The 70,579-nt window shown below is 52.1% G+C and overlaps 1 protein-coding gene and 1 non-coding gene across 2 annotated transcripts; both read left to right on the top strand.

Moving 5' to 3' along the window:
• Positions 1 to 2,416: 2,416 nt before the first annotated feature.
• Positions 2,417 to 53,600, top strand: PKP1 (plakophilin 1). The gene is made up of 14 exons (XM_039227622.1): positions 2,417 to 2,930; positions 13,441 to 13,547; positions 33,721 to 34,115; positions 36,777 to 36,921; positions 37,830 to 38,037; positions 38,800 to 38,977; positions 40,353 to 40,467; positions 42,363 to 42,518; positions 43,335 to 43,511; positions 44,802 to 44,955; positions 45,334 to 45,520; positions 46,120 to 46,204; positions 49,384 to 49,490; positions 50,653 to 53,600. Exons 1-13 carry the CDS (start codon positions 2,729 to 2,731, stop codon positions 49,456 to 49,458), a joined length of 2,184 nt encoding a protein of 727 aa, XP_039083553.1. The 5' UTR covers positions 2,417 to 2,728; the 3' UTR covers positions 49,459 to 49,490; positions 50,653 to 53,600.
• TRNAK-CUU lies at positions 14,087 to 14,159 on the top strand. The gene has a single exon. It is a non-coding gene; the product is annotated as a tRNA-Lys (tRNA).
• Positions 53,601 to 70,579: the final 16,979 nt, after the last annotated feature.

The following is a 70,579-nucleotide window of genomic DNA, read 5'->3' on the forward strand; positions in this document are numbered from 1 at the left end:
TGACACAATTGGAATCAGGACCCAGGTGGCCTGACTTTCATGCCATGGGATAGAAATAGATGCTGTTAGAAGATTGATCCGTGGAAGGCTTTTGAGCCTGATGCTTGTCACAGGGAAATCAGGAGGAGGTGGTGTGGCACTGCCGTGGGACACCCAGACTCTGGACCCAGGATGCCTGTGTTTGGCCCTGTCTCTGCCGCTCACCAGCTTGGTGGCCTAACTGACTCTCAGTTTCGTCATCTGAAAAAGAAAGATGATGGTGCTGATACTGAGACTTATAGGTTTGCTGTAAGAATTCAGACACGACAGCCCATGTAAAAAGCCCAGAACCGCACCTGGTTTATAGGCCTGGTGCTTGTAGGAGCACAGCAAGTGTTGAATATTGCTATCAATATATCAAAATAATGTCAATATCAGAATAATAGAAAAATATCTAGAAAAACTGAACTTCATCTCTGGAAACAACTTTAAAGATGATCAGTTTTAGTTTCCAGAAAGATAAGTATGGCCTTTCATAACAATATAGGCTGCACCAATCACCTCCTTCAGGGCCCTTCCACAACTTAGAGGTAGCAAAATTATCATTATTTAAAGACCTAATTAACACTTATTATAGCTAGCATATTAGGTTTTAGATAGACCAAATGCATGATACAATGGAGTTGTATTTTTATGTGTTGTCATGTATACTTTATAGCACATTGGGGCCCTTATATAATCAGTGAGCACCGTACTTTAGTGCCCATTTTATGGGACTTTTATAAGGGAGGTTGGATCGTGTGGAGGGAAGAGCAGTGGCCCAAGAGTCACCAGGCCTGATAAGAACGAAAGCTCTGCCACATATTAACTGGGTGACTGAGGGCAAGCTACCTCCTCTCCTCATCAGAAACATTTGGAGCCTGGGCTGGATAATGTCCAAGGATCCATCCAGCCCTGACAGTCTGTGGCTGAAAGCGGACTCTTAAAATTTTAAGAGATGATAGAGGTTTATGGGTGTTGACCTTTGTATCGATGACATGTTGTTGGTCACATCTCTGGTTAATTTGATGTTAAGCTCTTAATACAACCTTCAATTAAAAAACTATTTCTATCAGAAATTATAATCTGCTCTACAATATTCTGCTCTGCACATAGCTACCAGAAATGCATTATGGGGAAAAGTAGGGGCTCCCTATGTTACACCCACTTCTCAGGAAATGAGGAAATGACCCTCGTGTGGTCCCTGAGACTGTCACTCAAGCTTCGCCATCCTTTCTCATATAGTTCCCAACAAGCAAAGACTCTGATGGCCCCTTCCGCTGCAAATTAGAAGGGAAAGCTAAGAACGAAGTATGTGAGCTGTGAGTGGCAAATACAAAGGACAGCTAAAGGGACAGCTGTGATGGCATAACATAGCTGAAGGCACCCCAAAACTAAGCAGTTGATGGGACTTCACTACTGTAGAGTTCAGAAATGGTGCCCACAATGAGAATCCTGAGTCATCAAGAAATGCATGAAGTCTGTGCCCATATTTTGCTTATGGAGAAAAGGCAGGGTGTGAAGCCTTTTTGAAAGATTTCCATAGACACAGTTTTTAAAATACTCAGGCTTCTGTTACACACCAGATTCCCTGGTATGAGCTACCTTCGTGCCTGGGACCATGCTACATGAAGGAAACCTCACTGTGCATGTGTCCCCAGGGCGTTGTGTGTACAGGAGAATGCACACAGAAGTCTCAGAATAGTAAGTCCATAGTGGGGTAGTTTTATGGGACAGGCAGCCTTCCAGGTTTCCAGGAAGGATCTGGGTAGGATACAAGTAGATTTAATTTACCTTACATTGGCTAGCTTTCATTCATTCATCCGTTCAAAAAAATTTTTATTGAGCCCCTAATATGTGCCAGCACCATTTTACAGGCTAAGTCTGGAGTTTCAGACTCTGTTCCACTGTTCACATGGCGTTCTCCTCTGGCATGCCCTCACATGACAGGTGTACTATTTTGTGATTTTGTATCTCATGTCTGTCGGGTCCTTGAGGCTTCATGTCCCCACTGCCTTAGAGTAGAATGGGTCGTTCCCATAGGATGGAGCACTCCTTTTGGGCAGGGGCTGTGCTTCAGTCCTCAGCCTGGGAGTCCTCACCAGGGGGCTTGTCCCTGCCTTGACCTCAGGACAGAGGAAGGTGGATTTCAGCCTCTCTCGGGGCGGGGGAGGGGGGCTTGTCGAGAAAGCCTCCATTTTCCTCGAGAGAAGTCTCCCCGGGTTGAGCTGAGCACATACTTTCTCCATGAGCGAGCAGGAACAGGACACAGGGGCGTCTCCCTGGGGCCTCACCTCCTGCACGTCACGGGGGAGGGAAGCGAGAGACAGGAGCAGAGAGCAAGACGCCGAGGTCCCACACGCCGGACTCGCAGCCCTGCCCCCTTCCAAGAGCGCTCGCTCCCGCAGCGGCAGCGCCCCTGCAGCGCGGCACCCGGCGGCGGCGCGCAGCCAGTGGAGTGGGTGGTGCAGGGCAGGGGTGGTATATCCAGTCTGACCGAGGGCGGGCCCCGCCAGTGCCAGCCGAGGGACGAGCCGGGGTGGAGGCGCCAGGAGCCGCCGCCGGGAGCCTCACGCGGACCTCTCACTCTATGGCCCTGGGGAGCCGCTGAGCGCCAGCAGAGCCGCGCCCGCCCGCCCGCCCGCCGCACCTCGCCGCCCCTCGCCGCCCCTCTCGGCTCTCGCACGCCCGGCCCGCGCCTCCCGCCGCCATGAACCACTCGCCGCTCAAGACCGCCTTGGCCTACGAATGCTTTCCCGACCAGGACAACTCGACGCTGGCTCTGCCGTCGGACCAAAAGATGAAGACCGGCACGTCGGGCAGGCAGCGCGTGCAGGAGCAGGTGATGATGACCGTCAAGCGGCAGAAGTCCAAGTCTTCCCAGTCGTCCACCCTGAGCCACTCCAACCGAGGTAAAGTCCGGGCGCCCTCGTGGCGCGTGCGGCCCGTGCGCGCCTGCCCCGCGCCCCTTGCCTTCGGCCGGGCGGCGGGGACCGCAGGTGGCGCGCGTCCCGGGCCCGCGGGGAGGCGGGGTCTGCGCGGCCGGTGCGGCCGGGTGGAGCGGCGGCCGCCGACCGGCTGGCGCGATCCCCAGGCTGCGGGGCGCGAAGGCAGGCTCGCTCGGCGGGGGACATCGCCCCGGGCGTCCCTCCAGCGCGCGGAGGCTGAGGATCGCCCGCGGGCCCTTGTCCAGGCCCGGCGCCCGGAAGGCTTTCTTCCCAAACTGCTCCGGGAGAGGTCCCGACTCTTGCCTCTGGTTCTGCCTCGGCTCCCTAGGGCTCCCCAGGGGTCCCCAGAGCTCCCCCGGGCTCTCCAGGGCTCTCCAGGGCTGTGCGCCGCCCTCACTCCCCGTCCGGTCCTTGAGGCTCTGCTTTCCACTGTGCCAGGGGCAGGTAGCCGCGCCCAGGCCGGCAAGTTCCCCGTCCAGGTGGGGCCAGTGTGTGGCTGCCGGCGGGCAAGGGAGTCACCGTGACCTGAGTAGGTGCTCAGGAGAGGCCCTGCGAGACGGGGAGGTGCCGCGGGGAACAGGGACAAGCCCGTGGTGTGCCGGAACACGTTAGCGGGAGCCTCGCACCTGGAAGAGGCAAGTCTGGTTGGAAGGTCACCCCAGGACCAGTGCGCTCCCTGAGGCGCCCTGAGGACCCGGAAGGGGATCTGGGGATGCCCTCTTCCCTCAATAGCTAATGCAGAAACTCCCTTTCCCGTCAGATTCTCCCTACCTCCCTTGGCTTAAGTAGGAAGGGACAAGTGTCAGGAGAGCACTTGTACAGGAACTGAGGTTGGGGAGGCTGGGAATCCCAGAAGGCCCCCGGGGCTGAGCCCTCATGGCAAGCGCTTGTCTAGTTTAGGTGCCTGACCAGCCATCAACCCCACCCCCAACTCTGTGCTGAGGTCCCCCAAGCCTGGGAGGCTAGGAGAAAGTGCTAGGCCCCTCTGAAACTCAGGAAGGAAGGTACAGTATCTGACAGGGACCTTTGTGAAGAATTTTTAGGCCAAATACTTTAATACAAAGCATTCGCAGTGAGAATTACACACCAACGAGCAATCTCTCTGTTTATTTATTTGTTTAGCTAAATTTCATAAGCACCAACGAAGATTCCACAGATTGCAAACCAGTACTGGTCAACCAAGACTTACTTATGGAGGCTGGGCCCGTAAGAGAGAGGACAGGGTGTGGGGGTGGTAAAGAGGAAGGAGGCAAAGCGGAGAGACCCCTGCCCATGTCCCACAGCACCCACACACCAGCTCACATTTCCTACCACTGGCTTTTTCTCTCTTCCGGGCTCTCTCAATCCTAAGTGGCCCCTGTGTAGAACTGAGGAAGAGAAAATGGCTGGCTGAGGACCTCTCTGCACCCCAAACCTAAAGGTCTTTGCCGCTCGGGGTGCCCTTTGCCCTTGCCTGGGATCCTGGTTCCTCTCCTGCCAGACTTCCACTCAAGGTCATACAGACTTCAGGGCATTGGCCTCGTTCTCTTTTTATGGTTTGGTAGTTGCTTACTAGCCTTTTTTGGAAGTAGGTTTGGGATTGAAAAAGAAAAGTGTCCCCATTTCTGGCCAGAATCCAGTCGCAGCTCAATGCAACCTACTCTCTTCTCTGCATAAGACTCACCTATCCCTCCCTTTCCTCTCCCACACCATCCCTGGCCTGAGTTCCAGGCTCACAGCTCCAGAAACATCTCAAAAATGCCAGGTGCTCCAACACCCCTTCTTCTTCCCAGCTATGGTCAGTCATCATACAGAGCTCTATTTCTGACCTTGCCCTTTGTGGGTACCGCCTATTCAGTGGGGTCTTGTTCTGTCCATCCTAAGGTCTTCCAGGGGGCCTCAGTCAGGCGACAGTTGACTTCCTTGGCTAATGCATATCTCTCCAGAAACAGGCCTCTCCAAAGACTGACCCAGAAGGTGTGTCCCCTCTACCCTCAGCTCTGACGAGGTTCCCACAGGGGCTAGTTTCCCCAGCGGCATCTTAGGTGGAGGAGGCGGTTAGATCACTTGGAGCTGGTGTTTCTGGTTTATCTGGCTTTGTTTTCATCAGATTTCTCCCTTCTCTGCGTCAGAACCGCCCAAGCATTCCCTATGTGTTCAGTGGACATTTCTACTACCTTTGCTCCCTCTTTGTGTTGGTTTATATCCCATGCACCTGCTGTGGCTGCTGGGAGGGGCAAGCTGGCAGTTGTAGAAGGATCATACCCCAGGGCCTTGCCTTCACCCCGCTTGGCACACTGGAATTCTCCTTCAAGAGAGAAGAGTCGAGGGGCGCCTGGGTGGCTTAGTCGGTTAAGCGTCCGACTTTCCTTTAGGTCATGATCTCGCGGTTCGTGGGTTCGAGCCCCGCATTGGGCTCTGTGCTGACTGCCAGCTCAGAGCCTGGAGCCTGTTTCAGAGTCTGTGACTCCCTCTCTCTCTGACCCTCCCCTGCTCACGCTGTCTCTCTCTCTCCTAGAAATAAATAAAACATTTAAAAAAAAAAAAAAGAGAGAGAAGAGTCGAATTATCTAGGGTGTTTGGTTCTGTTGGGACCCCTGAATCCCACCAGCGCTCCTCTGTTTAAGAGCACCCGTTCCAAAGAAGGCTGGCCACAGCTCACAGGTTGCCTGGTGGGGAGTAGCCACTCCTTGTACGCCATGAAGGACAGCCAGGAATCGGCCACTGGGGCTTCTGGTAATAGAACCAGCTTTTCCCCAGAGTCCTGCCCACTAGAATTCTCTTCTATCTTGGCGGTAAGAAGGAACTGAGTCACCAAGGGCTGAAAAAGGAGTTTGTGGAAGGAGCCTGAGACTCAATGCCCACTTCCATCCATGCCATCCTCCAAACACAGCAGATGAGATAGATGCCCCGTTCTGGTCCCCAGGGAGGAAGGAGGGGTCTTGGTGTCATGAGACCCTGCAGAAGGAGGCTGCTGTGAACCTGTGTACCCATCTGGGTCTTCTTGCAAACTGGCCACTAAGTATTGCTCTCCTGTGCTTCCAGAGGATCCTGGAGTGCACCAGGGTGTCTTCTCAGACCGTGTGGGAAGCAGGAGGAAACCCAGGGGATGGGGCTGCTCGGCCAAAGATCTTTGCCAGGGAAGCTTGACCTGCCTGAGGGGGAAAGGCCCTGCTGGTGTTGGTCATATGCTGCCCTGCTAGGGGGTCAAGGGCTAGTGCACTGGTTAGGCACCCCGAACGGAAACACTTTTCCATATTCAGGTTCTTTAGAACTTCACTTGGCATCTCCTCCTAAAACTTAACCTCCATCTCATTCGATCCAACCTCAACCCCCCACTGCCTCTGCCATGAATGCTCCTCACACACAAAGTTTAATGACACCACCTTTCTGTTTCACATCCAGTCTCCTTCCAGGCAAGTCCCAAGGCTAGCCCATCCTTCTGTGTCTCACTACCTACTTAGACATCTGTGATTTTTACTTTCAACCTTCTCCTTTCTTCTCCCAAGTACCATTTCCTACCTAACATGGCCAAACCTGAGTTTCTCCTTGATCAGAGATAGGGTTGGGGCGACTTTGGGCTAGGGAAGGTGTCTGCCCCTCCTCCTCCATGCCCCCTCGTCATCCTGCATCTACCCCTCACTGGGCAGTTACTGCTGGAGGCGCTCCTAGGGGGCAGACTTGTGCTGGTTTGGTGGCCCTGGCATGCACAGGTGGAGGTTTGTTGGTGTTTCTGTATTTGTACTTGGCTGTGTCTCAGCATAAGCCTCTACTTGTGTGAGGCTCTGCTCATTCTACCCTCTTGAAAGTTGTCTGTTCCTGACCGCAAACCATAAACAGGCATCACTTCTTGGGTTGTTGGCTCGGGACTGAAGCTGGCCCAGGAGCAAGCGAAGGGTGTCTGGACTTCAGCTTATTCCAACAGTGAAACATCCTCATTAAACTTCAAATGAACCAATTCCTGTTTCTTTACAATGCATCTTGGCTTGAAGCTCAGGTTTTACCAGAATTTCCGTTTGCCTGTTACAACACATGCAAAAATGCCAAATATTCCAGAATGTTTCATGGCAAATGCAGTTTCCCTGGAGCCTGCCCCTTTGCTAAGCTCATTGGCAGAGGTTTTAGAAAAAAACAGAAATAAATGTTTCTCCGCACACACCAAATGGTAAATATCAATAAGCCAACTGTTCCAGGTCTAAAACTACTTCTGCCATGGGGTATGACCCCCTAGAAGGTGCACAATGTTTAGACAAAGTAAGATGGAAGAATGTTAGATATCCTCGTGTGAAATTCTCCATAGGCATATACCACGCACACATACACACACAAATACTCACACCTATGCACACACACACACACACACACACACACACACACACCACCTTGCAGTTTGTGCTAGAATCCAGCCTGGTGGCAGGAGACCTGAGTTCTGCCTGGATTGATTGCTGACTGCTATGTGATCTTGGGCAAGTCACTGCCTCTCTCTGGGTCCCTGCAACTGTACAACTGTAAGAGATTAGATTAGATCGTTTCCAGCATGTGCTGTGATGGGTAACAGTCTTTGGAAACAGATTGTGTCACTCCCCACCTCTGCAAGCCATCTCCCCAAACCAGCTGCAGCTGTCCTGCAAAAAGGCTCCTCTCCTCACTGTGTCACTCATGGTTTCCCTAACATACCAAAAGCCATCCAGTCCGCTGCTCTCAAACTGGGCTATGCATTGAAATCACCTGGGGATTTTAAAGAATGCAAATATTTGAGTCCCCTCCCCTCCGAAGAGATTCCAATTTAGTGAGCACAGGGGACAGTGTGGGCATCAGGACCCCGAAAGGCTACCAGGCAATTCTGATGAGCAGCAAAGTTAAGGAATCGTTGTTCTTGTCCTCATCCTTCACTGACACTTAAACTCAACATGAGGATCAGCCCCGTGGGATGCGTACGCGCGCGCGCACACACACACACACACACACGCACAAGGGTGAATAGACATCTCACGTGGTAATTGCTTGCTGAAGACAGTTTTTTAGTCTGGATCCCCAGCCGGGTGGCTGAGTCCTGTTCTGACCTTTGCCCACACTAGCCCACCGCCCTGCCCCCTGTGCCAGTCCCGTCCCTGCAAGATGCCCCCACTCTCTGCCCTATCCTTAGGTTTAGTGGTGACCAGGAACAGATTATCAGAAAACGAAGCAGATGTGCTAGAGGGAGAGGAGCAAACATGGGCTATAGCAGCATCTCTGCTCTGTACACGTGCCCAGAAGTAGGGCGAGAACCACACCAAAGTGCCTGGTGAGGTTGTGCTGAACTCCCTGCCCTCCTTAGGCTCATGAAAGTGTCCAGATAGGAGATGTATGTCCACAGTGCTCCCAGCTGTCCCGGGCAGAAGGAAATGGGTGTCTGGACCTTCCCATCCCGTGGACACCTGAACGCTCAGGTGGGCACAGCTCCTGCCCAATCTTGAACATCAGAGAGGGAGGTCATCCTAGAAATGTCTTCTGGCCGTTCTTACTTTCCTCTTTATTTTTTTTTTTATTTTTTATTTTATTTATTTCTGAGAGAGAGAAAGAGAGAGAGAGAGAGTGTGTGAGCAGGGTAGGATCAGAGAGAGAGGGAGACAAATTCCTCTTGCTATGGGCCCAACCTTACTGAGGCACCACAGGTGGAAGGGATTTCAGGGGCTGAGATAAAGGCGTTTTCAAGGCTGGAAGATAAGGAGCTTCCTTTCCTAAGTGTTTTTGTGCTAAGGAACAGATGGGCTTTACAGTGTAGAAGCCAAAAGAGACTTCAATTGGCCTTAAGGGACACAGATCAAGCCGTAGATATACATCTAGTGCAGTGTGCTGTGGGACAAATCCTCCTGATTAGCGAGGGAGAGGGATCTGGGGGGAAAAGGCAGTGAAAGAGAGAGGTTTCAGGTGACCTCTTTCCCAAAGGGCAGCCTGTTGGTCATGAGTGCCTTCTCGAGGCAGACCCTGGTCCCGGGGTCAGGAGTCAGGTGGGGACCTAGTACAAGCAGAAGATCTCTCACCTGAAGGAGTTCCCAGCCTAACTGGGGACATCTAGGCCCTGCTTTCTGGGAAAAGGGCCCGTAGGCGCACACGCGTGCAGGTGTGCACACATATCCATGTACACACATACCCACACAATGTACAGAAGCCACACTCCAAGGAACACACAAGCCAACACGGAGTGAGTAGAGCGGTTGGACAGAAAGCTGACATGGTTACGCTAGAGAGTTTGGAGTGCCCAGAGCTGGGTGGAGTCACCTCTAGGAGAAGCTGATTTTTGTGTAAGGTTTTGAATGCAGGGAGAGGGTTTGGCTGAGAAGAAGAGAAAGAATGTTTCAGGTGCGGTGGGTGTGACCTATTTGAAAGCTTGGAGGTGGAAAAGGATGAGTCATCCCTGCAAAGGTTTGGCCTGTCCCCATTGGAGAGAGAAGTCCATACATCCTGACACAGAAGCTGCCTCCCTTTTCAAAGCTTTGGCAGGCAAGAAAGCTTGGGTTGCCCCGATGACACAAGAGAGAATCAGATAATCGTCTTGAGCACCAAAGGGAAGCAGCAGCCAGGGACGCTGATGGTCTGAGTGGTCGATTTTCTGAGATGGCTTTATGCCCTGAAACACTGACACAGGATGAGACAAGCTGTGTGGACAGAGCCACTGGAATTGCTTGTATGCTGAAGAAAGCATACATTCTCAGACATCTGCTCTTTGAACTGGGGGTTCTGTGGGTGGGCAGATGCCCAATGCACAAGGTAGGCTGGCAGCCAGCTTCACCGAGAAGCCGCCATCCTTTGTTTATGACATATGCGCCCTTCGGGAGAAAACAGTGGGAATGCAGTTGCTCAGCTAGGAGAGTAGGGGCGATTCTGTGGGGTGAGCTGGGTGCTGGGATCACCTCTCCTTATCACTCATAACACCAAGAATCCTCCTCAGAGAGGTGGCTGTGCCTGCTCTAGAGCTGTTCTCAGATCCTCTGTTCCTGTATCACCCGGCCTGCCCCCTCCCCAGGGGTGGGAGGAGGGTCCTTTGAGGACCTTGAGCCCATGCTGCAATGTGGGGGGTATGCAGCCTCCAGGCACCAGGAATCTAAGCACCTCCACCATGAGGGGTGGGTAGAGAGAGATAGTTAACAAAAAGGGACAGCCCAGTCCAGGTCTGGCCCAGCCCCACCCAGAGCCATGCCTTGTGCCCCAGATCGCAGGGAAAGAAGAGACACAGTTCTTGCCTCAATGAGTGCCCGAAGTACATGATGATGGACACTGGCACTGTCATGAGATGGAGAGCTGACTATACTTTACCACGCCCCTATCCTGAGGACGCAGTCAGCCAGGGGACATGGCACCGGGTAGGGCTAAACAGAAAAGGCTTCTTAGGAATGAGTTCCAGAGAAGTCAGAGGATTAGGGAGAAGTGAAAGCTAACAGAGCTATTACCATTGCTCTCATTGAGAACGCCCATGTTCTTGGTGTTGAGCCTGACTTTCCAAGGGCAATGTGTGCTAGCCAGACACCCTAGGGTCAGGAGATGGGAGTAGCACTCCTATTAACAGAGCTCACCTCCTGCCTGCACCTCATTGGTCATCGGGCACAATACAAAGTGTGACTTCAGGCAGGTAACTTCTCTGGACTCCTCCTCGAGCTCAGAAGCTTGACCCCAAGTGCAGCTACCATTCTTCCAGAGAAGCAGTGCAGGCTGGGGTGATGGCAGCCTCGTTCTCACAAGGAAGCCGAATAAAGCATCTTACAGTGGGAGTCAGGTAATCTGACCCCCAATTGCAGATGGACCCCAGGGAGTGCCTTCCGGAGCCACCTGGAGGGACCTGAAGGCCTTGGCGCCCCCCCTTCCCCAGTGGTGAGTGCTACAGCCCACACCTGCATGGCTGATGACACCACTAGGACACAGGGACTGGCTTTTGGAATTATAGGGCATTGCGGAGGTCTTATTCACCCCTGCCTCCGTGGCACAGAATGCCCTACCTCCCACATGGAGACGATTATGTGAGAGGGAGGCAGGCAGGTGCAGGGCATGGAGGAAAAAGATGCTTCATCTGATGACCGATAGAGTGAGTGATGCCACTGCTGACAGATTCCCTTCTGAAAAGGGGTAGAGGCCCCATGGGAGCCTGTCCTCCACTGGGCCTCCTGGGGATGCCTCCCCTAGCAGATGGCCTCCCTGGGGCTCCACAGAACTCTCTGTTTGTCACCACCCCAAGTTTTCCATCTGAAAGCAGCTGGCTGACCCACACCTGCCCTTGGGTGAGAAATCCCTGCTCTTGGGGCAACAGCCAAGTGAACCCTGGCCTGCCAACCCCTGGAAGGGATGGTAAACGTAGGCTGGGTGGAGGAGAGTCAGACGAGACCTGGCTGTCGGCTGCCCCAGGGCCGGACCACACATGCCTAGGGTCCTGTCTGCAGCCCCTTCCCTGATGGGAGCTGGTTCTGGCTTCCCAAGCCCATGAGATTGCCTCCAGACTCCTCCCAACAAAGGCAGCCTTTCTGGGGGGTGGGTGGGGGGCAGCTTCCTGAGAAAGGGAGAGGAACAAGCTGCGTGTGCTCAATTGAGGAGCTTAGAGTAAGTCAGGAGCTCAGGGGGAGTCCCCCTTGGGAGTCAGGCCTGGGCCTGCAGGACACTTCTGGGAGGACCCTGAGGCAGGTAGCAAAGGAGGTGCTAGTGTGGCCTTTGATGTCTCCCCATCTTCCTTACAAGCTTTTCTGAATGCCATGGGCCATGGGTTACTATAGTCACACAGTCATGGAACACTGGAGCTGTCTGGGGCCTTTGGGGTGTACAGAAGCCAACCCCTTCTTTCTACAGAAGAAGTGAGACTCAGAGAGAACAAGTGACTTGCCCACATGTCAGAGCCAAGACCAATGTCAACACCTCTAGGCTCCCAGGGCAAACTGTCTCTGCCACAGCCAATAAGCTTAATGGCCTGTTGATCCTCCATGATGCGGGAGTGGTAATCAGTGGCAGCACCCCCTTCTATGTGCTATGTGATGGTCATCCGGCTGGCTGTGGGCAGAGGAAGTGGCACCAGCCAGAGACACCTGCCACATTCCAAAGTTGCCCCTATGCTATTCCTTCTGCACTCAACCCAGATACTCCAGTCCCCCCACCACCCCAAAAAGATTTGGGAGTCTGAGTGGGTATGGTGGATGAGGAAGGAGCTAATTTTGCCAGGTGAGATCACTGTCAAACCCTTCCCCCTAGACAGGGTTTCAGATTCTGGAGTCTGACCATCACTACAGAGAAAAGAAGTGGCCATCCCCCTTAGGAGGCTCTCACTGGATCCCACTTTCTGTTTATCCCAGAGGGCTCATCATCTAATAAGAGTGTGGGGCAAGCCCTGCTCTAGATGTCCAGAACACAGAGCCATGGCTTTTCCTTCATGTAGGTCCCAGTGTAGGGGACAGGACAGTAGGCAAGATGTGAGTCAGGGTACAGACCGCAGGGCAGTGTGCGTTTAGAGATGGGAGAGATTGCCTTGGGCAGGGCTGGTCAGAAGAGGCTTCCCCAAAGGGCTGAGATCTTGAACTTGGCCTTGAAAGATAGGTGAGATCTGAATGTTGTGGCTGAGAAGGGAAGGCAGACTCTGCAAGGGGCACTGTATGAGCAAAGTCATGGGCATGTCATGATCAGTTGTGTTTCAAGGACAGTAAGACAGCAAACAGACCAGCTTTTGCAGTGTTGGGACTACCCTTTGGGGCCCACCTGCCATCTGCTGAAGGGGAGAATAGAAGCGAGCCCCACCAGCAGTTCAAAACCCAGTTGCGATTTCTGTGATTCAAAGCCATTTTGCCGCTAATAACCCTAATGACACTTTGTCCTCTTGCAGAGCCTATCATTTGTGGGTCTCCCAGCACTCTGAAAACATTAATTAATCTTCACCAGGGCCTTTGAGGTTGATGGCCACCCCTCCCCCCTTCACCATCTGGAGCACCTAGAGGATGAAGGAAGGGACGAAAGATCACCTCGTCACTAGTGGGGGCCGGGCTGACATTCGAAACAAGAGTCCTGCCTTGAATTGGCCTCTAATCAGTGCTCACGGCTCTGTGGCCCTGACCTTGGGACTCTGGACCGGGAATGCTGCGACCCTGCCAGTGTCCCCCCAGTGGGAAGCTTATCCTTGTGGAACATGGAGTCGTGATTCCCTTGAATGGAATGGCGGTGCTCGGAGGCCCTCCAGGCCAACTTCTGACCTGTGGGTGTCAAATCACCCAGAGAGACATTCAGTCAGCCCAGGAAGGGCTCAGCCGTGATTTGCAGAGCTGTCCCCGTGGCAGTCTGCCTGGGCCCTTCCTTGGCCTTGGCTGTGGAGGAGGTAGAGAGACAGAGAAGGCAGGGAGATGATATATTTCCTATCTCCTCCTTCAAGAGCTGAGATCTGGTCTCCTCCATGGGGTGTGGTGGACCTGGATATAGACATGACACTCTGGGGAGGAGAGGTGAGTGAAGAACATGGCCATCACTGTCCTAACCCCCTGCCTCTGTCCTCAAGGTTCCATGTATGATGGCTTGGCCGACAATTACAACAACTATGGGACCACCAGCCGGAGCAGCTACTATTCCAAGTTCCAGGCGGGGAATGGCTCATGGGGATATCCGGTAAGGAGCTGCTTGCATTCAAAAAGACCTGGGATGTTGGGGGGTGGTTTAGGGTTTGTGGCGGAGCAGATCTGCCTTGGCTGCTGAGAAGACTGATACAGGATGGGAAGGGGCTGCTTTGGTCCATGAGGTGAGGCCCGCCAGCCCTGACCAGGTCCATCTGCTCGGCCATTATTTCATAGATGGTTGTTAGTACAGGCTGCTGATTGGGCTATTGGATATTTACGAGTGTCTCAAATGAGAGCATTTTAGAAAAAGCATAAAAGAGAACAGCATAGTTTTTAAGTCCATTTTGCAAAATGTCTGATACAATCATGGATTTGAGAGAAGTTTGAATTCTGGAGGTCCATTTGCAGATTAACTTAAATGTTTCTAGGAAACTCCTGAAGGACCTCTCTGCTCAATATGTGCAGATGACCAAGGAGGGAGCTCTAGAAGTCCCCTGGGGCTAGGAGGGTATGTCCCCTGCTGTGACTCTTGGATAAGAGGGTACATGCTGGAGTGTAGCATTGCTTGAGTTTGTAAGTTGGACAGGGGGTGCCTGGCTGGCTCAGTTGGTAGAGCATGCGACTCTTGATCTCAGGGTCATGAGTTCAAGCCTGATGTTGGGCATGGAGCATCTTTATGTGTCTGTAAATTGGATAAATCTGGATTCAAATTCTAGCTCTGCTACTCACTGGGCATGTGACCCTGGGCAAGATATTTCTACCTCTGGGCCTCAGTTTCCTCATGTATAAAATGTGTATAATAAAGTCTTCCTCATGAGGTTATTTATCATCAGGATTAAATGAAATAATGTGCATGAAAAAAACCCTGATGAAAATTAGTCTTAAGGTCATTTTTAAAAATTAACATAGAGATTATTCTAGATCCTTTAATCTTGGCCCTGTCACTATCTTTCTGTGTGATTTCAAACCACTATGCCCATCCACCCATCCATTACTGAACAAATATTTATTTAGCCCTACCTCTGCACCAAGGTCTGTGGTAAATGCTCTGGCTCCACCATACACACCAGCATAGGATTCTCTTTACTCTGAAATCAGGGGTATTGGGCTAAGTGACACCCAAGTTTTCTCTCTATTTCCAAATTCTATGACTTTCATTTATTTTTGTTAATTTCAACATAAGCCTGTATGGGTCTTGGGAATTCTTTTGTGAAGCATTATGCAGATGGGGCGAAGGGCTGCTTTTCCATGGGGATCTGAGCCACTGTCTTCTTGGAGCTCCAGCTTTCAGTGCTACTTGCTTTGAGGCCACATTGCTTACAGATGTCACCCCTGAGTGTCAGGGTCCCAGGCAAGGAAGAGGGTTTACAAGTTGGGTGTTCTTTTTGTTGTCAGCTTGGGCCTTCCTTCCTAAGTTCTTGCTGTGGCTAATTATGGAGTTTTTGTCTTTCTTGTATGTTACAGGTTAGGGACTAAAGGAAGGAATTAACTACGTTTCCTGCAAATTTATTTCCCTCCCATTTTTTTCTGATTTTTTTATGTCCATTGATACCCTCAGAGCAACATATGGTTGACTGAGCCCATAAGCTGGCAAATCAAGGCACAGATGTGAATAAAGTGCTCTGATACTGAGATGATGACTGTCTGATGACCAGACAGAATCTGACTTAGAGAAAATGACTTAGTAATGCAATATAAAGGATTATATGAGACCCAGGGAAGGCAGATCACTTCAGCAGACTAGCAGTCAGAATGAATAATCATGCTGACAGGGTGGATGTTACATATCTTTACGTGTATTTGATTACACATCAGAGCCTAGAAAGCCTAGGTTCTAGTCTGGCTTCTGCTACTTCGTGCTCTGCGACTTTGGATAAACCTCTCAACTTCTCTGAGTATCAGTTTTCGAATCTGTAAAATGGGCATGAAGCTATCTGTGTGTGCACTTTACCCACAGGTTGATGTTACATTAACTGTGAGGTGTTATCAGATGGACAGGGTGGGGTCATTACACATGGATATTTGTAACCAAGAACTGCAAAGAAACTCTTTGAGAGGTGTTTCTTTAAAAAAAAATCCCCAATGGCCATGTTGGGCATATCTTCTAGTTAATCAACTCAATCCTCAGTAATCTCAGCAGCTCTTGATGCTCGCAAACTACCCTCACTCCTCCCTGCACCTATTTTCTGACAATCCATTAAAATTCCTTCCCTTTCCCGCACCCTAAGGCCCAACCCTTCTCTCTCCATCTTCGCTGGCGGGACTTCAGACATGACTCATGTCAGGGCAGCTGCTGAGGCACGTCCTGTCTCCTCTCAGTTCAGGAGGGGCTATGGGAACAGCGAAGAGCTGAGCACACATGAGGATTTGGCAGAAGGAGGGAGTGAGGAAGGGAGGAAATGGAATAATTGATATTGGAGCCAGGCATATAATCAGCCAAGGACTGGGCAAAACCAAACAAGGCCAGGACTTTGGAAAAAGGCGAGAGGGACAAAAGGTAATAGAGATCAGTGGCGGTGAGATAATCTATGCCTGTGGGATTTTCCCATGGACAGGACAACTGGCACAGGATGATTTCCTCTCCTCTCTTTTGGTGAAACCAATATGGTGGCATCCTCTCCTCTCTTTTGGTAAAACCAATATGGTGGCAGAAAGCAGGGAGTGAGGGGAGCAGGGTGTGGTGGGTCTGTACAAGCCTCGTCAGCAGGTTTCAGCCGTTTCTGAAAGCTGCTGAAGTACCGTTTCCCGCAGATACTTCATGTTCCCTCAGTCAGCCAACATGTATTGAGCAACTCCAGGGCGGGTCAGGGAGCTAGGCACGCTGCGGACGCACAGATGAAGAGATTCATCTGCCTCTGGCCTCAGTGAACTTGCAGTCAAGTTGGGAGAAGCATGGAGGTCAAGAGACACATCGAATCCTGGAATATCCTCGAGTATCCAGTATCCTGCTGGAGTATTGCAGCAGTTCTGCCATTGCTCAAAATATGTCTAGATATATATTTTTTAGATTTTTCTAGATTTTAAAAAAATATGTAACTGTCCATCTCATTTTAGGAGCCATATGAGAAAACCAGCCTCATTTCTTTATTGTCGTGGCCTGTGTTTGATCAGAAATAATTTTAACCCCTTTGAGAACCTCACGCCATACTCCTTGTGCAGATGGGGCTAAAGGCTACTTCCATGAGGATCTGGGGCAGTTTTCTTCGAGCTCCAGGTTTCAGTGCTATTTGCTTTGAGGCCGCATTGCTTATAGATGTCACCCCTGAGTGTCAGCATCCTGGGCAAGGAAGAGGGTTTAGAAGTCAAGTGTTCCAATTGCAAATACCAAATGAACTTCAAGTAACAAAGATCTGAAGCATATATTTTATTTAAATATGCAGAGGATCTGCAGACAATTCCAAATTGAAAGTTCTAAAAATATTTAAAAAGTAGTGGTGTTACCCTATGATTTTATCTTATATCCTACATCAACCATAGCCTTCTAATTTAAGTATGTATATATATATATATGTTTCTATATAAATTATCATTTATATACGATATATAATTGTACCATTTGGAATCTGTGATCACTGATATTGCAAATTAAGAAAATTGAACAGAGGAAGTCTTAAAATAAAACTTAAAACATTTAGTTAGTGAGACACACAAAAAGCATCAAGGGGCTTAAGGAAAAGAAAAGATTGATCCAAAGAAAGTCATTGGTCCAGTCAACACCCTGCTGGCCACTCCAACCTCCCCTTCCTTCTGGAGGACAGCAAGAGGCTCAGGGTCCCAACTTCAGGGAGAAGGAGGAGCAGGGTGAGATGGGGCATAGGATGGGGCAGGTTTTAGCCTTACTGCTCAATTTCTCACATAAATAGGCTCTGCTATTCTGTTCCAGCTCTCAGAATCAAGCTAGTGGAATATTAGAGCCCTAATGAGGTTTACATGTTTCGACTGAGGATACCCAGGCCCAGAGAGGATACAAGGCTCATCGAGGGTCACACAGCTGGTTAATGCGACAGCGGACTAGACCCCTCATCTCCTAACTCCTAGTCTAATGGAATTTTGTTTTCTTTACTCCAGACTTTTGATGGTCCTTTTATGTGGGGTTTTGGTTTGGCTTGGTTTGGTTTTCCATCTCGGTATTTTAACACTACCACCATGTTTTCGGGACCTGCAAGAGATCGGTGAGTTTGGATCCCTTAATTTCCTCCCTCCTCCTGTCCTCCCACCGAACGTGCTGATCCCTTGAGGAGTCAGCCCAGCTCAAACGAAGCAGGAGAGTGGCCATTTTTTTCCTTCCTAAACTCAAGCAGAATTCACTCAGCTGTAAGGGTTAATGGAGGTCAGGGCAGGGGTACCAACTAAAACGCAATGAAATACAATATTTGGGACATATTTATACTAAAAAATTATTCATTGTTTACCTGAAATTCAGGTAAACAGGGTATCTTCTCACACATTCTCTATAATAAAAACGAGACCTCCTGAAAGGCTCCTTTCCTAGCCCAGGGCCCAAACATAATTACCTCAGGCCATAGCCACCTCTGGGGAGAACATGGAAGCTGTTTGAATCCTGTTAGGGGTCCTCAGATTGGGTCCCTTGAATACCTTCCTCTGGGTCCACTGAGACCAAGATGAGGGGAGCAGAGAGCTAGAGGCACTGGAAGGCACAGCCCTTCTATTCCCAAACTGGAAATGGGGTTTGTCATAGATGAAGCTGAGGCAAGTGCACAATTTTGATTTCTAGGGAATGTTTCTGGATTAAGACAATCTCCTTTTCTATCAGCTCCAGCTCAAAAAAGTTTTCCTACTTATTAATCAGGAAGTGCATCTTGAGCTTCAGATGTTCTGGGAGTCACATCAAGTGAAATGTTCTTTGGTTATGGATTGAACTAGACCATCCTGCCCAGGGGCTGATTCACAGAAGAGAGAAGCCATGCCAAGCCTCATCAGCCAGAAGGTCTGGGCTAAGGGATACTTTGAGGACCGCCATATTGAATCACTCAACTGTGCTCAGTTAAATCCAACCTGATGCTCCTGAGAGTGAGAATCCCCAGGAGTCTAACCAGGGAAAATTCTGCCTTTGCCCTGTTTATTGACCCTATTTTTCTACACTAGCAAATGTCTCTCAGCTGACCTTGCCTAACTGACATGTCGGTAGTTGATGATCCATCCATGACAGAGTTTTATGGGCAATGCGCTAGGGACCCTCACCCTGAGAAGAATGGGTCCTGCCCACCGAAGCCCGTGGGTGGCCCTCTTTTGCAGATGAGAGGGCTGGGGTTGCATGAAGCTTCCATAGGGGATGGGAAATCCAAACACAGTATTCTCCAGTTAGCCATGTGGTTGGGTCAAGGCAGGGCTCTGGGCCGGGTACTACAGAGGAAACATGAAACATGACAGGGTCCTTGCCCTTGAAGCAGAGAAAGAGACCATTTTTACCAATCCACAGTTAATGCAGTCCGTTTCCAAAATCATCCTGGTATGGAGGAAAATCCTTACACTTTGGCCAGGAACTTTGGATCCACATCCCGGCTCTGCCCCTTACCTGGCTCTATAACTGAGACAAGTTCTTAACCTGACTGAGCCTCAGTTTGCCCATCTCTGAAATAGGTGAGAATTCCTATTTCAAAAGGCAGTAAGGGTTATGGATAAGGCATATCAGTGGGGGGCCTGGATTCTAGTCTCAGCTGGGCCGCGACAGGCTGAGGGATCTAGGATGGTCTGCACCTCTCCAGGCCTTGGTTGTCCCATCCACGGAGCAAGGCACTTGGATTAGATCCTAGCCAAGGACCCATTTGGCTCCAATTTCTCAGGGTCCTGTGTGATGGAGAGCTGAGTATGAGTAGCTGCAGGGCCTGGTAACCAGCCTACATGGTGGTCCCCCTGGAGGCGGGGGCGGGGTGGGGGGGCAGGGGCAGATCCTTCAACTGAGACCGCCACTTCCACCTGTGAATGGATAATGGCTTCTGCACTTCCTCCTTGCTTTCATCTGAGCATCTCCAAGCACCAGGAAAACAGCAGTTAATTAACCCTTGCAACAGGATGGAAAGGTGATAGGGCTTCATTTACTTTAGCTTTTCAGAGAGGAAGGAGGCTCAGCAAATGGCTCCGCCCAGTAACTACCCTGACTTAAAAAGTCAGGCTCGACCTCCTCCCCTGCTCCCATTTCTCAACTCTGAATGTCACTTTCCAGATATGCCAGCTGGGTTCCTTGGGCAGTGCCTGCTGGGCCTCTGTTCTTGCAAAGTCCAGGAGGAGGGAAGATAGAGTGGATACAGACTCCTTTTCCCAAGCAGGCATGGCTTCTGCTCTAAGAGGGAGTGATTGATGTGTTTGCCAACTCAGTGTCCCTGCTGCCAGCCTGTGACTCACCCCCACTCAGCCCTGGGAGATAGGAGGGTCCCACAAGGGCCCCGGGCTCTCACCCAACAAGAAGAGACAATGATCCTACTTGCCGAGGGACAGAATGTGCTGGAGAGAATAAGGCGAGGGAGCGAGAGCCGGCAGGGCTGGCTCCCAGGGGACCCCTCCCTGTGGAAAGCAGTAGCTTGGCTTGTGGTGTGTTTTCACAGACACCTTGTTGAGGCCAGAGACACTCCTATATTTAAGCCATGGAGAAGAAGCCTATGGCGAACGCCTGTATCTGGGGTGTCCCCTAGGGATGGGCCCCCTTCGTCAGCTGCAGTCCACTGGAGGGGCTCTGCTTTCCATGGCAGAAGTTCTCACTGCCTTTGAATTGGGGGCTCAAAGTGGGAAGTGAGAAGCTTCCTTTAGGGCTTGATTTCCCTGCTTCGATGACTTCAGCCTTTTAGGGAAACCTGAGACCCCTCCTCCTGGCTAAGGTCTGGGTGAGCCAGGGAGGACTCTTCAGAGGCCAAAGATAAGGTAGAGAAAAGGAACTTGATGTGGGGCTCTCCATCACTGCCCAAGCCGCTGTTGCTGGGACTTCCCCTCCTGGCCAGGCCTCAGGCTTATCATCAGCAGGACTAAACAGTGGCTCCAACCATCCCTGCAGCTCAGATATTCCAGATCCCGGGCCTTTCTCAGGGGAGAGGAGTCAGGGAATGCCTCCCATGTCCACACCATGGACTTGCAGAGGGCTGAGACCATGGTTCCCGTGAGTACATGCAGGGAGCTTCCAATGGTGGGCTTCAGGCCGAGAAAAGCAGGCTAGGCTGCTGGCGGAGCTGAGCTTGGAATGAAGTGTGAAAGGAGAGGAGGGCCGCCCTCAGCAGAGAGGATGTGGGCAGGGGAGAACTGCTCCTAGGCCTGGGGCTTGTTCTGACAGTAGCCCCTGGGCCCTTTTTCCTGACTGATCACCCCCAAGGAGGGTGGCTGTTTGCATGTTGCACAGCTCCAGAGTTTTCGTCAGCCTCCCTGGCCTCCTGCACCCAATTCCGGGGGCACGGGAACCACGGTGCCCCTCTGAGCTGAGTAAGCCTGCTGTGCACACCTTCCTTAGGCCCCTGAGAAACACCAGACCCAGCAGGAGGCAGTGAGGGCCCTCGTGGGGGAGGGAAGGCCCGGCAATTTGTTCAGAAGGCTCAGGGAGAGATGTCACTGCCAAGGGACTCAGTGGCGCAGCGATAGAGCTGGCCGGCAGCGGGGGCTTAGCCAGCCCTGGACACGTCAGCAGCTGGCGCTTCTCAGACAGTGCACAAGAGGGAATTCCACACCCCTCACGAGAGACAGCAGAGCCCATTTTATATCTTCCTTCAGCCTCGTCTATGCTGGAGTGCACCTGGGGCTCCATTTCTTCCAGCCTGACAGATACTGTGAGGCGGCTAATCCTCTGACCACACAGAACAGAATTATGCCTTCTTCCAAGAAGGAAGATGACAAGAGTTGGTCGCTATTCTCACCTTCCTTCTCACACACATATTCAAAGTAGAGCCTCTGAGACTTTAGAGGGAAGATTTCAAGAATCAGGGATGATTGTCAACTTCTTCACTTTGCTCTAGAAGAAAATGAGTGGAGTTCGGGGCCTGGGTTTTGTTTTGTGGGTTGTTTTGTTTTGGTTTTGGTTTGGTGTTTGGTCCTGACAAGAACGAATCTACTCAACCAACAAGTCTTTAAAAGTCCAAACACTATAGTTAAAAACAACTAAAGGAGGAAACAAGAGCATAAGAGAGGATATAATTAAATGCTATTGTGTACAGCACAAGCTAACCTAAACCTCTCCGGGCCTCAGTTTCCTCATCTGTAAATGGCAGGGTGGACCAGGTGATCTGTGAGCCTCCTTCCCCAGCTCTAGACCCAGGCACCCCAGAGGAGCAGGAGGTTTGGGCATGGCCCCCCCATGGCGTAAGCAGGCAGGTGAGAGACTTTACGAGGCCGCCACAGCCCCCACCCCCCAACCTTCCTCCACAGCCCCCTCTCACGGGGGACGAACTTGAACTTGATTTCGGCATCCCTATCATTTAATAATCCCTTGAATCAGCGCATCATTTTGAATTTACACAAAGTGCTCATGTTTTTCTTTCCCCACTTGATCCTTCAGTCTTTGTGAGATCATTAGGTGAACCAGGTATTATTCTGATTTTAAGTGCAGGGAAATCAAGCTGCAGAAAAGTGCAGGGACTTGCCCAGTACCTCACAGGTAGACTTGGCAGAACTGAGTCTGGAGCCCAGTGGGCCAGAGTGAGTCAGGATCTCTCCCGCCGCCAGGCGAGCTGCAAATGCTCCCAAACCAGGAAGTGGGGAGAGGTGGGGGAGAGAGGGGGAGAGAGGACAGGACAGAGGGTCATAAAAACAAAGCCCTGGGTAGATCTTCTGATGCCTTCTTTCTGGTTTGAGAGTTTTCCTTTTGTCACAGAGCTCAGGAGACAAATGCAGCAGTATTTCCCAAGTGGGTGGAAGAGCCATCCCCACCCCTCGCTAGGGTGAGGCTCAGCATTCTCCCCCGGGGCCCTGGCAAGTCTCTACGGAGGCCTTCCTGCCCCAGGAGAGCAAACTCAGCTAAAAAACAAAATCCAATCAGGTGGGGGGTGGAGGTGGGAGAGAAGCAGCTTTGGGGCTCTAGACTCCCCCCTCCCCGGGCCTCTCCCCTCCTCCTCCTCATCAGGGCACACAAGAGCACGGCCTGAAGGGGATAAAGGTGGGACTTGTGGGGTTTGTTCCCAAGCCCTGAGGTCGACTGAGAAGACGGCTGTTTGTGACTTCAGTGAGGGCTGAATCAGAGAATGCCCAAGTCCGAAGAGCCTTATAGGGCACATCGTAGCTGGGGAAATAGGATCAGAGAGGTGAGGTGACTCCCCAAGGCTGCACAGCGAGGCAGGGAAGAACCAGGTCCCGAACCCTGACCTCCCAACTCCTTGCCCAGAGCACCTTGTCACACGGTTACATCTGAGCACCCTTGTCACTGTCCACAGGGTTTCCCAAACCGCAGTCACTTGCAGTCTGCTCTCACAATTTTCATGAAATTATTGACCAACTACTATTTTCTTATTTTTAATGTACTTACATTTAAATTTCAAGAGGAATTTTGAAAGGAAAATTTAATCACTAACTCAAAAGTAAAAACAAACAACAACAGTATTCTTTGCCATAGATGAAGGCTAACCATAACTTATAGCCAATAATAATAAATAGATTGAAAACAAATGATCATTTAATTCTAGCCAGATAAAGCTTTTGTTCTTTTTTTTTTTTTTCTTCCTGCTCAGAAAGGGAGGCTGGGAAGTATTAAAGGAACATATTAGCACCAACCTACACTTTCTCCTCATAGTAACCAAATGGAAAAAGGAAGAGGTGGGGCGCCTGGGTGGCTCAGTCGGTTAAGCATCCAACTACAGCTGAGGTCACCATCTCACGGTTCGTGGGTTTGAGCCCCATGTTGGGCTCTGTGCTGACAGCTAGCTCAGAGCCTGGAGCATGTTTCAGATTCTGTGTCTCCCTCTCTCTCTGACCCTCCCATGCTCATGCTGTCTCCCTCTCTCTCTCTCTCTCTCTCTCTCTCTCTCAGAAATAAATAAAACACTAAAAAAACTTTTTTTAAAAAGGAAAAAGGAAAAGGTTTCTATGTACTTTAGTATTAGTTACTGCTATGCCTTAAATGCTCTGATGTCACCTCCCAATCACCAGTGATGCACGCCCTATACTTGGGGAGATTCTGGGTCACCACTCAGGATACTTTTCCTAAAGCTGGTCCAGTAGGTCAAGTAAAGCCGAGAGCCAAGGAGAAAAGTGAAGCCGCCTCCCCAAGATGACCATCACCTGCCTGACTGCATAAGTTTTTTTTAACAAAGCATTTACAGATGATGTTTTTAACCTTTTGACCCCCACCTTCACCCATTTCTCTGCCCCCACCCCCACCCCACTTCTGGCAGCCAGCAGTCTGTTCTCTGTATCTGTAAGCTTGGTTTTTGTGCTTTTGTTTTGGTGTTTATGGGTTTGGGGGGGGATGGGATTTATCTTCCACGTATAAAAGGGATCATATGAGATTTGTCTTTCTCTGTCTGACTTACTCACCTTAGCATCATGCCCCTAAGATCCATCCACAGCGTCGTGAATGACAAGATTTAATTATTTTTATGGTTTAATAATGTTGCAGGGTATGTAAATATATGCCACTATTTCTTTATCTATTCATCCATTGGCAGACACTTCGGCTGTGCCCATGTCTTGGCTATTGTGAATAATTCGGCAGCGAACATAGGAAGGCAGGCATCTTTTCAAGTTAGTGTTTCTATTTTCTTCGGAAAAATGCCCCAGAGCCGATACAGTAGTCCCATTGTTAATTATTGAAGGAAACTTCATCCTGTTTTCCGCAGTGGCTGCACCAATATGCATTCCCACCAATAGCGCGGGGGGAAGGGGAGGGGGGCTCTTTTTCTCCATGCTCTGGCCAGCACTTGTTATCTCTCATCTTTCTAGCCATTCTGACAGGTGTGAGGTGTGATCTCATTGTGCTTTTGATTTCTATTTCCCTGACAACTAATGATGTTGAGCACCTTTTCATGTACCTGTTCGCCATTCGTATGTCTTCTTTTGGGAAAATCTCTGTTCAGGTCTGCCCATCTTTAAATCAGATTGCTTGGGGGTGGGGGGGTTGTTTTGTTTTGTTTTATTTTGTTTTGTTTTGTTGCTATTGAGTTGTATGACGTCTTTATATGTTTTGGGTATTAACCCCTTATCAGATATATGATTTGCAAATATTTTCTCCCATTTGGTAGGTTGCCTTTTCATTTTGTTGATGGTTTCCTGTGCTGCGCAGAAGGGCTTACTTAGTATGATGTAGTCCTCTTCTTTATTTTTGCTTTTGTTTATTTTGCTTTGATGTCAGATTCAAAAAACCATCACCAAGTCAAGTAGCTTACGGACTATGCTTTCTTCTAGGGGTTTTATGTTTGCAGGGAAACATGATGTTTCTGACTGTCTACAGCTCTCTGACCTAACTGATGGCCTGCTAAGTGCTGAGCTCTGTAGGGTTGGTCCTGGGGCCAACCTAGGGAGGGTCCACATGAAATCTTGAGCCTCTTCCACACTTGCCTGCAGGCCTAATCAACTCCTGGAGGCCCCACGATGCTGGGGGCAAAGTGGAGGTGCTATGGGAGGAAGCCTGGGGAGAGTTGGGGAGCTCAGGGCCAGCCAATGGCCCAGCCCTCTCTTCTCCTCCCTCCTGACTGCCCCCAAGGCTTGGAGCAGGGTGGCCCAACTCCCTGAGCATGAAGAAGTTCAGCAAGACTTGGCTAATTCCAGGAACTCCAGGTTCAGCCTCAGTCACCAGTCTTGACATGACTCCCTGCTTTCCCAGCCCAAATTGTGTGTGCTCAGCAATGCATTTGGAGCAAGGTGTGGCTGAAAGGGTACCAAACAGTCACTTTTCTGCACCTTCACACTTGTGGCCTCGGTCAAGACAGACCTGTTGTCATGACCATGGGGGTCTCCTTGCCCATAGGTGTCCCTTGGAACAGAAGGTCTTCTGGCCCGGGTCTTTGGGCAGTAAAGTTGTGTCACACAGCTGAGGCACTACCCTCCCTAAATGTCTCTAAGCATCCCTCACAATGGCCCCAAAGCTGGGGACAGATATCCCTATGTCTGCAAAGCCGGAGAGGGAGTTTTCCATGGCCAGCAACTAGCGAGAGATGCAGGTGGAGTTCCTGCAGAGCGCACCCAAGCTGCAGGGGCTCCTTGCCATTTAGACTACTTCGTGTCACCAGACTCTGGTGGCAGAGTGGCTGGGGGACAAACACCAGGTGGGAGGTGGGAGACCTGAGTCCTGGTTCGCAGTCATGCCACCGCTTAGCTGTGTGACCTTAGCCAAGCCTTGAGTTCTTTGAGCTTCCTGAATGCTCACAGAGAGCACGAGGAAGCATTCTGTCCCCCCTGACATTTCAGTGGCACAGCAGGGGACCAGAATGCTGTCCAACAGGAATTACCAACAAGATAGTGAATAGGGAAGCTCTCTGCAAACTGTAAAGCACCATGCCTGCTAAGGCGTTTTTACAATACATTCAGGAGCTTCCAAAGACCTTCCCTACCTGGGTCCACTGCCAGCAGAGTGATGTGTGTCCCAGGTAGGCAGGTGTGCATACAGGAGTGTGTGTGCACACACACACACACACAGACTTACCTTCCAAAGTGAGACACAAGCCCTGGAGGATCCAGCCAACTGTTCCTCCTTGCAGGTGAGGTTCATGGACATCTCATCAGTGGAGTAATTTCCTTCCACTGTTGGTGTCTCCAGGGAGCTCTGTTCCGGGCAAAGTAAGCATCTGCCCCTGTGGATGTTCCCACCCCATGGCCTTTGGCCCTCGTCTTATGTCCGGAAGCACCTCCAAGCCCAGGGTATGTATGGGGTCCTTAAGGGGGCCATTGAGCCTCCCCCCAGACTTCCCAGCACAGAGTTGGGGTGTCTGGCTTAGCAGGATGTTCCTACCCTCCAGTATGCTCACCCAGGAACTGGTGTGTCCTCTGAGATTCCAGGAGTTAGTTCATGCTTGAACTTTATAAGGCTCCTTCCCAGGATGAACAGTTACTGGGACAGTCAGGTCAGCCTCTGGGTTCAAAAGGCAGAAGCTGTGGCCACACAACAGGGGACTCCTAGAGGGCAGAATAGTCATGCCTCAGACTTGTCTGAGCCCATATAAGAGAGGTGGCAAGGTTCCGGGGTCCCTTGCCCCCAGGCCTGTGAGAGCTATGGCTCAGGTGGTAACCACCTGCTGGAGATTTCCTTTCCCAAATGTAACAGATAGTGTGTACATGTGAAGCTTTAGGTCCTTGCTCCCCAAACCCATCCTGGGAGTTCCAGGAGCTAAAAAAAAACAAAAACCCCACTGCTCAGATGTGAAGCGGGGAGAGGTTCCAGAGAAGATTTTCAGAACATCCACGTTTTCCCACGGTTGAGCAGTTCAACCAGAGCAGGGCGCGGACACAGAGCCGGGTGCTGGAGCCGACACGGTCGTTTGTTCCGACGGCAGGTGTTACTGAGCGCCAGCTCTCAGCGAGGTGCTGGGGTACGCAAGTGTATTTTGGCCCCACCGCTGCCCAATGGCACCAGGAGGGCCTATGGGCCTGCCCCGCACCCTAGTCCGAGACACAGACTTGGAGCACAGAGCCCAAGAGGACAGGGTCCTTCCTTCATCAGAGCTGTGAGCTCCCTGGAGAGAGCAGCACCATCTTAAAAGACCCACACGCCACAGCCTGGAGTTTTATAGAATCTTTTCTAGCTGGGCTGCGGTTGTCCAGAAAACGTTCTGAGTTACGTTTCCTACTACTGCCTGGATTGATGTGGGCTCCCAGTTTCCACCTGTTAAAAGTTGCCAGGAGGTTCACCATTATCAACCAGCTCTCTGACAAACTCTGTACTCACAGGATGGGCATCAAAACTTTCATGGGTGTTTTCATTTTATTTTATTTTTACATTTACAAAGTTCAGGTGATGGAAGATACCCCACACATGACATCAGGCTGTCTCAGATTCCTGTTGTGCCTCCTTTGACGGGGTAGGCAGGGCACCGGGAATCCATCAGGCTCCGTCCTCTGGTTCGAAAACTGGGGTTCCCTCCTGAGGAGGCGCTTCTGATCTCACGGTGCTGCGGATAGAATCATGGGATAGCTCCTCCCTGCCCTTGAGGACCCCACAACAGGGGCCCACCCACCACAGCCTCCTCCAAACAGAATGAGTTTGCTCTTGGCCCAGATGTCAGGGCTGCTGAACGGTGAGGCTGCTCTGCTCTCCACACACCACACAAAGTCACATGTCAGAGAAAGGTAGAAAGACCAGCCCAGGGTGGGACCCCCTGCTCCTCGCCAGAGAGGGAGGGGAGCCCAGGAGGAGACAGGGATCAGCACTCTTTTTCCGAAGTTCCACCTTTGGTGACTCAAGCGCCGTGGCTCTTGGTGACTCAAACTGCTGAGTAAGCAGCCACCTCTACCCCCCCCCCACACACACACCCCTGCACAGAGAACTCCCCATGCTCTGGGGCTCTGATGGCACCCTCCTGGGCAAGCCTTGATGGGAGAGGACCTGTGCTCTTCAGACCCCCAGAAAAAGTGGAGCAGAGCTGCCACACAACATGTGAAGGCCCCTCCAGCCACCTTGTGGCGGGCCAGCCGTGTCAGTCCTCAATTCATCTCCGGGAAGATGAAAGAGAGCTACTACACGTCTTCTACACCAGGGCCCTCAAACAGGCACTAAGGGGGTAGTAGGCATGAGGGAAGTGGTGAATAGGATCTGTCCTCAAGGCATTTCCAATGAAGGTCTTCCTCAGGAGGGCTCCACCAGGCCCAAGAGGCACGAAGACCCCACGAAACTGTGTGTGTGCACTTGCTCTCACGAGAAGGGCGTTGGAGATCACATCATCGAAGGTGGCCCTGTTGGGCACTCCGTTGGGTGTGTGACTGGGAGGGAAGAGCAGGGTGTGTCCTGCCGGAGAGCCGGTTCAGCCAGCCCCACCTTGCTGGCAGAAGCTTGGTTTCAAAATGGGCTAATAGCTGGGGACACAGACACCCTTTTCATCTTGGTCTGCCCAGCACATGCCTGGCTCCCAAGGAGTCAGACAGCTCCTCTCTGATCAGCCCGAGCTGGAATAGAACTCTCCAGGCTCAACTCACCAGCTGATATCGCCCAGGTCATGAGGTAAAGGGAAGAACCCTGGACTCCCACAGCTTGAACGCATGCGGGGCCACCCCTGCAGACTGGCTTGCCTCATCTGGAGCCTTTCTGTCTTCCTAGCAGCTCAGTTGGTTGCTGGGGCTCCCCCACACCCATGGAAGTTGCAGGAACCCCAGTACAACGGCCCAACTTTCCATCCCCAGCACAAAGTCCCCTGGCAAGTCACAACTCCTATGGGCACTTGCAGTGAGCCCAGCCCTGTTCTAGGCACCGTAGATTGGGGAAAATGACAGAAACCATTAGCAGCTAGAGAAAACACAAGGTCACAGTAAATAGGATGTGCAGATGACAGTTTGGAGACAAGGCCTTAGAGAAACATAGGATTTGGGAGGAGGGGCAAGGAGACTGTGCAGGATGGAGAAGAGGTTGAGCAGAAGCAGGATGTGGTCAATGTCACCAGATAGTGTAAGGAAGGGGGTGTGTTGGGGAGAGGAAGACATGACCAAACAGGCAAGGGCCAGGCTGGTGAATTTGTCTTGCAAGAGGCAGAGAGACACTGTGGGCTTGCCAAGCAAGAAGAGCTTTGTCTGAGGAAGGTCAGGTGGATGGCACCACCAGGAAGGCACCAGAAACCCAAGGGCTGACTTAGGGGCTGGCAAGAGGCAATGGAATTGTTCATTAGTGAGCTGAGGCTTGGTAGGGCCACAGTCTCGGCAGTGGGGTGGAAAGGGAGGAATTGGAAAGGATTCTCAGTTGGAAGGACTAAAGGATGCCATCCCTTCCAGAATGGTCAGTCACTGTCATGTCCAATGATCTGGGGCCACCAGGAGCTCTTCCAGTCTGGGGGACTCTTAGGACCTAATGGGACTCTCAAGGGAAAACTGACTATATCCAGTTCTTTGAGACCCTGAGTCTTGGGCTGTATTAGTCTAGTCACCTTCTAGGACTCAGTTTCCTTGCCTGCAAAATAAAGGAGTCAGCCTCTGAGCGCTTCGTGGGCATAGGGGGGATGGGAAGAGGGACTGGGGAGCATTCAGCAGGACATAAAATCCCACTCTTCCCCAAGAAGGAAGGGGAGAAGAAAAGAAAGGTAGGTTAGTTACAAGACCTAAGTCATTAGCAGAAGGGGGGCCAGAGCAGGGCTTGACTAGGAGAGACTCCCTGCTGAGAGCAGCTCTCTCTCTGGCCCACCTGAAAGGTGGTTCCACATGTTGACCTCCCCAGAGCCCCATTGGTCTTCCAGGTAGAGAAACATGTCTGTCAGGACACAGCCTGGACTTCCCCCTAGCTGTCCAGCCCAGCCTGTTCTCTGGTTGAAGGACAGCTCTGCCCCTAGAAAGTCAAGTTGCTAGCCTCTGAAATGTTCTGATGCATGGACCATCCCACCTGAGGCTGGAGTTTCCCAAGGAAGCAGGAGATAACCAGACAAGGAGTGTGTGTGTGTGTGTGTGTGTGTGTGTGTGTGTGTGTCACTGTCCTTTGTATTCAAAGCAGAGGACGCTGCCAGCAGATCACTATCTGAGTGTGGGGGTGTGCCTGGGAGACCCAGCACTGGTAGTGAGCTCTCCCACCTGCTGTGGGCACGTGTGCACACGGCCCTCATATTCCATTCTGGCTGCAACTGCTTGCTCTGGACGTGGAAGGGTGGGTTTGGAAAACTGTGGGGGCATTCTCGCTAGTCCCAATGACTGCAAGGCATACTGGCATTTAGGGCCTGGGTGCCAGAGGCAACTAAACATCCTGTGATACTTGGGACAATGTCTTGGGATACTGCACAATGAAGAATTGTCCTGCCCCAAATGCCGCCAGCACCCACGTAAAGAAGCACTGCGTCATTCCTACATAAAGCCATACAGGCAGACCATACTCCTTTGTTTTCCTGACACCTACTGAGGCCTGTTCTGTGGCCATTGGGTGAGACTAGCATGGGGCTCCAAATACTAGTGCATACCCCTTCCCAGGGCTGGGGTTGGCCTGGGTTCTTCCCCACCATGTGCCAACCTGGTTGCTCCTCTAGGTGTGGCTCTGGTGATGTAAACCCTTAATCAGGTCCTACATGCTACCAGTCTGTGTCTTGTGTGAGCATCAGAGGAATACAGATGTCCCTACTGAACAAACATTTATGTCATGCACTGTCCTAAGCACTTTAGAAACATTCATTCACTGAATTCTCCCAACAATGGGTACAATTATAATCCCAGTTTGACAGATGTAAAAAAAACTGAGGCATGGTGGGTTTAAGTAACTTGGCCAAGGCCACTCATTGAGCAACTGACATAGCCAGGACGTAGCCCAGGCAGTGTGGCTCCGGAGTCTGTGTTCTTGATCACTGAGTCCCCCTTTGCCCAGTGAGCTAGAGGAAGGCAGCTGGAGTCCCAAGATTTCATCCTGATAGACAGAAAAGGGAAAGGTCACAGGCCATCTGTGCCGGAAGGCTGGTGACAGCCAGGCCTTATCTAAGCCTTGGAGGGTAAACACAGACACCGCCCCCACCTCGTGGCACTAGGGCAGAAAAGGGCCTGGCTGAGAGGAAGCTCGGCTCCCATTTGCCAAAGTGATGATGATGGGAGAGAGTCACCCACAGCTGTCCTCGGCCACCAGCGGACAACACAGCCACCAGCAGCCATGATGCGAGAGCCTGGGGTGGGGCGCCCAGGAATGGGTGACGCCACTTGGGATGCGACTACGGGGGGAGGGGGGCAGTAAATGCCATCCCATGGGGACAGCCCTGCCTTCTCCACCACGCCCACTCCCCTGCAGGCACATCCAACCCCACTTCCCATGGGCAGCCCACCCTCACCGAGACTTGGCAGAGCTGCCCGCTACTCCCAGGAGAGCAAAACCCAAAGCCTTCATTGGCGTAATCACATTTTTGCTGGGTTTGGTCCAGGATGAGTGTTTGGACTCATCAAGTATCTGAGATGACGTCCAGGAGTGTCATTTACTGAGAACAAGAGAGTTCCTTGTTGCATTTCCATTTAAGGCTTAGCCTGCCTCATGGGAGTGCTCGGCTTGCCCTCCAAAGTGCCATCATCACCTCCCCCCATCCTGGGAGGATGAAGGTGAGAGGGGTGTGGCCATTGGCCTAAAGCAGGGGAGGCCTAATTGCATATTTTGTAAGTAAAGCCCACAAGGTGCTACAAAGCGCGAGTTTCCATCAAAAACGCTCAGAAAATTGCCCTGCTTCTCTTCCCTCTGCCTGTTATTGTCCGTTTATGCCGCCCCAGCACCTGCCCACCTGTTCCCTTTGGGGTAGGTTGGTTTGACCCAGTTTGAGGAAGAAAATTGTGCCCACCCGAGTGCCTAGATGAGAATGTGGGTGGAGGAGATGAGAGTGCCATTGCAAAGGTTAAAAGTTGGTGGCTTTTGACTTTTGGATGCCATCCCTTACCGGGACCTCAGCCCACGGGTGGCTTCCTGCTGCGAGTCTCCCTGCAGAGATGAAAGGGGACTGGCCAAGAGAAGGCCCCTCCCCAACCTTGTGCGGCTAGACCTGGTGTGGAGGAGAATAACGCAACTGCCTAGCCACCTCTGCTACACACACACACACACACACACACACACACACACACACACTCACGGGGTGGGGCAGGCAGGCTCCGGGCTGCTAGACTTGGCCCTGGCTCATCCCAGCAAAGGTGAGCTCCAAGTCAGCACCTGTGTGGAGACATTTTATCAGGCTCGGTGTTATCCTCTAGCCTGAGAACAAGTCAGAGCAGGCAGGCCCACCGGCCTCTGAGCTCCTGGGAAAGTCCCCCTTGAACAGAACTGCTCCGAGCTCATCCCCACCAAATCTTCAGCTCTGCAGGCTCTTCCCAGGAAGCTGAACCCCCAAGCGATCTCACACAGAGCCCTGGGGGGCGCTTCAGTACCATAAGCCTTCCTGTTGGAAAACCTCTGCCACCCTCCCCACTGCTAGCCGGACAATAAAGCCCAGGAGGCCCCCAGGTGCCCCACCCGAAGTCCCTGGCCCGGCTCCCCCTGCTCAGGCACTCTTATAAAAGGTGGAGCAGGCGCAGAAGTATTTTCTCCCTTTGGCCTGTGAGGGCTTCCCCTGGAGGGCCTGTTACCATTTGCTTCTTGCCCTGGCAGAGGGGAGGCAACGTGAGGAGTTCAGCAGAGAAGTTAACAGTGGAAAACAGTCCTGGCCAGAAGAGGAGAGACTTTCCCACTCCAAGTACAAGTGGCCAAGGAAGGCTGGCGGTGCTGGTGTCTGGGAATGGCACAGGGTGACAGGGCAAGGGCATGGGGACTGGGCTGAAGTCCGGCGTTGCCCTGCCCTCACTGAGTTCTTCTGGGCCTCCGATACCCAACCTGGTCAAGGCCGTGGAGGGCTGGATCTGCGGCTACAACCCACTGTAGGAAATAACATCTTACATCGCAGCCCAGCACCCAGATTCTGTTTCACAACACAACACATGTCTCTACTACCTGCATTGCACTCAGAGCTTACATTCCAGTATATACTATTCTATCTTTTTTAAAAAAAAATTTTTAACATATAGTTATCGTTGAAAGACAGAGACAGAGCATGATCATGGTGGGGGCAGAGAGAGGAGGAGACACAGAACTTGAAGCAGGCTCCAGGCTCCAAGCTGTCAGCACAGAGCCCAACGCAGGGCTTGAACTCATGAACTGTGAGATCATGACCTGAGCCACAGTCAGACACTCAACCGACTGAGCCACCCAGGTGCCCCATCCTATTTTTTTACGTTTTTTAAAATATTTTATTTATTTCTGAGAGAGAGAGAGAAGCAGCGTGACCAGGGAGGTGCAGAGAGAGAGGGAGACACAGAATCTGAATCAGGCTCCGGGCTCTGAGCTAGCTGTCAGCACAGAGCTTGACGCGGGGCTCGAACCCACAAACTGTGAGATCATGACCTGAGCCGAAGTCGGACGCTTAACCGACTGAGCCACCCAGGCGCCCCATCCTATTTTTTTAAATGATAGTCACGATCATTTAAATTGATTTCATAATCCATAAGGGGTCACAACCTGCCATTTGAAAAGTAATATGTCAGATGATGGCTAAGATTCCTTCCACTCCAAACATTCTGGGATTCCATGAATATGACTCCGGGGGCCGGGGGAGGACTGTGCCCGGTGGCCAGCTGGATCTAGAATCCCCGGTCAGGTCAGGAACCTTGACTGAGCCTTTCTCCCTTCCTCTAACCAGATCTACAACGGGACCCTCAAGCGGGAGAATGACAACAGACGCTTCAGCTCTTACAGCCAGATGGAGAACTGGGGCCGGCACTACCCACGGGGCAGCTGTAACACAACGGGCGCCGGCAGTGACATCTGCTTCATGCAGAAAATCAAGGCGAGCCGCAGCGAGCCCGACCTCTACTGTGACCCGCGGGGCACCCTGCGCAAGGGCACACTGAGCAGCAAGGGCCAAAAGACCACCCAGAACCGCTATAGCTTCTACAGCACCTGCAGTGGCCAGAAGACTGTCAAGAAGTGCCCCGTGCGCCCGCCCTCCTGCACCTCCAAGCAGGACCCGGTGTACATCCCACCCATCTCCTGCAACAAGGACCTGTCCTTCGGCCACTCGAGGGCCAGCTCCAAGTAAGTGCTGCTAAGCTGTGCTGGGGGCCAGGGCGGGGACCAGGTAGGAGACGGAGTTAGCCCTCCCGGCTACACTCTGCAAGGTTGTTGCTGAGGACAGGAAAGGCAGCCTCTGTCCCTAAGGGGCTCATTGTCCCTGCGGGGGTGGGGCCGGGGGAGTGCCTGGACTCAGGAAGTGTGAAGGGGGAGGCAGAACCCAGACATTCAAACAAATGCATTGAGTCTATAGGTTTTAAAGAGTCACGGGTTATGAACAGAGGGAGGCCAATTAAAGAAGGGTAACCAGGCTCATGGTTCTCAAAGGGTGTGCCTCCCAACAGCAACATCAGCATCACCCAGAACTTGTGAGAAATGTGAATTTTCGGGTTGCACCTACTGACTCAGAAACTCAGGGAGAGGCCCAGGCAATGTGTGTTTTAACAAGCCCTCCAGGGGACCGAGGATCTGTGATGTTAGCCATGCAAATCTCTATCCATGTTCTGAAAGAGCAAAGGCGTGTGCCCTGATATAGATGATTTATTCCACCTAATGGGACAAAAGACAGCCAGGACAAACAGACATAAAATCTGAGGAACTGGATCTAGTGCTGGGGAACAGAGTACAGCTCTCATCCCTCAACACCGAAGGCCCATCACCCAGTGAGAATGAAGGAAAGGAAACGGGGTGTCCCGTCAAGAGCCACGGGTACAGGGTGGCTTGGGGATGGCTGCAATGTCTCAGGGGACATTGGGCCTGCCCTCCAGGACTCCGTGACACCATGAGCCCCTGAACTGTTCCTTATCACCACCTTAATGATCATTTATTCATTTATTTGACAAACATTCACTAAGCATCTCTTATGCCCCGGGACCTGCAGTAAGTATAGGGACACAGCTAGGAAGAGAGCAGCCCAGAGCTGTCCCAGAGCTACACAATTAACTGATAAGCTGCTTTTCCTAGCGCCCTGGGATCTTGCATTCTTTTCATTCTTCACCTCTAGTCCTCATAGCCGTTTCTAGGCAGGTACTAGAATTCCTGAGGAGGAAACAAGGCACAGAGATATTAAGTCGCTTGCCCAAGGCAACACAACCACTGAAGCATCCCGTGCTCTCCCCCACTCTGCCACACTGTTTTGATACTAAGCTGAACCCTATTGTAGAGCTGGGCCTCTCCTAACTACTCGAAGACCATAAGGTGTATTTAGGATGATTCGGAGAAGGACTAAGAAACCCTCTCCCTTGGAGCAGGGACGAGGGCAATGTCTAGCCCTGGCTTATTGCCCCAAACCAGAGGCCCTGAGAGTACAAGATCTAAGTAAGACAGGGGATGAGTGACAAGCCATCTAGAGATGATGTCTGACTGGCAGATGTGACATTTTCCCAAAGCAGGGCTGGGGTGCTACTGATACAAGACGGGAAAGCTTCGCCCCTTGGGCAATCTTTCCAGAAATGGAGTTAGGATACCTCACTAAAACTATGAATTCTTACTGAGCATTTACTATGGCAAGACTGAAGCTAGTAAAAATGAGAAGAGGGCTCCCTCTAGAAATGCTGGGGAGACTTCCAGTGGGGCAGGGCTGGGTGCCATAGAACAGGCTGTCCCTGCCTTCCGGAACTCTCCGTCTCTGTTGGCAACCAGGATACAGACAGGTGGAAAGGCAGCCTGAGACTCAACACCACAGGAGCTGGAAGGGTTCCTAGGAGAGAGGTTTCCTTTCTCTGGAATGTTCACAGCAGCAGGACCTCAGCAGGTCGCATGCATTGCGAGGGGACAGGGAACAGGTACACCTGAGCGCTGACCAGGGGTCAGTGACAAGAAGGATCTTGCTGGAGAGTGTGCAAGAGGGCTTTGCAGAGCCAACTGATTAGGTTAAAACATGAAAATTTTAGTTTTATGGCTCAAAAAGGTTGACTATCTGCCATTTCACATGGTTCGACTTAACACGTGCCCTTGGATATCAGTCTAAGCAGTTTGCACTTGAACCTGCAGTTTGGAGAAGGTGCTGATAAGAACAACACAGTGAACCAGGTTTTAGGACTGTGAGTCTGGAAAAGGAGAGTCAAATTTGGGATGAGGGAGCTTGGAGAAGAGAGCCAGTTGTGAGGGTCTCTTGCTGTAGTCCCAGTGGGAGTTCATGGTTAGAAGGAAAGCAGTGACTGTGAAGTTAGGAAGAAGGAGCAGATGTGAGGATTGTTGTAAGAAGAATTAGCTGGACTTTAGAATAGAGGGAGGGAGAGACAGACGGCTGAATTGATGGATGGATAGAAACTGGAGGGAGAGAAGAAGGATGGATGGATGGATGCATGCATGCATGCATGCATGCATGCATGGACAGGCTCACAGCCATTCTCTTCCATTTTCCCAATATCAGGCAAGAGAAATGGCAGAGAGGTGGGGAGCATCCCCTTGGGAATAGGGCAGAGTTTTTCCTCAGTGCAGAGGTAATTTACCTGTTTGGATCTTGACCCATGACCCCCATGGGCTTCATCACAGTGACTGTTCACCATGGATGAGCCTTCTCCCTACTCTGGAAAAGCTATTCCACAGGAACATTCTCCAAGTGGGCCTAGGGTGGCCTTGTTCTGGCTTCCTAGATTGCAGATGAGGCTGTAAACATACAAGGGGAATTCTCCCAGCCTACCCTGTTACCCCACCACCACCACCACTTCTCACTGCCCACAGGATCTGCAGTGAGGACATTGAGTGCAGTGGGCTGACCATCCCTAAGGCTGTGCAGTACCTGAGCTCCCAGGATGAGAAGTACCAGGCCATCGGGGCCTATTACATCCAGCACACCTGCTTCCAGGATGAATCAGCCAAGCAACAGGTAACTGGCCTGCAGACCTGGGCAGGGACTGGGTGTGTCAGCCTGACCCCATTTAGAGGTGGGTGGGGGCATCTGCACTTGCTCCTTGTCACCCAGCCCAGCTAGCTGCCTTGGGTGACCAGTGTGCTTGGCATTGCCTAAGATCACAGCTGGGCCTTTTAACCCTCTAGTTGAGTGGATATTAGTCAGCTGTTTTCCTCCACTGATCATGAAAGACACAGCCATGAGTTCAACAGAAATCCCCTTTCTCAAATTCCACTAAAGACTATGACTACTTTCCACCCTTCAACTCCCTCCCCCCTTCCCTCTTTCTGTCTCTCTGTCTCTTTGCCTCTCTGTCTCCATCTCTCTCTCCTTTTCCAGAGCTTAACCCTCTTTCTCACCAGGCATCTCTGCTGGAAAATGGGGCTTGTTCATGCCCCCTGACCTTGGTTGGCAGGAAGGACGCCTATAGGGTTCCACAGCTCAGCCCAAGGGCATCGTGCCCTAAATATGTTTCCTGGGGATTCCAGGATCCATCCAAATTAAAGTTTCTGCCACATGAGAAAGTTCCCAGGGGAGGGTCTCCTTTATGTCTGTCTTGCTTTAGGATTTTTGAGATGTATTTATATCCATTTCCTCTTCTTGTCCTCACCACCATATTTCAGAGGAAAAAAGTGGGGCTTGGAGCAGAGGGGTGTCTTGCCAAGGATGTGAGGATGCTAGCCTCCAAATCCTTCTTGGTTTCTGGTCTGATTACATCTTGGTTTTCAGATTACTGTTACTCCACACTGCTTATTTCTTTTGGCTGGCTTGGATATTTCAGAGCTGACAGTAGACTTTTGGGTCTGAGAAAAATCACTTTGAGTAGAGTCATCAGATCAGCCTCACATCCTTGACCGGGCACTGTGGCACCTGTGTGTCAACAGGTCTATCAGTTGGGAGGCATCTGCAAGCTGGTGGACCTCCTGAGGAGCCCCAACCAGAACGTCCAGCAGGCTGCAGCCGGGGCCCTGCGTAACCTGGTTTTCCGGAGCATCACCAACAAGCTGGAGACCCGGAGGCAGAATGGGATCCGAGAGGCTGTCAACCTCCTGAGGAGAACTGGGAGCACAGAGATCCAGAAACAACTGACTGGTAGGGAGCCCTGGCCATGGAGAGCCAGGGGTGGGGGCAGGTGGTGTACAGGGCATCCCCTCCAGGCTGGGACAAAGCATAGGTGCAGATTTGACCTCCAGCTAATATCTTGGGAGCCCCCTGCTGCTGGCCATGGCCAGTGGTGTGCTCATGGTGCCTACCCACACGGTGTCAACCTTTTTGAAGATAGAAGGCAAGGGGTGTCCAGACAAGATCCATATTCAACAGGCCCTGGGATTTCCAGGTGAAGAGGAGGAAGCAAAGTTGGAACTTCCGGTCTTCAGCACCTTCCTGTGGCCAAACAACATGCTAAGCACTCAGGCCGGGGGTGCAAGGGTTAGAAGTAACTATGAAGCCCTCAGACTGGACCGGGAGATGAGACCATGTACAGAGTAGCCATGATAAGTATCTTTGGAATGACTTTCAGGTAGAAAATAGAGAACATTAGAAGACTCTGAGTGTTAACATTTATATTAAAAACTACTGACCCATCAAACATTTCTGGATGACCTTCCACATTCATAATTTTGACCTTCATAAAAAACTCTAGGAGCCCCCTGCCTTCAAGGAAGCTGCCGTCTCATTGAGACATTGGGAAATGAGCTCAGAAAATGATGAGACACTAGACTTGATAGACCAGGTCTACTTGGAAGATGATGTTTCCACAGGGCTCACTAGCCAGAGCAGGCTGGGGGTGGGACCTCGGTGCCTGGGGTCTTCCTGAGCCTGGCATGGGTTGGGTTGACCATCCCCAACCTCCAGGGCTGCTCTGGAACCTGTCTTCCACTGATGAGCTGAAGGAGGAGCTCATCGCTGATGCCCTGCCTGTGCTGGCTGATCGGGTCATCATCCCCTTCTCTGGCTGGTGTGACGGCAACAGCAACATGGCCCGGGAAATAGTGGACCCTGAGGTCTTCTTCAATGCCACAGGCTGCTTAAGGTGAGAGAAGAACATGCCCATGGGGTCCCTTTGCCCCAGCCTTGGGCCTTCCTCCAGACAGCCCCATCTCAGCCAGGCCAGGGCAGGGAACGTAAAATGCAGTCCGGCACTCTCTGGCCTTCGTGGGCAGACTCCGAGAAATGGGTCCCCGGCATTCCTAACGTCCCTGAATCTGGCTAAGGCTTGGGACTCCATGACCTCCTTTAAGGGGCCTCAGCAGACTTAGTTAGAAACCTAAGAGTAGAAATGCCAGATCTGAATATCCAAACCGGCTAGGTCATTTCCCCCCCCCTCAATCCCCCCCCCCCCAAATGCATTTCTTGTACCATCTGGAAGAGAAGTCTTTCAGATAAAAGTCTGCTGATTGGCTCCTAATGGGTCACTTCCCAGCTGTGATGCTAAAACCAATTGCCATATTCATTGGCATAAAGATGGCAGGGCTCTTTCCAGAGTCTCCTGAGTCTAGTAGGAGGGTGAGGCAAGGCCCCTGGGGGCTGTTGGGGGAGGGGCCTGGGTATGCTCTTTCCAGAGGAGAGGTTTACAAGCTGGGTTATGGGTGCTGGGTTGGAGGTGGAGCCTTGAAACAGATCCCCGTTAGGTCACACCTTGCTCTGATGGGGTTCATGTTCCCCAGCTCCTGGGAGCCCCGGAATGAGGGGTGCAGTTGGCAGGTGCTTCTGGGTTCTCAGCTCCTGCTCCTCCCTGTAAGCCTCCACCAGTGGCCTCCAGTGAGCAAAGCCAGGGTATTAAGGACTTTAAGGGGCTGCAGGGCTATTAGTAGCAACAGCAGCCACAGCTCATCTGCACCAGGCAAGTGGGCCCAGACCGCTTGGGAAGGAGCTTGCTGCTGGGGCATAACACAGCCCTCCCATGGGGAGGGGGCATCTGGCCCCCAGCTGAGCACCCCCAGGGTTCTTTCCCAGATCCAGCCTTTAGCCCCAGCACCCCACAGAGCTTCTCCTGTTCCACGGAAAAAACTGGGCAGGTGGAAACTTCTAGCCCCTGTTCAACAGGTGCCCACTAGTGGTGGGAGGTGCCTTGACCTGCCAGCTGCACTGCAGCCATTGACAGTCACAAAAGTTACAGGCCTGGGGCCCAGGTGGGCAGAGAGAAGGGTGCAAAGAACTGAGTTCAATGAGACCCCATCCAGCCTCCACCAGGACCGGGAAGACTTGGCTGAACGGTCTTTCCTTCCTTCTTCCTCATTTTTTCCACCTTGTCTCCCCCCACCTTACCAAACCTCCAACCTCATCCCCATCTCCTCTGCCCCTACTCCCCCACCTGCTTTCTTCCCTGCGTGTCCTCCAACCACACTCTTCTCTACCCTCTTCCCTCCTCCCCTGCATCCACACACCCGCTCTCTTCTCTCCCTCAGGAACCTGAGCTCTGCCGATGCAGGCCGCCAGACCATGCGAAACTACACGGGGCTCATTGATTCCCTTATGGCCTATGTCCAGAACTGTGTAGCTGCCAGCCGCTGTGATGACAAGGTGAGCGCCCACCCTGGCCCTGGCCCCCAGTCCTCCTCTCTGTCTGGAGTTCTCAGGCCCAGGCCCTCCCCAGAATCAGTGAGGGCAGCTCCTTGGCCTCCAGGTCCTGACATTTTTCTTTCCCAGGCTCCACAAGGCACTTCTGCACTGTAGGGGGCCCTTAAAGCATGGTCTGGTGGCGGGACAGAAGCCCAGAGACTGGCCTGCGAAGGGGCAGGCTGGATGCAGAGAGCTTTGCTCACCTGGGGCGGGGCGGTGGTAATGGGGCAGTTCCCCTCTTCCTCACCTACAGGCTTTGTGAATGCCAATGTGTCCATGATGTCTGTTTCTCTGTTTGCTTTGCTCAATCGGAGATCATCACAATCACATCTACTTCATGGGCTGGTGTATGGGCTCAGTTAGTTAATAAGCAAAACGCAATGAGGGCCGGGCCCCGAGTGAGCTCTCCGTGAGAGAGCTGCCCCTGGCATTGGCGGTGCTGAGCCCAGCCTGCAGCCCTAAGGAACCCCACTGATGCCCCCAGAGGTCCTCCTTGCACTTAGGTGCCTTCTACCAGAGTTTCCCACCGCCTTCCTAAGAGACTGTTGGCAAAGCCATCTCCCTGTCCACTCTGGACCTGTGGACACGCTAGCACAAACAGACAGAAAGGAAACATCACAGAGAAAAGAGAAACTGAACGCTGAGATATTTCTACCATGGCCGGACAGACTCAGGAGAATAGTGAGTTCCCATGGCCCCCAGATGACCAGGGGACTGCATGAGTATCACAGCCACAGGGTCTGGCATACAGTTTCCCTGTGGAAACATTTCTGTCTCCCGCTCCTCCACTGGAAGTTACAACAGGGCCTCAGGAGAGAGGGAAAGAGAAAGACAGTCACTCGGACTCAGCCGGGTCCCCGTGGGCATCATGTTTTTCTGCTCTGGATGTAACATCCCCTCTACCTGTGTCACCCAGACCCTGCAAGTCTGATTCCCTCCAACCCTAGGAGGGCCAAACATCATTAGGAAGGTAAGTCTGCTGTCCCAAACCCTAGTCTGGCTACTGAGGACAGGTGGCAAAGACTGGCTGCCTTGCAAAGTGCCGGGTCCCAGGTCCCACTGCCCATGTGGATCTGGGAGGGGTCAGCACCTTTGGTATTGGAAGCTGAGGACTAGCCATGAAAAGGGGGAAGAATAGGGACATGGGGACTCAATGGCTTTTGAACCTACATATGTCAAGGTTGCTCCTGAAGGAGCAGGTGCCAGGACAGAAGGTGTGTTCCTCAGTAGCCTAGTGTGGCCATTGTCACGATGGCTGTAGCAAGAGAAACAGTAGTCACCATTGGGGCACCCTGGTGGCTCAGTCCGTTAAGTGTCTGACTCTTGGTTTCGGCTCAGGTCACCATCTCACGGGTTATAAGATGGAATCCTGCATCAGGCTCTGCACTGACAGCATGGAGCCTGCTTGAGATTCTCTCTCTCTACCCCAGCTGCACTTTCTCTCTCAAAATAAATAAATAAACTTAAAAAAAAAGAAAAGAAAAGAAATAGTAGCCATTGTCTGTTGTGTCCTACCATGTGCCAGGCCTCATGATAGGCATTCCTGTGTATAATCTTCCCAACAGCCCGATGAAGTAGGCAACTTCAGTCCCATTTTACCACTGAGGACATGGGCCCAGAGTTGAAGAAAGCCATGAAGTTCACAAAGCTAGGAAGCGACAGAACTGGATTCGAATCCAGGTTCTGGGAAGTGTTACTGGGAGATCTTTTCAGACCGCAGTGGGTGGCTGTATTCCTCTCTCGTGGGGCAGCCTAAGGTGCCCGCCTCTCTCCCGTTAGTTAGGGCAGAGAGGGAGCCCAGGACGCCATCAGGGCAGGGCATGGACTCAGGGGCCCTGCTTCTGCTTGGCCCCTAGTCTGTGGAGAACTGCATGTGTATCCTGCACAACCTCTCCTACCGCCTGGATGCCGAGGTGCCCACCCGCTACCGCCAGCTGGAGTATAATGCCCGCAACGCCTACACTGAGAAGGCCTCCACCGGCTGCTTCAGCAATAAGAGCGATAAGATGATGGTAAGCCAGGGCCTGCTCCCTGCTAGGCACCCCTCTGGTCTCAACTTCCTGAGCTACCCCTTCCTCCCTGTTCCCCTGAAGCTTAAAACCAACCCTAGGGGACAAGCCCATGCCAGAGCCTTGGCCTTGGGATTGTGCTGCACTCTGGGAGCTGGGTAGAAGGCCTTCTGTCTTACAAGCAGAGATCTACGTTCTTGAAACCATTGGAGCTCAGACAGCCCCAAGCTCAGAAGCTCCAGCCCTCTGTTTTCAGAGCTTATTCTTGTTTACTATGTAATTGGTAAACCCTGCCTCATCGTCTCCATTATCCTAGAAGGTTTGGGGATAGCCAGGACTCTAAGCCTTCTCTCACCTGGTTCCCACCAACTCCTGAGTCTCCCAGGTTTCCCCAGAAGCAGAAGGGTGCTGTGGAAGCAGGGTCAGGCTCCCCACCCTGGGCACAGCTGTAGGAGCTGGGCCCTGGACCAGCCCTGTTTGGCCCAGGGTGGGTCCAGCTTGGAGTCTGACTCCGGGAGGAGAGGAAGATCCCAAAGCAGCCCGACACAGCTGGGAGGTTTGGGCAGGGGCTGGCATGCAGCACACTTCTTGTGATCTCTAGATTGTTCTCTACCTCCCTCAGAGCCACCCTGCAGGACCATGGCCCCCTGACTCACTTATTCGGTGGAGCTGCCGCCGTAAGAAAAGGGGCACCAGGACAGGTGCTTGCTAGGCCCCTCCCCTCAGGAATCAGGCCCCTGAAGATGGAGGGTGGGCACACAGAATGCTTGGGCTCCCTCCCGTTGCAAGGTTCCCTGCTGACCTGCCTTATGTCCACAGAACAACAACTATGACTGCCCCCTTCCGGAGGAAGAGACCAACCCCAAGGGCAGCAGCTGGTTGTACCACTCAGATGCGATCCGCACCTACCTGAACCTCATGGGCAAGAGCAAGAAAGATGCCACCCTGGAGGCCTGTGCTGGTGCCCTGCAGAACTTGACTGCCAGCAAGGGGCTGGTGAGGAGCAGAGCCTTTCCCTGCACCCACCCCCATCCCCAACCCCATTTCTCCAACCTCTGCTCCCTTCCCTACTCTCCCACAGGTGTGTTGCTGAGTCATACCAAACACACATGGCCTTCAGAGCTTGACTCTATAGACACAAACAGAGGGAATGTCATATGCTAGGCTTCAGCCAGGCCACTGGGGAAAAGATGAGCAAGTGGAGACGGCCCATCCCTCTGGGAACAACCAGGCTGTGTCTAGTGGGTGAATCCACTCCTGTTGGATTCTGTCTGTGCCCTGTGTCTCTGCAGCACAGAGCCCCCTCTGCCTCATGATTCCTGGCTCTGTGTTGGCCCCTGCCTGGGGTGGGAGACAGGGATGAAGGGTAATGTTTGTGGTAGGAGGAACGTCCTGGGTGTTGAACTGACAGAGGGAATAATAGAGGGTTTAGGGCATGGGCAGATCTAAAGGAAGATGGTGCAGAATCAATAGAGATTTTGAGGCCACATATAGACTGGAGGACATGATGGAATGACACTGAGATGAAGGGGGCCTGCCGCAACCAACAAGTATTAAGATGGGGAGACAGCCAACAACCCCTCATCTCTACTTAAGAGAGAATCGGGTGGAAGCAGGACCAGGGTGAATTGAGGTCTATGAGAGAATGGGGCTGGGGGTCTTCAAGAACCCAAACCAGCCTGGGGCCAGATTACAGACAGGCTGGCTCTGTTGCTAGAGGCATAGATGAGCTGACCTACCTCCAGGGAGCCCTGGATTGTATCTGCATGTGGGCACCGACCCTCTCTTCTCCATCTTTGTCCTGGGCAAACTCTCAACAAATATGGATTGAATTCCATGGAGGAATGGAATTGGAAGGTGGCCAGTGCCTCTGTAATGGACAAATACCATTGACTGTGTGCTTTTGCATGAGCAGGTACTGCTGGGAAATGTAAGGGAGGCAGAGCTGGGACAAACAGGTGAGCAGTGGCATCCGACAGTGTTGTTAGACTGGGAGTTGATTCTGGGCCTCCATGAGCAAGGGCTCTGAAACTTTCTTCTCATCATCCATCATGGCTGCAGGCTAATCTGGGAGTAGAGATCAAGGTCAGGAAAGGCGGGGGCACATTTTTGCCCAGGTGCTCTGCAGCTGCCAGTGCGTGAGCAAATCTCTGTCTCTCTTTGCCTGTGCTTCCAACAAGAAAGAGAGAAGGTTCTGGGGTTTGTTTGTTTGGGATTACATGACCTCTTCCGCCATGGTGACCGGGAAACCACAGGCTAGGTCCTCACTCCGTCCTTCTTTCTCAGATGTCCAGTGGCATGAGCCAGCTGATTGGGCTCAAGGAAAAGGGCCTGCCACAAATCGCCCGCCTCCTGCAATCTGGCAACTCGGATGTGGTGCGGTCTGGAGCCTCCCTCCTGAGCAATATGTCCCGCCACCCTGTGCTGCACAGAGTGATGGGTAAGCGCCCTCCACAGTGCCAGACCACCCCCTTCTCCCCCCACCCACCAACTAGGACTCAGCAGAGCCTTCACTTTCCAGAGCCTGCTGGCAGGTCACCCTCTGAACTTGCCCTAGGGTGAGCATTCCAAGAGGGGAGGCTGGCCCGAAAGAGGCTTGGAGGGAGGAAGGAATAGGTCACCAGGCGATGGGGAGCGGGTGTGCAGAGGTCCCATCCGGGGCCCGAGCCCTGAGCTGGAGCTGGAATGGAGCTTTGAGGGGCCGCCTTGCTAGGAACCTGGCTGAGGTCAGCCCAGGACTATGGTCCCAGAGGGAGCACCTCAGCCCTTCTCTTCTCCGGTCGTCTGACCCCATGCCCTCCACTCCTTTCTCTCTCAGGGAACCAAGTATTCCCAGAGGTGACCAGGCTTCTCACCAGTCACACTGGGAACACTAGCAACTCGGAAGACATCCTGTCCTCGGCCTGCTACACTGTGAGGAACCTGATGGCCTCGCAGCCGCAGATGGCCAAGCAGTATTTCACCAGCAGCATGGTCAACAATGTCATCAACCTGTGCCGCAGCAGGTGGGCGGGGAGGGCATGGTCTCCCCCCCACCACCACCACCGTAAAGCAGGCAGCCCCCTCACCCTCTGAGAAGGCACAGATGTGCAGCGAGAGCAGGACCGAGCGCAGAGCGGGTAACCAGGGTGGGAGTGGCTTGAATGGAGAGAAGTTCCAGAAGTCAAGAGCACTGTGGAGCTGAGCCCAGCTGCCAGGCCTCGGGGCTGTGCAAAGGGGACAGAGGCAGTGCATTCTCAGCTGGGGGTCAGGACAAGCAGAGTGTTTAGAGGGCCAGCAGGAGGCATGATGGCATGGACCCCGCCATGGGGGAGCTGTATTCTGCTCCATGGGGCTTTCCCCTTCCAGGACAAGGGCCGGGAACCAGAATGGGAGGGCACCTCCCCCTTCAGCCACCGAGGAGAATCCCAGGGTACTTCTAAGTGGGCAGGGCCAGTGAGTTGTACCCACTGTGCAGTGACCAGCCCAATGAGATTCCTCTCTCATGCACCCCTGGGGCCTGCCTACATCTCTAAGACCTGAAGGTGAGGGTGGGAGGGAGGAGGGTGATCATTCTCATGCCTCCCCAAGTCTCATCCCACAAATGAACTTCCTGCCTGCCCAGCGCCTCGCCCAAGGCCGCAGAAGCTGCCCGCCTCCTCCTGTCTGACATGTGGTCCAGCAAGGAGCTACAGGGTGTCCTCAGACAGGTAAGAGCCCACACTGCCACCCCCTGCCAGTGAGGCTCTCTTCCAGCTCCCCCTGCACTGAATCAAGCCCAAGAGAGTCAAGAAGAGAGGCAGAATGTCCTGCCCTGCCCGGTGGGCGTGACTGAGCCTCACTGCGGAGGACAGACGGACGGAGTAGAGACAAATGTGCATGACAGCGAATGTGATCACACTCTGAACAAATCTCTGGGCCCAAACTCGGGGGAGGTGCTGAGTGCACGGAGGGCAGAGGAAATTAAGGAAATGTGTGAGAGGCCTGGGGCAGGATCTTTTAGGAGCAAACTGAAAAGCAGAGTGAATAGATGTGCATGTGAATGATATGCACTGTGGCTGGAAAGGAAGGTGTGGGCTAGATTACAAACCCTTTTAATTTCATTGAGAGTTTGCCCTTGGCACTAGGCAGCCACTGGGGGGTTTTGAGTAGAGAGTTTCATGATTAAAGCAACACTCAGCAGCCTCCCTCCTCACAGGGGTGGGGCAGAGGGGACTGAGAGATGCTGGGGTGGCTGTATTTGTCCAGGGGTGACCCTGGCTCCTCTCTGTCCTCACCACCTCCCAACCTCATCAAACACAAAATCCTACCTGGGGTCCTATTCTACCCAAATCTCTTCACACTGACCTTTCCCGCTCCTGCGGCTGCCGTTCTTCAGACCGAGATGTAGACAGCGCTGAGGCCGGAATAAGGACGGAGACGGGATGGTCAGGCTGACCATGCTCGAGTCTTAGCCTGGAGACACTGTGGCCACCTTAACACAAACTGATCAGTTGGGGGGAAAGGCCACATGAGCTTTGTGGGGACAGTGAGAGAGGTCGTGATTGAAGAGGTTGCATCTGAAGGAATTGGATTGGGATGCAGGGGTGGGACCCAAGGAGAGAGGCTGTGCTATCACACGGAGCCCACATGGGAGCATAGTGCAGGTAGAAGCCAAGGGAGGAGGCAGGACCAGCATGGGGCACAGGTGTGGGGAGAAGCCTTGGAAAATAAGGGCAGAAGCATGGAGAAGACCCTCACCTGGGGGCCAAGGAGAGCGAAGGGCAAGGGAGCCAGGAAGAGCTGTGCAAGGTGGCCAGGAGGGGCCGAAGCCCATGTAGGAGGGAGAGCACTGGAGGGGGCAGCAGGGAGGACAGAAGCTAGGGAAGACCCTAGCTGCAGTGACCCAGGAGTCCCAGGGCACCTCTAAGAGCACTGCTGGCAAGGCCAGGGGAGGTAGTCTGGGGGGCGGTGGGGAGGCAGAGTCAGGCAGAGAGAACTGCTTGCCTCAGTCTGGCCTAGAAAGGAGGGAGGCAGAGGAAGGGGTTAATGTTTAATGACAAAGGGGACCCGAGCATCTCTGTCATGAGATGAGGAGTTGGCAGCAGAGCAGAGGCGAGTGAGGGGGCGGGAGGCTCAGGAAGACAGCGCAACAGATGGGAGTAGAGGGTCCGGAGGGGACTGACTGTGTAGAAGAGGGGCAGGGAAGCCAACACCCTGGGGCAGAAGGAGGAACGGTTCCTCCTCCAGCACAGCAGGGAGCCCAGAGGGAGGCCCGTGGGACTACTGTACTCAGAGGCGGCTGGGAAGTCTGAAGATCATGGCCAGTGGCGGCCCCTGTCCTCTGCTGGACCATCCAGTGCTCTTTCCCAAAAGTACCACAATGTGGGCAGCCTTGGCCAAGTGGCAGCTGCTGGGAGACACGGTGGAAAGGAGGTGGGTGAGGACTGGGTGAGACCTTCCTCAAGCTGTTCGATCGTGGTCCAGAGGGTTCAACACACCCAGAAGTACTGAGGCCACGCCCAGCCTGAGGCACACGGCGAGTCCCTTCGTTAACATTCTTCAGAACAGTACCTATGGGAACCAGCTTTGCCATTCGGTCCCCACTGCCCCCTCTAGCTGTGCTTGCCGGCAGCTGTGACATGACCAGGTCAGTGCTTCCGTCCCCTAAAGCATCTGCACATCTCCCGTGCGTGAGGTTGTTACCACCGCAGAGAAGCAGGCCGGGTGGCTTATGTCCATCCTGCAGAGTAGAAATTTGCCTTGGTTCAGTGAGTCATGGCAAGGGCAGGGCTGGGACCCAGGAATTCTCACTCCTGGGCTCTTTCCACCAAATCCAGCCAAGCTCAACAGGAGCAAGCAGGCAAATCCGCAGGGGAAAAACCAACATCATGTGATTCGTGCCCAGACCAGGTAGGGCTTTGAGCCACCTGGTATCTGGATCCCGCATGTTTCCACAGGCCGGTGAGAGCTGAAGAGGTGCTCAGAGCTCAGGGCTGGCACCAGGGGCCCCTTCTTACTGTCCTCGTTCACTCCAAAGCATTTATTGACCACCTGCTGTATGCTGGGGAGAAATAACAGAAAGGAAGATTCTGTCACTCCTCAGCAGGAGCTCAGGGGCTGGTGGGGCTGGAGGTGGAAGGACAAACAAGTAAACAGCCTACAGTGCGGCAGCTTCTCAGCAGAGCCAGACACCGCTCTGGTGTGTGAGAAACACTGGATGTGTCCTCCCTGCGGAGAGCTCCTGTCAAGGTTTAAAAAAAAAAAAAAGAAAAGAAAGAAAGAAGAAGACAGGGACAGTCAGAAGGAAGAACAACAAATAGCTTTTCTAATCTGATTTTAGTTGTTGCTTCATTTAAAGAGTAATGAGTATGAGCTTAAGTCCTAATGCCTTCATGCAGATTTCTGCAAATCCACAGAGGAAATTCAGAAGCGCTGGTGGAAGTCCAGACCCATTTTACTAACTCATGGATATTAATGGCCTTATGTTTGGTTGCACATGTAATGAGGTCAGCTTTGGAGCACCTGGGGGCTCAGTCAGTTAAGCGTCCGACTCTTGGTTTCGGCTCAGGTCATGATCTCAGGGTTTGTGAGTTCAAGCCACGCGCCAGGCTCTGGGCTGACAACACAGAGCCTGCTTGGGATTCTCTGTCTCCCTCTCTCTCTGCCCTTCCCCTGCTTGTGCTCGCTTGCCCTCTCTTCCTCCCTCCCTCTCAAAATAAATAAATAAATTTTTTTTAATAAATAAATTTTTTAAAATGAGGACAGCCTTAGCCCTGACACGCATATATAATGAGTCCAGAGGGCTATGGTTCAAGCCCAAGGCTGCTCTGGGAGGGCAGTTTCTGACCCTGTGGGAAGCCCACTGTCTTTCTTCCTATTTCATAGCTGCTATTTCTCCCCCTTGCAGCAAGGTTTGGATAGGAACATGCTGGGATCCTTAACTGGGCCAAACAGCTTCCGGAACTTCACCTCCCGATTCTAAGAAGGGGCTGCTCAAGCAAGTACAGATTGTAGGTAAGAACTGGCCCTCCCACCCCGGGCAGAGGCATCTCCAGGATCCTGCAACTACCTCAGCCAGTCTCAGAGGGAGAGGCCAGGCCTGTGCTTCCCAGGGACACAGAAGCATCCTTTGATCTGGCAGACAGCCTAACTATAGCTGACATAAGAGCTATGAGGACAGCCGTATAGGTTGTTTGGCCAGCGTGCATGGGCTGTCCCACCACAGGACATTAGGGATGTGCAATGTCTGGGCAGAACTTCCAGGTACAGCAGTGCAAGCTGTGCACTGCACAACCTAGGCGGAGCCATGCACATGAGCTGTAGTATGAATGCAGCTATATAATATGTCATTTGGGTTTGTACGCCTACAGCTCACTTTCTTACCCTTTTTATAATTCACTTTCCAGTCTTCACACGCCTCGTGTGGATAAGTTTATCTCCCACTGATGATCCCAAAGACCAAAAGCTCAGGACCAGTATCTTTAACAAAGGCATACACACCTTTGCTATCATTAGAATAACTTAAGATGCTTACTAAAACACATACTCCGGGCCCCAGCCCCAGCAATTCTGACTCAGTAGCTCTGGAGTGGAAAATGCGTTATTAAACAAGCATCCAAAGTGTTTCTCATGCAAACGATATCGACTTTCTCTAGGTCACTAGAGATGGCCCCAGTATGGAGCCATCTGCCAGGAGCCAAGGGTGAGGACAGGGTCTCCTGAGCTGAAGGGGACGTCTTAGCACCCTGGCTATCTGCCCGCACCCCAACACCTCAGTAGGCTCCCAGTGGGAGAGTCGGCTGTAACTTTGTCCAGCTGAACATAAATAAGACACCAGATCCCTTCTCCTGGCAGATGAGTGCCGGCAACATGAGGATGGAAAAAGAGAGAAGACAAAATTCGATAGATTCTTAATGAGGGAGGTCTGGCGCCTCAGCGTGTGCAGAGCCTGGGCACGGTGTTGGCAGACCGGGGTGGGCATGGCGGTGAAGACGCCAAGCTGACGAGCTTCTCGCCCAACAGGAACAACCTACGAATGTGTCAGGGCTGCTCTGAATCCCCTCTCGGGCCAGGGGACATGTCTGTGCCGACATGGGGGGGAGGGGTGGCAGTGCTGGCCAGACCGATGGCGTGGGCGCCTCTCCCTGTAGACACTAACTGGACGCTTCTCCTCCAGGAGTGGTGTGATCCAGCTGAGAAGACCTCAGGCCTTGCTGGACGGGCGACTCTGTCCACCCTGTGCGATGTTTGGAAAAGTTCAAATCCAATCGAAAGGAAACCTGAAAACTGTGGATGATGGAAATATTTTTAGATTTTTTTTTTTTCCTTGGGGGAACTGGCAGCCAGGGAGGGTTGGGAAGGGGGGGGAACTTCTCTTGAGTTAAAGGGGCTTATGTTTCATGTCAATACTTCTTTCTCTGAGAAATGATATATATGTATATATATGTACGTATCATATATATATATGCATATATATACATACATATATATAATGTAAGTGTGTATGTGTGTGCAAGAATGACCACAAAGTGCAAAAAGCGAAGTAAGCTGTTACTGCAGCTCATGAGGTGGTGAAAAGGACTCTCCCATGTTTCTTACTCGTAGGCAGGGGCTTCCGTGCTTTTTGTTTAGCTCCCCGTAGTTCCCAAAATGTGCCGTGCCAGGGCAGGCGGCCCGCACCAGGGTCGGGTCCACAGGAAGTCTTGCAAGGGAGCCATGGAGTGGGGGAGGTAAGGGGGGGTAAGGGGGAGTGACTGGGCCTGGGGCCAACCTCCCCCCTTAAGAGGCAGCTTTGCAGGAAGGGAGGCTGGCCAGGCTGCTGAAGTCCAGTGTATCTCGTGGGAAAATCTAGCTGTCTGATAGTGCGCCCTTCCCGCAAAGCCCCGGGGCCTGGGGCTGGACGGGGTTGGGGCTCTGGAGGCCAGGGGAGGACAGTCACCTTTGCTTTGCTACCTGAAGTCTGTTCTGGGGGAGTAGGAGCCTGAGAGATGGGGCTGGCCATTCTCTTGGGCTGTGAAACCGGTCAGAGGAGGCTCAGCCTATAAAGCACCTGCCTTCAGAGGCTTGTCATCTACCTGTTTCAGGAGAAAGAAGGCAAAATGATGCCCGAAGCTAAAGAACTGTTCAGGACACGGCTGTTTGGTCGTCATATTCCCAACAGCAACGGGGACAAGCTGGGGCCAGACAGGGGCCTGCTCCAGGCTCCAGTGGGACAGCAGCTGTTTGGAAACTAGCCAGGAGGACACTTCCCTGTGGGTCTGATAAGACTCAAGTGAGAGAGTGTTTTGGGTCCCAGAAGACTTTGAAGTTGGGCATTTGGATAGACCAGGAAGGGGAACTGTCAAATCAGGGCCCCGATGAGCCCAAGCCCCAGCCAGTGGCCATCCCCACCTTCCCCTGAAGCCCAGCCATCCTGCTCTTCACTGTGTCTTTGGGAAAACCACAGAGGATGTGATCAAAGGGGCTTATCTGGGACACCGGCTGCACCCAAGACCCCAGACTCTTGCGCATTTCAGATGAGAAGTAGTAGAAGGACCCCCTCAGGGCCCCAGGGGAAAGCTTGCTGTACATAGCCCTTAGTATACTGTAAGATAGAGAGAACTTTCCTTTCTGCCTCCGCCACCCGTACTAGCGTTGTTGGTGTCAGATAGGAATTAACTGCCTGGTCCAGATCCTTCTCTAGAAGAATAGAAGGTGCTGCTCATCCTACATTCCTCCTCATCCTCCTCCCAGGTCCGCTGCCTGCCCCCCGGCCTCCACCACCCCCCAATCCAACCCCACTTCTTGCCCCCGCAGTCGGAATTGAAACGTACCTTTCTGAACTAAGGATGTACCTATTAAGAGATGTGACAACTGAGATGTGATCAGCCATGTGATGACAGGCCATTTCACCAGGTCTGTGATGCCCTCCCTCCCTTTTGCTCATGGTGGAAGGCCCTCCTCCTGGCTCATCCCTCTCTCTCAGGAGCCACAAGGGAGCCTGGTCCCATCAGATAGTCTGGGGGGAGGGAGGGGTAGGTCCCAGGATGACTCCTCTGCCAGTCACCGGGGCTCAGAGGAATTCATTTCTTAAAAAAATATGTATGATGCACCAATACATACCAGGCAGTGTTCTGGGATCTCAGGATACATCAGGGAATGAAACAGACCAAGCCCTGTCCTCATGTACATTATGTTCTCCAGGAGGAAGGAGACACGGGGTGTTTGGCCTTGGGGACCCCTCCCCCAGTGTGAAAGGACTGTCCACTCCCATCAGAGCAAGAGGGAAATAGCGCACTCCCAGGGAGTCTGTGACAGCCTTTCCCCTAGTGCTGTCCTGACCTCCTGCCATTCCTCTTTGCCGTTCTTCTGTTCCAGCTGTGCTGAAGACCCAGGTGGACCCGGCCCTCTGCCTTGAGGAATGGTGGGTGGAGGTGGACAGGTAGGCCGGGCCTGATTTTGTAAGCTCTCTAGTGCTTTCTCAGGCCGGCCAGCTGGGCCTGTCACCTGGGCCTCTGGCCCAGGCCTGTCACTTTGGAAGAGGCAAAACTGAGAGAGTCCTGAGGATGCATTTCCTAAAGACGGGGAGGAAGTGGGTGGCCCAGGCATGGCTCAGTATCTAAAGCCCACGTTGGCCTCATGCTATTGGGGTTGACGCCCCAAACAAGACATTCCAATTTGAGGGCAATGAGGAGGGACATAGACCACCCAGTCACACCTTGTCCCTGCCCAGACCCCAGGGTCTCTTGTGCTTAACACAGATCCAGTCACTGGCCACCAGCAGCCTGTCCAGTGGGAGCCAGACCAGCAATGAACCCCATGCTTCTCCTGGTGATGCAGTGGGGGGGTGTCACCAGTCATGTGAGGACACTGATGTTCTCTCTCAGCCACCCCAGAGCCTGAAAGGTGGGATGGCTCTGACAAGGAAGCCTGGGACAGTGGGATGGGCAGGGGCAGATGGGCAGAGGGAAGCCCAGCGGATGGTTCTGTGAGGTGCCCTGGAGCCCTTCCAGAGCCCATTCTCCCCTCTGCCCCGTGTTTGTGTAAGAGCCTTGTGCTGGCCAAGCCCAGTTTCTCTGTGTGTGCACTATGTGTTTGCTTTTTTGGAAATATAGAAAATCAATAAATTGCTGGCATTTCTTTGAACTTTCTTGAACAGTGGATTATTTGGGGGTGCTGTTGAGGAAGGCGGAGGGACTCACTACCTTCCAGGGTCTCCTCTTCCCCTGTGCTAGGCTAGGACCGAGAGCTCCATGTGAGGGGAGATGGACGCCACCACTCACGGGCACCTGTTTCGGGTCCGTGCATGTGAGCCTCACAGCGGCTCCAGGACGCTGGTATTGCTGCACTAATCTGACGGATAAGTACAGTGAGGCTTAGGGAGGGAGCGAATATGCCCAATGTTACTGTGCTTATAGAGGGAAAGGCACCCCACCCATGAACCTACCCAGATGGAGCACCTGTAGGAAAACAAACTTCAAGGATGTAAGAGAAACTCATGTTTACTGAATGCGTATTCTACCTGCGTCCTGGATGAGGTACTTGGAGCATCACAAAAGCAGAGGACGTGGTGGACCCCAGCCACAAGAGGGTCCCAAGGGACAAGATGAGCATGGGGAACTTCAGCAGGTGGTAAATTCCAGATGGTGGTCTGGACATAACTGCTGGGGGCCATCCTGGGTGTCAGCACTATCTGGGTGGAGAAGGCTGGGAAAGTGGAGGGAAAGTGCTGGAAAGGAGCTCTTTCCCACCTTAGGAAGGTGGTGACTGCCATGGCCTCTCTATAGAGCCACAGCCCTGACTTTCTGGGTCATCTCCTAGTTTCGTAAACAGTCAGGGCAGCCAAGGAGGAGACACCCTGTGTCAGCCCAGGGGGAGGAAGGGGGCCTGTCTGGGGTCCAGAGTGTTGATATACTAGGTCTGGGGCCTCTGCAAAGGTCTTGAGTCCTGAAAAACATGTGTTGGCTCCAAAATGTGAACTCAGATTCTAAATCCAAAATCAAGAAATGTCTGATTGTTAAGCTTTCACTACAATGGAGCAAACATGCAGAAAGGCGCACAACAGGGGCGCTTGCGGGGCTCAGTCAGTGACGCATCTGACTTCGGCTCAGGTCATGATCTCACAGCTTGTAGTTCGAGCCCCGCATCAGGCTCTGTGCTTGTGAGCACCGAGCCTGCTTCAGATCCTCGGCTTCCCTCTCTCTGCCCTCCGCTGTGTTCTCTCTCTGTTTCTCTCTCTCTCTCTCTCAAAAATAAACATTAAAAAAAAAAAGAAAAGCACACAACAGAAATGTATGCTGCTTTATGAATCTTTGCAAACTGAACACCCCATGCAGCCAGCACCCAGATCAAGAATTGACTGTTACCAGCACCCCAAGTCCCCCTCAGGCCCCTGCCTGTCACTATACCACTCCCCAAGGGTAATCACTATCTCGACTTTTTCTTTTTTGTGTTTTTTTATTTTCTGAGAGAGAGAGGGCACGAGTGAGGGAGGGACAGAAGGAAGGGGCAGAGAGAGAGAGAGCGGGGAAGGTTAGAGAGAGAGAAGTGAGGTTCACCCAAAGCGGGGCTCAAACTCACCAACTGACAGATCACGACCTGAGCTGAAGTCGGGTACTGAACTGACCGAGCCACCCACGTGACCCTCTCCTGACTTTTACCACCATACGGTAATTTTGCCTGTCTTGCACTTGGTATAAATGGAGTCAGGATGTCCCTCATTGCGTCTGCCTTCTCTAGGTTGTGCAATGAGGTCACACATTACGATGGCCTGTCGTGTTCACCGCTGTGTGGTAGACCAACGCAGGACAGTGACACAGCGCACAGTGGAGTAGGACGTCACCGTCATGGTTATATCTAGGACTTACCGACATTTGGAAGCAATGTGTGGATTAGCCCTCTCACGTCCTCAAAGTTCCCACATGTGGTGTGATCGCTGGGAAATCATAACTCACAGCAAAGAACTTTGATCGATGTGGGATGTGGGTGCATCTAACGTGCGGGAGTGGCGAAGGGCTACAAAGGTCTTCCGTCAGCGATCTCTGGACAAGAGGGTGACAGGCTTTTCTGGCCCCTCTGAGGACTAGCCTGTGAGAATTGATGGCCTTGGGGTCCGGGAGCAGAGGGCAGGACTACACTGGGCGGGGGGGACCAGGAGCAGCTAGAAGTCTAGATGGTGCCAAGGGAAATGCCCAAGAATCCTGGGGGCGGAGTCTTCCTGACCCCCACAGCCAGGCTGTGCTCATCTACCTATCCCTGAGCCTTGAAGCCATTTCCTCCTGTCCCTTTGCAGCTGGCCTGGCCCAAGGCCCGGACCCCACCCCCACCACCCAGTAGTCCAAGTTACTCCAGAAACAAAGCAGTCTTTGCACGTCACGTCTTATAATGCAGTGCATTGTGTTGCCCAGCACAGCTGGAGAAAGAGTGAACAGGCATCGTGAATAACAATAGTCTTTTTACTTGAGGAGCTAAAAAAATAACCCCTTTAACTTCTAAAGCCTTAGAGTATCCATTTTCTGTGCTAAGCTTTACCTCGTTCTAGTGAGACAAGCAGAACTCAGGGTATTACAGTCCAATGTATAGATTGAGAGACAAAGTGTCTGTCCCAGAGTCTCTCAGCGAATGTGTACAGAACCGTGGCTGAAACCCAAGTGTCTGTCCCCACCCAGGTGTAGACTCTGATCAACTCAGGTGAACTTTCCCAGCTGTCCCAGCCTTAGCATGGGATAAGACAGCCCCGATACGAAGGTAATACTGTGCACAATTCAACCCAGTGACAGGGAAACTGACGCTACCTCGAGGCATCATGCTAAGATGACACGTCTCACCAGCAGGGGCAGTGTGCAGACAGGCTGATAAATAGAAAGTTCTGATCTGTGGACTATCGGATACCAGAAACAGCTGTGAGGATCATCTACTCTGGGGCCAGCTGGTTTGGTTGGTTAGAATATGAGGCTAATGACCCCCCCCCCCCCCCCCCCCCCCCCCCCCCCCCCCCCCCCCCCCCCCCCCCCCCCCCCCCCCCCCCCCCCCCCCCCCCCCCCCCCCCCCCCCCCNCCCCCCCCCCCCCCCCCCCCCCCCCCCGCCACCACCACCATAATGCCTCACTGCCTACCTTAACCAGGCATCCTGCAGGCACCTGCTCCTTCAGCAGAGTACAAATGTCACTGGGAAGCTTGTTAGCCCTCTTGAGGGGAGTGTGTCAAAGCTGATGAGCCTCACTGGTGGCAGATCGTCATGGACATTCCATATAAGAAAGGACATCATGCTCCCAATGTTCCAGACCCATTAGTCAACTATTAAGAAGTTTCATGACTGATGAATTAATTTAAAAATTTTCCATATTTATCAAGTAGCTCTAAATCTCTGGGCCATAATTCCACCCCCTCTACACAAAGCCATTAAATCCTGCTCTCTACACCTCCCTCAGAAAGGAAGTGTCAAGGAACACCTGGGTGGCTCAGTCGGTTAAGCGTCTGACTCTTGATCTCAGCTCAGGTCATGATCTCACAATTCCTGGGACAAGCCCTGCATCTGGCTCTGTGCTGACAGTACAGAGCCTGCTTAAGATTCTCTCTCTTCCTCTCTGCCCCTCCCCCATGCACACACACTCTCTCTGTCTCTCTCTAAATAAATATTTTTTTAAATAAAGTCCAAAATTAAAAAAAAAAAAAGGAAGGAAGCTTCAATCAGATATGCAAGGCCGAGGCCAATTGGGCCCACACTGAACCCATGTGTGTCGTTCTGGATCCTCCCAGGCTCACATTCCTGCATTCTGGGGCCCAAAGTTTTCCTGGATGACAGCTGGGCTATAGGGCACAGGTACAGACCTAGAGAAAGGTGACCACATGTTAATTACGTTTAATCTTTATATCGATGCCACAAATCATGTTTAACAGTTCCCATTTAACAGATAATGAAACTATGGTTCAGAGAGTCTCGGTTATGTATTCAAGGTCACACAGCTAGTAAATGATGGGTTCGGAATTTGAACCAAGTCTGAGGCCGAGGCTCCTGCTCTTCCCCCTTCGCTGTAACTGCATACAGATCGCCATTACAACAGTTCTGTTGACTTCTCAGCTAACCACCAGTGACCATCCTTTACTGCAGTGCCCCCTCTGAACCTTCTGTAACCTGGGTGTGAGTCTGGAACAAGCATTTGTACCCTGGACACATACTGCTCACTTTGTTTTAATTTAAGAAACATCTAGGTAAAAAAAAAATTTCTTGTCTTCCAAAAAGGCTCTCCAGACAAAACAAGAAGTCAACCTCCCCCTCCTCGCCTTTTCCTTCAAGCTGATAAAAGCCATTTCCCAGACAACTGGCCAGTTCTGAGTCTGAAGGAAGTCTTTCTTGCCCAGACTCTCCATATGGTTTCTTTTTGCCAGCCCACAGCTGGCCCCGCCTGGCCCCTATGGCTGCCTGAGTTGGGGCCCTCCTAGGGGCAGAGACTTTATTCTTGACCTCAACAAACCAGAGTTTGTTGATGGCGAGACATACTGGCAGGACCAGTGAGGGGAAGCCATGGGCCCGGGAGCTAGGGGCTGGGAGGCGGGCTGGCAGGGAGTGGGGCTGAGGCGGCACCCCAGACTCAACATCCAGCATCCGGAACCCACCCAGCTGGTCCAAACCAGGGACTGAGGCTGTCAGACTGAAAGCGTCATCAGACTTCCCCTTGTCCAGTGGTTTTCACAGTTTTCAGCCACAGAATCCTTTAGTTGAAAGACATGTAACATGGAAGGTCGAAATAACTAACAGGTAAGATCAACACAGTCCCGGTGAAAGAGGTTGAGGGCAGGACCTCCAACTGCCCACCCCCTTTATTCCCAGGAGAGGTTCCTTGGAACCCCAGGCTCCAAGGAGCCATTGGAAAATCTCTGATCTAGTCCAGCCCCCTTGCTTTGCAGGCGAAGAAACTGAGACACAGGCAGGGGTCACAAAGCAGCTCCAGTAGCAGAACGAGGTCTAGAGCTCAGGTCTCTTGAATTGCAGTTCAGGTTCTTTTTCCTACTCTGCCCTCACCTCCCCCTTGGATCAGGTGTGCCTTCTGGCGCTCCCACGGTGCTCTGTTAGAGTCTAGCATAACACTCACTACCCTGGGTAATTGTTGCAGTCTGTCATCTCTTCCTGACTAGACTGAGCTCCTTGAGGGTAAGGGACCCCTGCAGTACCTGACACAGAGCAGAGGCTAGACATCCTACCCACACGTGTGTGAGCACACACAGCCACATGGCTGACCGGGGAAGCGTGACAGCACCTGGCACCACGTGGGCACAGAGCAGCGTCTTTGGTAAGTTTCAGCGCCACTGTGTGATTAAGTAGGACCTTTCTTATAGCCCAGCATTGGTTACCAGGACTCGGCAGGGGACAAATTGATGCCATATGCCCCACATCCTAAGGAGGGTCTAGAATAACTAGACCCAAACACCAGATGTCTTTGAGCAAAGATGTGGGAGTTTTTAAACCATGAGACTAGATGAGATGACCAGCAGAGGTTTTCTGTGTATACACAGAAAAGAGAAGAGGTTCGAAGACTGTGGAGAATCAGCCAAAGAGAAAGAACTGCCAGGGGGGTGGGAGGCAAACCTGGGGACTGACATGTCTAGAAGCCAAGTGAAAGAGGTGTGACTAGATGCAAGGAGGGACCAGCTGTGTGAAAAGATGCTGATGAGTCACAAGAGATGAGCAATGAGACACTGGTTTCATGTTCTCTGTTTCTTCTTTCCCTTCTCCTTCACCTTTTCCTCCTCTTCTTCCTCCACCTCCTCCACATCCTCCCCTCCTCTTCCTCTCCTTTCTTCCCCTCCCACCTTTAGCTGAAATTCAGATACAGTGAAATGCACAAATCTTAAGTGTACCATTCCATCCATTTGGACAAATACTCCCACCTGTGCAGCTGAACCACTACCAAAATATAGAACATCACCATCACCTCAGAAAGTTCCCTTACACAGTTTCCCTGGCAATCCCCCTCCTCCGAAGAAGCAGCCACTGTTGAGACATTTTTTTTTTTAATTTGAGAGAGAGAGAGGAAGAGAGAGAAAGAGACAGAGACAGAGACAATCTCAAGCAGGCTCAGCACAGAGCCAATGTGCGGCTCAATCCCACAACCCAAAAATCACAATTTGAGCCGAAATCAAGAGTCGGATGCTCAACCAACTGAGCCATCCAAGGGTCCCAAGACTTTTTATGGTCGACTACTTTTGCCTGTTTAGAAAAATTTAATGTCTGTAGGATCAATAGGGCTATGTCCTCTTTCATTTCTGATGTTGGTAATTTGTTTTTGTTTTCTCAAACAAACTAGCCAGGAGTTGAGCTTTTCAGAAAACCAACACGTGACTTTCTTAACTGTCTTTAACGTTTCTTTTCTATTTCATTAGTTTCCGTTCTTTGTTGTTCCCTCTCTTCCACTTACTTTGAATTTAGTTTGCTTTACTTTTCTAGATTCATAGAGTGGAAACTTAGGTCATAAATTATAGACATTTCAAGCATTTAAAATTCCCTCTAAGAACTGCTTCAGCTGGATCCCGTACATTTTGACATTCCATGGTTTCATTATCCATTAGTTAAAAATATTTTCCAAACTCTTTTGCAAATTTTTTGACCCACATGTTACTTAATTTCAAATATTTGTAGTATCTAGACATTTTCTTTTTATGTATTTCTAATTTTCTATTCTTGCTTATTTCATTGATCTAAAGATTTCATTGATCTGAAGGATAGTGATCCTGGGCCCCTGGGTGGCTCAGTCAGTTGAGCATCCAACTCTCGGTTTCAACTTAGGTCACGATCAGGTCGTGGGATTGAGCCCCGCATGGGGTTCCATGCTGAGTATGGAGCCTGCTTAAGAGTCTCTCTCTTTCTCTCTCTCTCTCTCCCCTTCACCCACCCCTGCTCTCTCTCTCTAAATAAAAGTATATAAATAAAACTTAAAAAAAAAACCACACAGAACTCGTATTGAGGAAGCAATGGCAGACTAGAGCTAAAGTCTTCAGAGAAATGAGGGGAATGACCTGAGGGTCTATAGGTGACAGCAATATTACGCCATGGTAGTTGCACAGTGGCAGGTTTAACTACACTGAAGCAAACGTCCAAAGCATCCCCAGGCTTTCTGCTCCCCTCGATTTCACCGATAGTAGTTTCCAGTCAGTGCACAAGCATCTTCTGGTGATAAAGCTGAGCTCTTCCTCAAATTCTCAAAGGGAACCCAGGAACAAACCACTGTTAGAGATGACAGTGAGAAGGAATCCACACTTCTGCCAGTGGCTCTGAGCCCTGTGGGTCCAAGAGCCCAGCTAGTGGTCGCACTAGCTCATGGCAGGACAGGGGTGTGGGTGGGGGCTGGTCCAGGGAGCACAGCGGACAGACCTCCTTGTCAACCTACCAGGTTACCTTGAAAGGAGAGCTGCAAAGTCTGGCAGAGAGGTGTTCGACGGAGCAAGAGATGCAGGAGTGAGAGAGGGAGGCAAAGGAGAGGGTCCGGGGCTTGGCTAGAAAGCCTCAGCTGCTCATTCAGAGGAAACTGAGGCACCATGACGGGAGAGCCCACATAGCAGACCTCAGGCCTCTTGTGGCTGCCCTGAGAGCTCCTTTCCAGCTTCCCGGCACCTCCCTGGGCCTCTCTGTCTCTGCTCCAGGCTCCAAAACGTTTAAAACCAACCTGAGCCACACACACTTTGGTTCCTTGCTTTTGAGAAACAAAAGACACACATTAATGAAATCACCACCTACTTAGTCAACCAAGCAAGAAACTTTGGCGAAGTCTCTAATGCTTCCTTTCTCATTCAGGCACCAAGTCCTGAGAGCTCTGAGACATTGCCTCATCTCCATACCCACCAACTCTGTCTTAAATGGGGCCACTTTCTTTTTTGTTTGTTTGTTTATTTTTTTTATTTTTTTTTTAATTTTTTTACAAATAGTTTATTGTCAAATTAGTTTCCACATAACACTCAGTGCTCATCCCCAAAGTGCCCTCCTCCATGCCCATCCCCCCACCCCCCCACATCCATCAGTCCTCAGTTTTTGTCAGCATTCAAGAGTCTCTCATGGTTTGCCTCTCTCCCTTTCCCCCACCATTTCCCCCCTTCTTCTCCCCCTCGTTCCTCCGTTAAGTTCCTCCTAATCCTCCTATACGTGCAAACATATGATATTTGTCCTTCTCTGCCTGACTTATTTCACTCAGCATAACACCCTCAAGGTCCATCCATGTTGCTACACATGGCCAGATTTCATTGTTTCTCATTGCCAAGTAGTATTCCATGGTGTAGATAAACCACATCTTCTTGATCCATTCGTCCGTGGATGGACACTTAGGCTCTTTCCATGTTTTAGCTATTGTGGAGAGTGCTGCTATGAACATTGGGGTACATGTGCCCCTATGCATCAGCACTCCTGTATCCCTTGGGTAAATTCCTAGCAGTGCTATTGCTGGGTCATAGGGGAGATCTATTGTTAGTTTCCTGAGGAACCTCCACACTGTTTTCCAGAGGGGCTGTGCCAGTTTACATTCCCACCAACAGTGTAGGAGGGTGTAAATGGGGCCACTTTCGAGACTGACCTTGACCATTTCGAGAGGCCAGCGCCTCCAATGGTCCTCTCCACCCCTCGCTCCCCTCACCTGCCTCCCAGCCACCAGAGTGTGCCAGCACCAGCGCAATCACCGACAACAACGCTGACGAAATCCTTCCTCTGCATCAAAACACCTGCCAGCTCCCAATTTTCTGCAGCTAGAACTCTTAGGCTGTCACCCAAGGCTTTCCCCGCCTGGCCCCGGTCCACCCTGTCTGTCTCTGACTCCTTCCCATTCACTCACTCCCTGTACTCCACCCAAGCGAGGCATCTCCCCAAACATGACGTGCCTGTTTAATCCCACTGTCTCTGTGTTGTTTCTTCTGCCCAGCATGCCCGCCCCCTAGCTCTGCCCATCAAAACCCTGTTTATCCTTTGAGGCCCAACTCACATGTCCTTCCCTCCGTGGGGCCTGCATGCTCGCACCTGCGTGGAGGCCCTGATCATGTCTTGCCTTGTGTGCAGCTCCATTTTTTCCCTCTGTGGACCATGGAGTTCCTTGTGGGTAGGAACGGCGGCTTACTCGTTTTTGTGCCCTTTCTCAGCACTGAGCGCAGTGCCCAGCAGAAAGCATTTGCTCCAGCATGCATGTACAGGGGCATGCACTTGATCTTAATAGCCTCCCAGGACTCCCTCCCCACTATCTGATCTTCAAGGTCCATAACCTCCAAATTGACCGAGCCATCCCTCCAGGGAAAGACCACTGGAAGCTGTCCTGGCTGTTAGATGCATCTCTCCCTTGGCTTCCGCTCACTGGCCCTTGTCTTCACACACGTGGGACACGGAGAATAGATCTCATCTCTCTTCCTCCAGACCCTTCTCTCAATATCTGAATACAGTCATCCTGGGTCCCCAAGGCATCTCATATTCAGGCTAAACCCTCTTAGATTCTTCAGACTTCCTTCTAGGGGGTGGTTTAGCATCTCCCTCGCTGTCTCGTTCACCCTTCTTTGAACACATCTCAGGTTCTCATCATCCCTCTTAAGAACTGGGACTCCAAATGGGACCTAGGATATCAAACATGGCATGAGTGGTATCAAGAGTTGATTGGGATGTCTCCAGTTGAGGACATGTGCATCTAGTCTACTCTGCCATCCAGCCTTGAAATCACTGGGTTCCTGGCCTCTCTGATCCCCCATTCCTTGGAAACCCATGCAGAGGTGGGGTTTTTTTACTTCAGGGGACCCAGGCTTGTGGTGGATCCTACTCTGAGCTTCCTCAGGGAGCTGGATCTCATAAGGAGCAAGAAAACTAGGTGCGTGCCTGTTGGTATTTGGAAATGGAATTCTCCAGCATGGAGGGGTCCAGCTTTCATATCAATTTATTCTCAGGTAGTTTAGTTCCAGTTGAGGAAAAGTGGTCAGAAGCCACAGAAAGTGATGTCTCAGTATAATCGTCAGGAAATCCCAGATCTGACACAGAGCCAGTGGGTGGCCCTTGGGAAAGCCTCCTCACCCATTTCCTTTCTGCTAAAATGAGGCGTCTAGGGCCCCATGCAGTTCTGCCACTCGGTGCTGAGACGCGATGGCTATCAGTGCATCCAAGCCTCCTTTCCCCTTGCCCCCACCCCCGGTTCCCCAGGATGTCCGTGAACTCCAGACCAGGGCCCCAGCCTTCCTTCCCCAGCTGCCTGGTGAGAGCCCACACCCTCCCTCCCTGCCTCAGCCTCCTCAGCCACACTGTGTCGGTGGCGGGAGGCAGGAGGCCCAAGAAGCTGGTGAGTCAGGCTGTCAGGACTGGCCCAGCCTGTTCCACAGTCCATCTAACCACAGAGTCAGCAAAAGCTCGGGCCAGGGTTTGGCTGGAAACCTCCTCAGCTGCTGTCACACATTCTCCAGGTGGGCAAGGCATAGAGCTTTTCTGCAGAAGCCCAGGCCAGCTGCTGGATTTGCAAAAACCCTTCCCTCCCCTTCTCTCCCTCAGGTGGGAGTCACACCTTCTTTTATAATGGCCATCAGGCCCATGAGAACAGCCTTCTCCCTGCTGGCGGGGACGGGATGCCGGCTCCAGACTAGGCTGGTGGACTGGGGTGAACACTAACATTTGAAACTCAAAACAACCTGGTGGGAACAACCTACCTGCATAGACTCTGGGTGAGGTGATGGCATCAGCCTCTGCGCAGAAAGCCGTTAAGAGAGAAGCCCCACCTGACCCCCTCCACAAAGCTCCACCAGACCACCAGACTCAGCTTCTCACCCCAGAAAATTGGGTCAAGGGATGCCTTAACACCGGAGAGCCTCACGATACAACTTCAGTGTTCATGTGTCTGTCTGTGCATGTGTATGAGTGTGTGGGGGGAAGGGAATTAGCTCTTCCCAAAGTGATTTCTTCCCCACAGGATGTTCATAGGGGCTCAGGGACAAAAGAAGTCTAAGTTTTGGAAACTCTGGGCTACATGAAGTTCAGCAGATTTCCCAGAAGTCTCAATGGGCTCATGTGTGTCACAGCAGAGAAAAGACAAAGAGAGGAAGTGGGGGTGACATGAAGCCCCTCCCAACTTATTTCACAGAAGAACACTTCTTGACAGGGCACCTGTGTTCCAGAGAGCCACTCTGGGTGACACCTCAGATGGGCAAGGCTCGCTTTGGAAGGGAGATTCTGGAGTCCCAGGCAAGAGGCCCATCTGGAGCATGGTAAATGGCAAACCAGATGGACATGGTCTGGGAAAGACCTCTGTCAGCTGTGCAAGGGCCAGTGGTAACTCTGCTGTGCCTGTCCTTCCACGAGTGGAGAGGCTGGCGGGAAGGCCACTAGAAAAATAGGATTCAGGGGCGCCTGGGTGGCTCAGTGGGTTAAGCGTCCAACTTCGGCTCAGGTCATGATCTCACGGTTCATGGGTTCGAGCCTTGTATTGGGCTTTGTGTTGACAGCTTGGAGATTGGAGCCTGTTTCAGATTCTGTGTCTCCCTCTCTCTCTGCCTCTCCGCTGCTCATTCTCTGTCTTTCAAAAATAAATAAATGTTAAAAAAATTTTTTTAAGAAAAATAGGATTCAGGATGGAAGAGGAGAGCCCATGCTTCATTTACAGAATGAAATGCTTTCTCCTATCTCCAGCCAGCCTGATACCAGCTGACCCAGATTCCCAGAGTCTCCGTATTTTCAGGGGTTGAAAGAGCAACTGGCTCAATAACTCTCACACTGTAATGCGCATGCAGATCCCTGTTAAAATGCAGATTTTGAGATCCTGCATTTCTGGGAGCCCAGGTCTGTGGACCACACTTTGAGTAGCAAGGTCCTAGCGAGTGCAGGAAGGCTTTCTGGAAAGGGAGACCCTACAAGAGAGGGGAGACTTGAGGGAACAGTTACCAGAGATCAGAGCTGGGGCTGCAGAGCACTAAGAAAGTGGGAAGGAACTGAAAGCAGAGCAGGGTGGTGGGGAAAAGGAAGCCAGTGGAGTTTGGGGCTCAGGATTTAAGTTTCGGTGTGGGGCAAGAGTCACCAACAGGGCTGGAGGATGGACACCAAGGTTGAGCAGCTAGCGGATTCTACCCATCCCCCCACCCCTGGGGCCACACAAACAGGGTTGACAGTAATTCTGGTGCAGGACCCAGGGACCACAGGACGAGCATTATAATGCATCAGAAGAGGAGTGTGGTCAGGGGGGCTCCATGTCTCCCCATTGTACAGAAGAGACCTCTGAGGTCCCAGCAGCAGATGGAAGTGTCATCAGCACTTTCCCCTGGCCTCCAGTCACTGGTGGCTGCAGGCGAAGCAGGATGGGCTGACTCACCCAGCCAGACTCATCTTCCCATGACCAGTAGGTCCCAGTCTCAGCTCAAGGAAGGAGAGGGCAGGCAGGAGGGAGGAAGGAGGGCTGGCCAAGGCCTGCCCTAAGCCTTAGGACCAGGGACCTAAAGTCGGGGAATCTGAGGGCAAGGAGAAGGGGGAGTGGACACCAGAGAGACAGAAAAGGACAGGGTGACACTCCGGGGAGAAAGGAGAGCCTTTCTGTCTCCACAATATCCCAGAGACAGCAGCAAACACTGGCTTATGATAAGCCTATGTGATAAGCACTGTTCTGAGCTCTTATATTTATACAAGCCCATCTTGTCCTCCAAAATCCAATGAGGCAGTTGCTAATATCATCCCCACTTTACAGATAAAAAAAACTGAGAGCATAACTTGGCCATGGTCACTCAGTGAGTTCATGATAGAATGGGGATGGAATCCGGGGAATCTGGTTTCAGATTTTATGCCCTTAAACACCTTCCAGAAGACAACAGATTCTAGGGCACATGTGACCTCTCCGTGCTCTCCACCATCCTCCACCCCACCCTCTGGCCAAGTCAGATCAGAAGGGGTTGTTGACGGCCAGGACACCAGCACCACTCAGTCAGGCTGGGAGGGCAGCCTCATCTCTTTCTCAGGAAAACTCCTTTCCAGCTGGTGGTTTCCCCAATTATTCATTCAGGGTGCTCCAGTCCTGGATTCTTCATCTCCAGCGGCTGAAAATTCTGTGACTTTTCAGAGTGTCAATTTCTTCAGCGTCAAATATCTAGCTGCCCCTACCCCGGAGCCCCCAAATCTCTCTGTTGACCTTTCCAAGCAGCAAGGTTGTCTCTGGCCTTTTTAGGACACCATGTATATGTAACCTGGCCAGTGTGAGTCAGTCTTGACTCCTTGGGGATAAACAGTCCTGCCTTCATTCTTTCAAAAGTCACGGAGTGCCCCCACGTTCCAGTCATGCCCTTGACGCTGGGGGTTCAGCAAAACAGACAAACTACAGGTCTTCCCAGAGCTTATAGGAAAGAGACAGATGAAAAGCAAGATCAGGGAGAAGGTACCAGAAGTGTAGGACTGGAAGGGAGGGTGCAACAACGTTTGCTCTAATGGCCAGGGATGGCCCATCTGTGGAGGCTGAGTAAAAGCCTAAAGGAAGGGAGTTTTGATTATGAAATATAATTTTTCTTTCAATAACTGCTACCACCTGTGCTCTGGGGAAGCCCCCTCCTGCTGGAGAGTGGGTTCCAGTTAAGATTCCAAAACTTAACAGCCACTCTTGTTTCTTTCAATAGCCCCATTGTAGTTACTAAGGTTTCATCCCCACCCATTCAAATCGCAACCTCACATCCAATTCACAGCTCCCCATCCCCGCCTGTCCAGCACAGACCAGATGTGGGGGGAGCTGGGCTGGGCCCGGCTGGTCTGTGCTCTCTCACATGCCTGTCTCCCACACGGACCCCTGTCACTCTGGGATGGAGCCAAGGAAAGGGAAGGAGCTTGCTCATACTTGGTTCCCATGAGTGTCACACCATTGCCCTATGCCACGGCTCCAGTTCTTCTGCCCTGTTGACTATTAACTCAGAGGGGCCCAGAGGGGACCCAACAGGACCATCCCTGGTGGTCTCTCCCAGGCCACACCCATCTAGTTTGCCACTTACCATGTTCCGGGAGGGCCCCTGCCAGGGTATGTACTCAATAAATGTGTGTTGGATTTATGGATGACTAAAGCAGTAAATGAATGAACCCTTACAATAGAAACATTAGTAATCAAGCAGACTCTGTGCTAACATTGATACCACACAAGTGAGGTAAACATCTAACCTTTCAAGATCAGGCTTTTTTTTTTTCTAGGTTCCGTTGTTTTGTTTTGATCCACAGTGCTTTGACAACTAAAAGGCAATGCAATGATAATGTAACTATTTTACCACCTTTCCCCTCTCTGTCAATATTTGACCATCCAATGATCAAATCCTGTACAAAACCTGCTGAATGAGAATGATTTCCTCCTGTATTCATTCCACCGGTATGAAGGGGCACAGGGACATGTGGATAACAAGCCAGGACCCCGGCCTCATAAAACTCCCAGTCTAGCCAGGGAGAGAGGTGTGGAAATCAACAACGCAACTGAGTGGGATGAGGCCTGGGCTCATCAGCAATTCATTTTATCTGAGCAATGGGGAACAGTGGTGTGATCATACATCCAGCATCCCAGGCTGCCCAGGAGAATGACCAAAAAACTACAATAGACGGATCTCAACACTATTTCCCACAAGTTTTCTTACAAGGATCGATGCACACATACTTTGCAATATATGGTCAGAAATTATTCAAATATTTGTTAGCTAAATACAAAACTGATTTCTTTAATGTATACTTCTCTTTGTTTCTATCAGATATTCAGTTTTGTTTGGCAGGAAGGCTACCATGCAGGGGCTCTGTCAGTTACGTGTCTGACTCTTGATTTTGATTCAGGTCATGAATTCACGGTACAAGCCCTGGGTCAGGCTCCACGTTGACAGTGGAGGAGGAGGGAGCTTGCTTGAGATTCTCCCTCCCTCTCTCTCTCTTCTCTCCCTCTCCCTCTATTCCCCTACCACACTGTGTGTGTATGTGCACACACGATCTCTCTCTTTCAAAATAAATAAACATTAAAAAATTTTTAAAAAGGAAAGTACACCATACACATAAAAAATCATAATCAAAACAATCAGGATCCTGCCCTGTATGACCTTGGATGAGTCACCTAATATCTTTGAGCCTCAGTTTCCTCACATATAAAGTGGAACTATTTAGGTCCTTACTTCTCACATTACTGGAATCGGGGAGTGCACGTAAATTACATTGCACATTCCTGGCACACAGTAGGTGCCTAATATGTGGAGGCTAATATCGTTCATTAGTATGATCATGTAGCCAGCTTCTAAATTATGTCCAGTCTCTCTCAGTAGAGTCCACCATTCGCCAACTCCCCTGGGCCCCAGTAGGTGAGAGATGTGGGGCCAGAGGGCTCTCCATGTCAAGTTCAGAGGGAAAAACTCTGCTTGTCCATTACCCCCCAAGCAGCAATGAAGTGACCTCCCCCCTCCTTCATCCTCACCAACCTGCACTCCAGCTGACTGGCTTCTTTGGGGAATTGGCAAGGTAGGGGTGGGTGGGGACCAGGGAGGAGTGAGGCACCTCATGCTAAACAGGTCTCCCCAACCTACCTTCCGCAAGCCCAGCACAATCTCAGCCCCAGAGCCAGCCTGGGAATCTCACCACCTCTCCGGCCCCGCCCTCCACTTTCCTGAAGAGTAGCCCCAGCCCCTCTGCCTCTTTCAGATTTGCATTGCCCAGGCCTGACTTTACTGGGGAAACTGCTTCGGGTGTGCTGAAGGTGTGGCCGGTATGGCCGAGGTGGCGCTGAGCGCAGGCCCACGGGGCAGGGCTATCCCCTGGGGCCTAAGAGCTTTGCACAAGGTGGAAACATCTTTCTCCTGAGTCTTCACTTGAGAGCAATTGAAATTCCTGTAGCTGTTGGGGTGGGGGCTGAGAACCCAGATGAGCAGGCAGGCTCCGGCTGGGGAGGGAGGGCGGGGCTGGGTGCCCAGACCTGGTTTCCATTAATCACAAGCCCAGGGCGAATGGGCCTCAGTGTGGGGTTCTCAAGGCAGCCTGGTTGGGGGGGGGACATTGTCCAAGGAAACCATGGGGACTCGGGGGGGTCCCCCAGACTTCTGGGAGAAACAGCCACTTGAGCCAGGTCCCGAGGGGTGGGGAAAAGTTGGGTAGGCAGAGAGGGAACGAGGGCATTCTAGTGGTAACAAAGAGCGTTGTGGAAGTGAGAGAACGTGGGACATTTGAGGGTCAATAAACAACTAGTTCCATCTGTCCGCATTGTAAGATTGCAGACAGACTAAGGTGGGCGTGGAGGCTTCCTTGGATCAGCCCTGCCTCCCCAACAGCAGCTGGACCAGGCCTACTGCTGACATTTAGGCCAAGCCTCTGTCCACCCCAGGGTTCACTCTCTCGGCAGGGTTGAGGGGTAATGCACCGGCAAAGCAAAGACAGGTCCTTCCTAAGCCCCCCTCGACACCGTGGACAGGGCCCGGACTGTATCACCCACCAGAAGGCAGAGGGTGCCTCACTGTGCTCTCCACCTCTGGGCAAAGCCCCCTCCCGTTCTGGACAAGGCATCTCTCCTCCTGTCACATCCTGGGGCTCCCTTTGGGGCAGGCTGACGGGCACAGAGCAGAGAGGCTGCCGTGAGGGGCTGCAGCCTCCCTGGGTGGGCAGGGCTTGGCAGGAGCAGAGAGAGATGGGTGGTTGGCCAAAGACAATGTGTGTCAAGTAGCCAGCACAGAGCCTGGCACGTAGGACAGGGCGAGAAGCCCATGAGGGGATGTTACAGAGAAGGGGTGAGTTTATCCCGAGAGGCAGCATTTTCCTCCAGTTCCTGCTCAATCTCCCACCACATAGAGCCAACAGAGCGGGCTGGACTTTTCAGCCCGGAAGGATGAGTGCCCACAGCCATCCTGTGGAGACATGGATCCACCCTGGTCCACCCTGCACTTGTGGCCAGCCCCCACCCCCAACTCGGGCCAGTGAAGACCCTTCCCCCCCTCCCTGGGGAGCCCTGTCCTTGAGCCCAGCACAGAGGCAGCCCTGGACTCCAGGGTGGGTGCCGCCCCCACCCTTTCCAGAAACCAGGCTGCAACATCAGGGGCGGATCCACCTGGGAGCAAGCTCGGCCATGTCCATCTAGCAGGGGCACAGACCTGGGGGGGCCAGTCAGCAGCAGCAGGCTCTTATTGTCCAAGGACCGCAGCGATCTGCTCAGGGAGAAGGCCTGACCC

This window comes from Hyaena hyaena, unplaced genomic scaffold (genome assembly GCF_003009895.1).
Source record: "Hyaena hyaena isolate Hyena2069 unplaced genomic scaffold, ASM300989v1 scaffold_28, whole genome shotgun sequence".
NCBI classification, from domain to species: Eukaryota; Metazoa; Chordata; class Mammalia; order Carnivora; family Hyaenidae; genus Hyaena; species Hyaena hyaena.

Excerpts from the sequence above, each read along its gene's own strand:
- PKP1 (XM_039227622.1), top strand. The coding sequence starts at position 2,729 with ATGAACCACTCGCCGCTCAAGACCGCCTTGGCCTACGAATGCTTTCCC. Across the intron at positions 36,922-37,829 it reads ATGAATCAGCCAAGCAACAG|GTCTATCAGTTGGGAGGCAT; the intron begins GTAACTGGCCTG and ends GTGTGTCAACAG. Across the intron at positions 40,468-42,362 it reads CCAGCCGCTGTGATGACAAG|TCTGTGGAGAACTGCATGTG; the intron begins GTGAGCGCCCAC and ends CTTGGCCCCTAG.